The following is a 72,089-nucleotide window of genomic DNA, read 5'->3' as shown; positions in this document are numbered from 1 at the left end:
AAGAGTAGTGTTGAGCACAAATATTCAAATTACGAATATTTATCTGGAATATCACAACTTCGAGAATTCGCGAATATTTTGAATATAGTGTTATACTGTATATTTGCTATATCGAATATTCGTCATTTTTTTAACATCTGAAAATATGATTCCTTCCTGCTTCTTGCTTGTGGACCAATGAGTCATTGGCCCACAAGCAACTTAAGCAGGGAGGAATCATGTTTTCAGATGTTAGAAAATGACAAATATTCGATATAGCAAATATATAGCACTATATTCAATATAGTGCTATATATTTGTTTTTTAGAATATTCGTATTTTTTTTTCTTTTTAAGTCCTGATTCCCTCCTGATTAAATTGATTGTGGGCCAATGACTAATTGGCCCGCAAGCAAGAAGCAGGGAGGAATCATGTTTTCAGATTGAAAAAATTTACGAATATTCTAAAAACAAATATATAGCACTATATTCTATAGTGCTATATATTAGTTTTTTCGAATATTCGCCATTGACGAATATTCTAAAAAACTAATATATAGCACTATATTCAAACTAGTTCTATACATTCGTTTTTTAGAATATTTGCAATTTCTTTCCATCTGAAGTCATGATTCCTCCCTGTTTAAATTGCTTGTGGGACAATGTCTGTTCACTTCAGATGGAAAAAAAAATGACGAATATTCAAAAAAATGTATATATAGCACTATATTCTACAGGGAGTGCAGAATTATTAGGCAAGTTGTATTTTTGAGGATTAATTTTATTATTGAACAACAACCATGTTCTCAATGAACCCAAAAAACTTATTAATATCAAAGCTGAATATTTTTGGAAGTAGTTTTTAGTTTGTTTTTAGTTTTAGCTATTTTAGGGGGATATCTGTGTGTGCAGGTGACTATTACTGTGCATAATTATTAGGCAACTTAACAAAAAACAATTACATACCCATTTCAATTATTTATTTTTACCAGTGAAACCAATATAACATCTCAACATTCACAAATATACATTTCTGACATTCAAAGACAAAACAAAAACAAATCAGTGACCAATATAGCCACCTTTCTTTGCAAGGACACTCAAAAGCCTGCCATCCATGGATTCTGTCAGTGTTTTGATCTGTTCACCATCAACATTGCGTGCAGCAGCAACCACAGCCTCCCAGACACTGTTCAGAGAGGTGTACTGTTTTCCCTCCTTGTAAATCTCACATTTGATGATGGACCACAGGTTCTCAATGGGGTTCAGATCAGGTGAACAAGGAGGCCATGTCATTAGATTTTCTTCTTTTATACCCTTTCTTGCCAGCCACGCTGTGGAGTACTTGGACGCGTGTGATGGAGCATTGTCCTGCATGAAAATCATGTTTTTCTTGAAGGATGCAGACTTCTTCCTGTACCACTGCTTGAAGAAGGTGTCTTCCAGAAACTGGCAGTAGGACTGGGAATTAAGCTTGACTCCATCCTCAACCCGAAAAGGCCCCACAAGCTCATCTTTGATGATACCAGCCCAAACCAGTACTCCACCTCCACCTTGCTGGCGTCTGAGTCGGACTGGAGCTCTCTGCCCTTTACCAATCCAGCCACGGGCCCATCAATCTGGCCCATCAAGACTCACTCTCATTTCATCAGTCCATAAAACCTTAGAAAAATCAGTCTTGAGATATTTCTTGGCCCAGTCTTGACGTTTCAGCTTGTGTGTCTTGTTCAGTGGTGGTCGTCTTTCAGCCTTTCTTACCTTGGCCATGTCTCTGAGTATTGCACACCTTGTGCTTTTGGGCACTCCAGTGATGTTGCAGCTCTGAAATATGGCCAAACTGGTGGCAAGTGGCATCTTGGCAGCTGCACGCTTGACTTTTCTCAGTTCATGGGCAGTTATTTTGCGCCTTGGTTTTTCCACACGCTTCTTGCGACCCTGTTGACTATTTTGAATGAAACGCTTGATTGTTCGATGATCACGCTTCAGAAGCTTTGCAATTTTAAGAGTGCTGCATCCCTCTGCAAGATATCTCACTATTTTTGACTTTTCTGAGCCTTTCAAGTCCTTCTTTTGACCCATTTTGCCAAAGGAAAGGAAGTTGCCAAATAATTATGCACACCTGATATAGGGTGTTGATGTCATTAGACCACACCCCTTCTCATTACAGAGATGCACATCACCTAATATGCTTAATTGGTAGTAGGCTTTCGAGCCTATACAGCTTGGAGTAAGACAACATGCATAAAGAGGATGATGTGGTCAAAATACTCATTTGCCTAATAATTCTGCACTCCCTGTATAGTGTTATATATTTGTTTTTGACCCACTTAACATTACGCGATTTATACATTGCAGATTTTTTGCAATCGCAAAATAATCTCGAATACGAATATTCGGGAATATGTAATGAATATTCTACCACATATTCGCAAAATATCGCAAATTCGAATATGGGACCTGCAGCTCATCACTACTGAAGAGACATTACATGCTTTTTCAGCGATAAAGGAATGTTTTGCTTCTGCTATAATTCTGGTGCAACCTGATGTGTCACAACCATTCATTGTGGAAGTTGACGCATCAGAGGTAGAGGTTGGAGCAGTCTTGTCGCAGGGTCCAAATGGCGCCCATGTGCTTTTTTTCTCAAAAAAACTCTCTACTGTCAAAATAAATTATGTTCTGGGAAATAGAGAGTTGCTGGCCATTAAGTTGACTTTTGAAGAATGGTGTCATTGGTTAGAAGGATCGATTCATCCCATTACCGTATTTACCGATCATAAAAATATGGCCTACCTGGAGTCGGCTAAACGTCTGAACCCAAGGCAGGCCAGATGGTCAATGTTTTTTACTAGATTTAATTTCATTGTCACTTATCACCCTGGGATTAAAAACGTCAAAGCTAATGCTTTCCCGGGGGGTGATTCGTAGGATCCTGGTCCAATATTGTTCAGCCCTTCATCCAGAACTTGAGGCTGAGGTGTTGGAGGCCCAGGGAGAGGCACCTATCCTACAGGAAAGTTGTTTGTCCCTTCGGAACTACGGCACAAGGTGTTTAAGGAACATCACGGTACTGTTCTTACGGGACACACTGGGAGCAGATCCACTGTGGATCTCATTTCCCAGAGATTCTGGTGGCCAGGGTTACGTAAATGTGTTGAGGGCTATGTGGCAGATTGTGAGACTTGTGATCGTGCCTCGGTGACTCATACTCGGCCTTCAGGAGCTCTACTTCCCTTTTCTATTCCATCCTGACCCTGGACTCATTTGTCCATAGACTTTATCACAGATTTTCCTAATTCCTCAGGAAAAACTGTGATTCTGGTGGTTGTTGACCGCTTCAGCATGATGACGCACTTTATAGCATTATCAGGAGTGATGGCCAGTTCTCAGTGTTCGCTAACGAACATATGTGGGCTGCCATCTTAACTCACAAGTCCTGCGATGCACAGGTAAGTCTTACCTGTGCCTGTGCCGGGAGCCGGTCTGAAAGAAATGCGGTCACTGGGAGCAGGCAGTTCCGAGAACAGCCCAATTAAGGCCCCCGGCGGCTGTTCTCGAAACTGCCTGCTCCCGGTGACCGCATTTGTTTCAGACCGTCTCCCGACACAGGCACAGGTAAGGGCTTACCTGTGCATCACCGGACTTGTTAGTTAAGATGGCAGCCCGCATGTGTTCGTTGGCGAACCATGCGAACTGGCCATCACTGATTGTCAGGTTTACCTAATGGCAAAATGTTTGTCGATAACATCGTGAAACTACACAGTATTGCCTCTAATGTTGTGTCTGATAGAGGGACTAAATTTATTTCAAGATTCTGAAAGGCGTTCTGTATTTGTCTGGGGGTCCAATTGTCCTCCTCTTCGGCCTTTTATCCTCAGTCGAACGGACAGACTGAGCACACTAACCAGAATCTGGAGACTTATTTGAGATGTTTTGTCTCTGAGAATCATCAGTCGTTGGCCGAGTTTACCATAAATAACCGTAGGCAGGAGTCCACTGATAATTCGCAGTTTTTTGGTGCATATAGGTTCCATCCACAGTTTGTCATTTTTTCTGTCACTGAGACTTCTGGTATACCTGAAGAAGAAAGATTATCTTCTTCGTTGTCATCTATCTGGCGGAAGATTCAAAACATTATTTTTTTTAAATGGGCAAAAAGTATAAACGTATGGCTGACAAAAGACGTATAAGTGGTCCGGACCTGAGAATGGGTGATTCTGTGTGGCTGTCCACAACAAACATTAAGGGTACTTTCACACTTGCGGCAGAGGATTCTGGCAGGCAGTTCCGTTTCTGGAACTGCCTGTCGGATCTGTCAAAACGTATGTAAACTGATGGCATTTGTCAGACAGATCAGGATCCTGATCCGTATGACAAATACATTGAAATGCCGGATCCGTCTCTCCGGTGTCATCCAGAAAAAACGTATACCGCAATGCCGGATCCTTTTTGCCAGAACACTCAGGCCGGATCCGGCATTAATGCATGTCAATGGGAAAAAATGCCGGATCCGGCATTCTGGCAAGTGTTCTGCATGCTGCTGTTTTATTTCAGATTTTCATCTATTTTCTCTATTATCTTTCTATTTTATCTATCTATCTATCTATCTATCTATCTATCTATCTATCTATCTATCTGTCCCATAGCTATCTAAAGCTGCATATGGGCACAGTAATAGTCTACCATGCTGAGCCTGCTACATGTGAGTCCTACTTTCACAGGACATGCCATAAATATCACCTCGGGGATTCTAAGCTATCTAGGGTCCACCAGGTATACTGGGTGGAGAATATGGAGCTGGTAATTTGTGAATAAGGGTCAGGAAATATTTTCAAGTACCTGCATAGTGAACCCCAGAATGATTTTTTTTATATAACTATATAAATATGATGGTGATTATTATTTCTGACAGATCTGTTCTTGTGCTGTCAGGGATGGGAGTGGCATTTATTATAAATACGGGTAGTTGTAGTGATAATTAAATATCAAAGTCTCAAAAAGCCCAGACAAATTTTGCTTCACTTTTTTTTTTTTCAAAATATATGTCTGACATTCTACCTGATCCTGCACAAAAAATAATTTCTAACTCTCTGTTATCTAAAGGTCATGTTGAAAAGTGAAATATAGAGAATAGCCAAGCACAGATGTGCGGGTCAGTGCCGGGGAATCGGGGATTACATAAAAAAGTATATGAGTAAATAAAATAGAAATGAATTCTGTTTGAAATGCTGAGCTGGACCTGAAATGATAAATGTAAATATGGAACTAAAAAGTGGAACTGTGTCTGCTATGTATTATTTATATTCAGAGCATTAAATGTCTCATGTTGTGAGCCTGCCCTGTCAATAGCAGTTTGTATCACAGTCTAATGAATTCAATGTGTACAAGAGAAAGCCGTGGACAGGAATCCAGAGTGGACAGGGAGAGACGTACTCTATATTCATCTGCACTGCAGAATAAAAACAGATTAGCCTTTGTCAAAAAAATAAAATGTTTTAGTAACGTCGGGGGAATTAGCATGCAGTCATGGAACAAAAAGAATATTTTTTTCCTCTGTGGTTTGATAGACGTGGATTTGAAATAGCAATTGGAAAAGACATGGGTGAATATATGACAAGTTCAATTTGACAGTGTTGAGAGATTTCAAATACTATTTGTATTCAGAGGTACTTGACATTTTTCACTGGAGTGAAAAAATATTTAAATAAAAAATAATAATAATAATATCATTATTATTACTTTGCCTAAATCACCTGAGTTCATTTCTATGTATGTCATAGAATAATTTCCTGAATTAGATGTCCCTACAATTTTCAGTTTTTGATTTTTACTCCATGCCATTCCAGAGCCATAACTTTTTTTATTTTTGCTTTCATGTATCCATATGAAGGCTTGTTTCTTTTAGAGACAAGTTGCACTTTCTAATGTCACCATTTAGTGGTGCATGTGGTGTAGTGGGAAGCTTCGAAAAAAATCAAAAAAGAGTGAAATTGGAAAAAATTTAATTCCCCCACAGGTTTATGGGTTTTATTTCTGCGGTGTAAACTGGAAACTGGAACATACCTCAGCCACCCCAGGACAACGGGACAACCAACAAAATCCAGGAATGTCCTGCTGGATGTGGGATGGTTGGGAAGTACGCTACTGTGCACCTAGTAATGTTCCCCACCATGCTCCCAGTAATAATACCCCCTATTGTGTCACCAAAAATAATAATGCCCCTGTAGTGCTCCCAGAAATGACCCCCAGTGCCCACTGAGGTCTATACAGGTGAACGGCAGGGCAGAGCACCATAAGCTCCTGTGTTCTGCCGCAATATTCAACTGCATCATTGTCCTGAGGACAGCAATACAGTTGAATTCAGAAAGGGGACCTATGGCCACTGGCCAGGTACATAAGCATTGGATCATGTACCAGACTAGTGCCCATTAAGATGGTTTGAATGGCTCATTGAGCATCTGCCCACCAGTACTCTTCCTAGTGGCATCTATGACGAGTCTACCCCTATTTATTGCAGACTGTTGGAAAATTATTCCTAAACTTCTAATAGGAATAATAAAGCAATGGCACAACATAGAGTCCTAAGTATATGAAGAAAAAAATACAATGCAACAGCATTCTGCAAACACAAAAAAGTGCAATAAATAATGCCTATTCTAGTGCTAATGTTACACGTATTTTGTAAATTTGAGATTCTTGGCAAATACATTTTGAGAAAAATGATTTGGGCCCATCTGCCAAACGTCAAGGCGATCTCTGTAAATCCTACCTGTTATGTGCCATAGCGGCCACCATAAAATTCAGGGAGTGCAGGTTCCACATGCATGCTGGGTCCACTCTGCCTTTTATCATTTTTGGTGCCATAATGGCCTCCATTAAATTCAGGTAATGCAGGTACCAACATGCATGCTGAGCCCATTTTATACCTCTCCTGGTGCGAAAAGGCTTCCCATGAGTGCAGTGAGAGCAGGCTACAGCTTTATACTTACGCTAATTAAAATCAGCCTATGTGATAGACTGGATGGTCAGGAGTGCAAGACCAAATGGATTCAGCCACACCTCCAGTACAAACTGCAAAAGAAAGGGGGTCAGTCAGATGTGAATATTTAAAAAATAAGCATAGCATTAGCACCAGAGTATTTTCTATTTCTATGGCATTATTGTACTTTATTTGGTTTGCAGAGCGCTGTTGCATTGTTTTTGTTCCGAGTCATAAGAATAGATGCTCCAGAATTGTAATTACGTGGAAAATGCAAGTAGTTACTAAGACAGACAAGTCAGAAGAGGGGATGGGTTCTCTTTAAATTATAATTCTCTTTTTAATGTTAATCATATACTGTAGATATACTACGTAATCTACATATTTTTATATGGCTGTCATTAACTTTTATGTAGAAAACACTAGGGGCTTGAGAAAACTGCAGGTCTCCATACTGTGCACAAGTAATGAAGGTTAACTAAGTCAGAGCAGCACCAATATCAAGCTGTGTTACACATAAGTAATGTGCTTCAGCTGAAATGTTCAGATTACCTTTAGGTTCATTGACATAGTTAGAAATAGTGTTGATTGCAGAGGAAATTAAGGGGAGACAGTGAGACTGCAGTCCTATGTGGTTCACACATAAATGACAGCGGGATATTAAAGGGGCTTTTTAGGAAATCCGTCCTATCTTCTGTCCTGTAGAAGAAACACAGTTTAGGCTACTTTCACACTAGCGTTCGTCGGTCCGCTCGTGAGCTCCGTTTGAAGGAGCTCACGAGCGGACCCGAACGCAGCCGTCCAGCCCTGATGCAGTCTGAATGGAGCGGATCCGCTCAGACTGCATCAGTCTGGCGGCGTTCAGCCTCCGCTCCGCTCGCCTCCGCACGGACAGGCGGACAGCTGAACGCTGCTTGCAGCGTTCGGGTGTCCGCCTGGCCGTGCGGAGGCGTGCGGATCCGTTCAGACTTACAATGTAAGTCAATGGGAACGGATCCGCTTGAAGATGTCACCAATTGACTCAATCTTCAAGCGGATCCGTCCCCCATTGACTTTACATTGAAAGTCTGAACGGATCCGCGCAGGCTACTTGCGCACTTGCGCACTTGTGAATTTTTTTAAAGTTATTAATGCAGACGGATCCGTACTGAACAGAGCCTCCGTCTGCATTAATATGAGTGGATCCGTTCAGAACGGATCCGCCCGAACGCTAGTGTGAAAGTAGCCTTAGTTAGTACCTAAAGCGGTTGTCCCATGAAAAAAATTCTACATTTTTCAAAGCAGTACCTGGATTAGAATAATTTTGCAATTACATCTCATTATAGAATTTGTACAGCCACAAGTCATTCAATAAAATCTACTCATATAATGCCACCTGCTGTTTGTTCTTTTCCTTTTTTCACTGGCCACCTCGCTGAGGAGGATGCACAATACTCAGTTCCATCTTTCAACTGTCACCAGCTTTATCTACTGGGACCGTTACAGGTAGAGAGCTGTGGCAGAAAGGACACACCCCCTGAGAAAGGACACCCCCCCTGGGAAAGGACACCCCCCTGGGAAAGGACACACCCACTTGAGCTTCCGTCTTGAAATAAATCTTGCAGAGCAATAAATGGGGAAATCTCTAAATCTCTGGATCCATGTGAGGTACAGGGCTGGTTCTACCTTTGTTATAAAGAGATTGTCATGTATAATATGATATCAGATTAGTTTTTTTTCATTAATCATGGGCTAACTCCTTTAATCCTCCATTGCACTGTGGATGCCACCGTCTCCGCTGCACTGGCACAGGTTGCAGGCTCTTTCGGATGTGTGTCCTCTTCCCGTTCAGATGCACAATAATAAATACAGCTGAAAAGGAAGAGAAGGACACACATCTGGTCGGGACCCAAGTGGGAGTCCGCAGTCTGTGTGAGTGCAGTGGAGACAAAGGTACTAACGACAGGACAGAGGAAAGGACTGGTATCCTTAAACGCACCGGGGGACCCGTTTAAAGAAATGCACAGGTTTACTTGAGAAAAGCGAAATTATAGCATGAAGATTACTAGACTGCCAAGGTTTTTTTTCTCAGCTGAGAATTAAACAGTTTGTGCTATGAAGTTGTTGAGTGACTACATTACACTGTCGATTTGCGCGGTTCGGTGCAGTAAAAAGCTGCTTTTCATGCATTCTCTTAGATTATTGCCAAAACTCAGATGTCTCCTTTATGTGCCTAAACAATACCCTGTAAGTGAGCCGAAGTAATAGAAAGAGGAGTGCAATTGTTCTCAGCTATATGGACACTTGAAGTCTAGGGCTGGATTTGTGCTTTCAACACTTTATCTAAAAGCCGACTGTACATTGATATCATAGACGCCAGCATCGAACTGTCAGAAAGATACACAATGATGTATAAAGCTTCTTTCATAGCTGCGGCACAGCCTTATGGCAGGATTTTCTGACATAGAATGCCCGGAATCAGCCAGACAAAAACCGTTGCGTGCAATGTTTATTTTTCCAGCCAATTCCCCACATGTTTTTGTCAGGTAGAGGCTGGATCTCCATTGGACCCCATTATAGTTAATGGGGACGATGGGTATTCTGGCAACATTCAACAATGTCGGATCTGGAGAACTCCGGCAGACCATTATCTGCCAGAACAGCCTGTTGGAATGCTGTGCCGCAAATGTGAAACTAGCATAATAAAACTATAAAAGATGTAAGACAAGATAATAGAATTCTCAACAGCTTTTCAATTTTTATATCTCACCAACATAATCTGTGCAGATATTTTCATCGATCGCATCAGTCCTTGTCCCCAATGGGGTTCTCAATAAAATTTCCTGATCTCAGGCAAACAACACTAAGGACAATTTCATAGACAGTTAGTGCCAGGTTGGAAATCTATGTAAATAAAGGAAACCAATCTAAAGGCTATGGTCACCTTTGGGAGCAATTTCTTCAATACTGCAGTCTACTTATTCTGGGGGGGCGGGGGGGGGGGGAATATGTCAGTTGGTCTTTATTTAGTTACAATTTTCAACAGTTTTTCCTCTACAGTCTTCAATTTCAATGCTTCTGCAGACTGTTGCTTCTCCTTCTCAGTGAGTTGCTTGTAGTCCTTACCTTTATTTTCCTAACAGCTCCTAAACACTAATTTAAGATAAATTCTTATTAAAGAATTACCATATGCTATAATAATTGTTTACAAGCTGTTAGAGAGCTAGAAATAAGGACTATGTACCAAGTGGACCAAAAAGGAGCAGTCTGCAGATGGTGTGAAACTGAAGGCTGTAGACGACAAACTGTTGAAAATTGTCAATAAGGACCAATGAAAAAAAAAAGATTTTTATCTCCAAATAAATAGCAAATTGCCATGCTCACATCTAGTGTCGAGCCGAATTTCACAAAGAAATTAGCTTTGTGACTAATAACTTTGTAATGAAACTCATTTCTTTGCAAAAAGGGGGGGAGCAATGGGGGGGGGGGGGGCTGCATTTGCACTTCCCCCTGTCATTGAACCCGTCAGATGCAGCGTTCATCACTGATCGGGACATCTGATATAAAAATTGAGGGCTTTCAGGAGTTAATCAGTTAAAAAATATATAATACTCACCTTATCCATTTGAGCGCGAAGAGGCCGCTACGGCCATCTTGATTGAAGATCCAGCGTGAAATCTTGCGTGATGACGTCATTGCACTGCCCAGCAAGGTGATGTCATGCGTCGCCGCATACAAGATTTTGAGCAGGATCTTTAATCAAGACGGCCATGGTACCCACTACGAAGCATGACCTCTGGATATGCTATAAGATATTAAAACCTGATCTATAGTTCCAGTAATGGATGACTAGATGATACACAGAAAACTCGACATATGAATACATTTGATATCATCATATTCCATTTGTCAAATAATAATAAAAACGTTCACTTACAATATTTGTCACTTATATAGCGCTACTATATTTCACAGCGCTTTACAGACATTATCATCAGGTATCGTCCCCACTGGGGCTCACAATCTAGATTCTCTATCAGTATGTCTTTTGGAGTATAGGAGGAAACTAGACTACATGGAGGAAACCCAACACAGACACACATGCAAACTCAGTGCAGGTGTTGCCTAAGGACCTTGAACTTAGGACCCCAGCATGGCAAGACGCCTCTCTGCTAACCACTGAGCCATCATGCTGCCCACCTCTGAGCCACTTCAGTTAAAAGGAAGTAAATTATAATAAATACAAAATCTAACAAATGTTCTTGTTGTACATGTACAGCACATGTTGGGGAGGGGTTACATTTATTTTATTTTACAAAATTACATTATGTCACAATAATGCAACGATAACCCACCTGCCCATCCCAATCATGTCTGTGAAGGTTATCATTTATCCAGGTCATGATACAGTACAGACCAAAAGTTTAGACACACCTTCTCATTCAAAGAGTTTTCTTTATTTGTATGACTATGTAGATTCACACTGAAGGCATCAAAACTATGAATTAACACATGTGGAATTATATACATAACAAAAAAAGTGTGAAACAACTGAAAATATGTCATATTCTAGGTTCTTTAAAGTAGCCACCTTTTGCTTTGATTACTGCTTTGCACACTCTTGGCATTCTCTTGATGAGCTTCAAGAGGTAGTCACCTGAAATGGTTTTCACTTCACAGGTGTGCCCTGTCAGGTTTAATAAGTGGGATTTCTTGCCTTATAAATAGGGTTGGGATCATCAGTTGCGTTGTGGAGAAGTCAGGTGGATACACAGCTGATAGTCCTACTGAATAGACTGTTAGAATTTGTATTATGGCAAGAAAAAAGCGTGGCCATCATTACTTTAAGAAATGAAGGTCAGTCAGTCCGAAAAATTGGGAAAACTTTGAAAGTGTCCCCAAGTGCAGTCACAAAAACCATCAAGCGCTACAAAGAAACTGGCTCACATGCGGACCTCCCCAGGAAAGGAAGACCAAGAGTCACCTCTGCTGCAGAGGATAAATTCATCTGAGTCACCAGCCTCAGAAATCGCAGGTTAACAGCAGCTCAGATTAGAGACCAGGTCAATGCCACACAGAGTTCTAGCAGCAGACACATCTCTAGAACAACTGTTAAGAGGAGACTGTGTGAATCAGGCCTTCATGGTAGAATATCTGCTAGGAAACCACTGCTAAGGACAGGCAACAAGCAGAAGAGACTTGTTTGGACTAAAGAACACAAGAAATGGACATTAGACCAGTAGAAATCTGTGCTTTGGTCTGATGAGTCCAAATTTGAGATCTTTGGTTCCAACCACCGTGTCTTTGTGCGACGCAGAAAAGGTGAACGGATGGACTCTACATGCCTGGTTCCCACCGTGAAGCATGGAGGAGGAGGTGTGATGGTGTGGGGGTGCTTTGCTGGTGACACTGTTGGGGATTTATTCAAAATTGAAGGCATACAGAACCAGCATGGCTACCACAGCATCTTGCAGTGGCATGCTATTCCATCCGGTTTGCGTTTAGTTGGACAATAATTTATTTTTCAACAGGACAATGACCCCAAACACACCTCCAGGCTGTGTAAGGGCTATTTGACCATTAAGGAGAGTGATGGGAGAGTATGTACTGTATATCTGTAAAGAATAAATCAAGGCAACTGGACTTACTGTAGATTTCTTGAAAACGTTTCACTTGTTCTTTATTGGAAGAACGAATGAAACATTTTCAAGAAATCTACAGTAAGTCCAGTTGCATTGATTTATTCTTTACAGACATCCCAATAATCCCCTATTCTCTCCGGAGGAAGAGAAAGAGAGGATAGCGAAAACAACATTTAAAGGAAATGGGTCACCAAAATTTTTATCTACCAGTTACCATATAGTAGCACATATACTTTTTATCTAATGTTTTTATTTTCTGATTACATAATTATTTTTTATTTCCTCAACATGATTATAGGGGTGGCCATGTTGCTTGAACTGTTAACAGCATTTACAAAGCATTAAAAAAAAATTGCTTTACGGCAGCCCCATGGCCCATAGACACAATGGTCAGGAGAGGACCTCAGTGACATCTACGGAAGAGTTTCCTGGGCATGCTCTGTGACCTGTGCAGAGGTCATTGTACAAGGAAAGAAGAGATAAGCTTTGACAATCACCTATTGTGAATGGTGGATCCTGTCTTATCTATACACACAGGTGATATCATTACAGGCAGGATTAGAATGAGTTGACTGCTTTAAAGTGATCGGTACAGACCAAGAAGTTATGTATATTATTAGGCTTAGTGACCAGTGCAAAAACTACAGAATGTTATGTTTTTTGTTTGAATATAGTTGACATGGAAAATTAAAAATAATCATCAAAAATTCTTAAAAAATATGTTAAACATAAAAACGTTATTTAAACAATAGGACATTTTCTGATGAAAAACAGTTTTCCACAAATCAAGATATTTCTTCTTAGACCCTATTAAGAGGGACTATACTTTTTCTCCTTTTTTGATCTGCTCCTGATTTTGGCTTCCAACACTACAAAAGGAAACCTGAATGTGTGGCTGTACTGTAGGGAGGGAGATTTTGTCACTTCCCCTATTCATGAAATCCATAGCAATTGTGTCGCCTATACCAATGGTAGACACATTTTGTGCATTTATAATAAAAATAAAAAAATATATATATGTATAACACACATAGAAAGTGAACTGATCAAACACTTTAGGAATTCTGAATTGTATCTAAACTATATTGCTACATTAGTGTACCCAGATAATAAAATAGTTTTACATAAACTGGAATGGTGTTGTATGGGCAAGCACCTAGTAACAGTATAGAAATCTAGTGGCTAAGAGAAAGACTGTGGATTCTACAATGGACCTCACATAAGACCTACTGTTATATATAAAGATGTTCTTTCTTATTCAAGGTCATTCAAGGTTACCACTTGAGATTCCAGACATTTGCCTACATATCAATGGCCTTTACTTACTACAAGTCTGGGGGCTAATTTTTTAAAATTTGTTAACTCCTTAACCTTTACATCATCTATCTTAATTTTTGTCAGTATAACGAAGTAACAAGGTCACCCCTGATACTGAGCAAAAAATGGTAACATTGGTCACGTTAGTCTCTATCTGATTGCCTTTTAACCATACCATGAAACCAATTTTCTTTGTTTAATGTTTCCATTTGTGTACATTTGGTGGTAATTGTTATTGTGTGTGTTCGGCTTGTAGACTGTGTATCATTGTCACTTGTCTATTAAAAGGACACCACAGAATGCTGGCATTTGCACTCCTTAATGAAAATATATGAGTCTGAGTTAAAGCAGGGCACCATGCAGACAGCGTGTAACCGATCCTGCAAGTGATTTTTGGCATGCCCCACGCAGGCTGTCTAGACTACTTTTCTCTTCCTCTTTAACTGAAAACCTATTTCTAATGAAGAATAAACTAGAATTTTAGCACTTCAATTGAATAGCTGTTTGTAATTCCACCGACACCTAACCTCTTTAAAAAAAAATCAGCTGCTTTCCCATTCCCTACGATGTAGGTAACCTCAGAATAAGCTTGAGATTCTTGCCAGTTAATTCTAAGGCAAATGGAGCTCTAGGAATTTGTCTGTTTTCAGGCTTGTTATACCTTGAATCAGTCAAGCATTCCATTCCTACAGATTGAGATGTCACAATTAAATGACCCGAACCATAAAAAACAGGACCTTTGGTCAAAGTCTTCTCCATGGGGACCAAAATGGTCATATTTAAGGTAGGCCAAATGCTACCTATAACTAGGTTTATTTCTAGCACAAATATGACATGCAAGATGTTTTCATCAAAGGTAAATTCATATATCCATGCATTTAGATTTCTCTAGAAATTGCACAGAGTATTTTCTCCTGGTTACTTAGATGATATTATAATATACACAGTCACATTATTATGACCAGCTAATATCCAGAGTAACCGCCGTGTGCAGAATGGACAGCAGCTAGATGGGCTGGTAGTGACTCAGTAAGGTCCAGGTAGGTTGTGATAGGTATCTGGAGCCATGCTGACTGCAGTGCATCTTACAGCTGCTTGAGGGGATGTGGGGGAGGATCCATAGAGCGAATACGATGATCAAGGTTCAAGTCTGTGGAATTAGGGGGCCAAGGTAGTACATGAAAGTCTTGGGCATGCTCTTAAAACTTATGTCAGACATTTCTAGCCATGTGACATTGCCTTGGTGGAAGATCCCATCCCACCCGGCGAAGACAATCATCATTAATGGGTGTACATGATTTGCAAGGATGGATTCATACCCAAATCAGTTGAGTGCCTTCCCTATGGATGAGTAGGCCCAGAGAAGGCCACAAAAACATTCCCCAGACCATAACACTGCCACCACCAGTTTGTGTTCTTCCAGCAATGGTTGAAGGGTTTTTGTTCTCTGGTGTTTCTTGCCTGACACGCCAACGTTCATCCATTTGATCAAACAGAAAATGTAACTAATCAAAGAAGGCAATGCTTTGCCAATCCGTGGAGGTCCAATTCTGATTTTGCCACAAAAATTAAAGCCTTTTCTGCTGATACAACTTTGTTAGCAGAGGTCCGTCTCCATTCGCAGCAAGGTTCACTAAACTGATGTTATAGACACTTGTCTGGTAGCCCCTTTGTTCATTTTGATGGTGAGCTGCTCCACTGTAGCGTGTCGGTCTGCCCTCATGCACCTTCAAAGCCAATGTTCACCTCTCACATCAATAGAAAGTGAGGCTCTGCAGCTTTCACATGACTTATTCCCGGTGATGCCATTTGTCCACTCACAATACATTCACCACAGCAGCACGCAAACGGTTCACAAACTGGGCAGTTTCAGAAATACTGCCACCATTGGATCGAAAGTCAATAATCATCTCTTTTTGAAACTCTGATGAATCGCCTATTTTACCCAGGACAGTAACGAGAAATATGTGTGCAGACAGCTTATCTCACACCTTATATACCTACCGAGCCGGCTCACCACATCTGACTTCCTTCATGAGCTACACGCTGCCAAAGTAAAAACTAGGAAGTTGTTATAATAATGTGACTAGGAATAAGCGAACCCGAACTGCATAGTTCAGGTTCGTACTGAACTTTGCGACTTGGAACCAAACCAGAGTTCGGTAAAGGGTTTTTTATAGTAGAAATTTTTTAAGTTATTACCCAAAGTCTAGAGAGACTTCACGAAGTAATAACTTAATACAAAGTAATACATTCTAATACTATATGGAGCTCCCACTACATACAGTATTCTAATGAAGTTTCATGCAAATAGACTTTGGATGTTTCATCCAAAGTCGAATCGCTCATCCCTACGCCTCCGCCCAAATGCAAGATCTTTAACAGGCCTGACCCTACCCATCATATGCCAGAAAAAAATAACATTTTCTTGGAATTCACTTACATTGGTTGTCCAAGTTTCCAAAATTTTCTCCATGACAGATGTTTTAAAGGCCATCTGTCAGCAGATTTGTACCTATGACACTGGCTGACCTGTTATATGTGCACTTGGCAGCTGAAGACATCTGTGTTGGTCCCATGTTCATATGTGCCCGCGTTGCTGAGAAAACTGATGTTTTAATATATGCAAATGAGCCTCTAGGAGCAACGGGGCATTGCCTTTACACCTACAAGCTCTGCTCTCTCTGCAACGGTTGATTGACGGGGCCAGACAGTGAAAACGTCATCACTGCCAAGCCCTGTCAATCAAAGTGGAACGGGTGAGGCAGTTGCAGAGAAAGCAGAGCCTCTAGGAGTATCAGTAATGCCCCCATTGCTCCTAAAGGCTCATTTGCATATATTAAAAAGCCATTTTTTTTAGCAATGCGGGTACATATAAACATGAGACAAACACAGATGTTCTCAGCTGCCAAGTGCAGATAGGCTTTAAAATAAAAAAAAATGCACACTGTCCTCTGAGGTTTACAGAATGAGACCTCCAAGGGCAGTGACTGGCCTAAGCAGTCATACACCAATAACTGTATGTCATCACTCTAGCCTCTAACTTTGAGAATGGCACAGAAAAAACTGGTGAGTATACATATATATATATATATATATATATATGTGTGTGTGTATATATATATATATATATATATATATATATATTTACAGTTGCAAGAAAAAGTATGTGAACCCTTTGGAATGATATGGATTTCTGCACAAATTGGTCATAAAATGTGATCTGATCGTCATCTAAGTCACAACAGTAGAAATCACAATCTGCTTAAACTAATAACACACAAAGAATTAAATGTTACCATGTTTTTATTGAACACACCATGTAAACATTCACAGTGCATGTGGAAAAGGTATGTGAACCCTTAGACTAATGACATCTCCAAGAGCTAATTGTAGTGAGGTGTCAGCCAACTGGAGTCCAATCAATGAGATGAGATTGGAGGTGTTGGTTACAGCTGTCCTATAAAAAACACACACCAGTTCTGGGTTTGCTTTTCACAAGAAGCATTGCCTGATGTGAATGATGCCTCGCACAAAAGAGCTCTTAGAAGACCTACGATTAAGAATTGTTGACTTGCATAAAGCTGGAAAGGGTTATAAAGGTATCTCCAAAAGCCTTGCTTTTCATCAGCCCACGGTAAGACAAAATGTCTATAAATGTAGAGAGTTCAGCACTGCTGCTAGTCTCCCTAGGAGTGGCCGTCCTGTAAAGATGACTGCAAGAGCACAGCGCAGACTGCTCAATGAGGTGAAGAAGAATCCTAGAGTGTCAGCTAAAGACTTACAAAAGTCTCTGGCATATGCTGACATCCCTTACGATACGTAAAACACTAAACAAGAATGGATTTCATGGGAAGATACCATAGAGGAAGCCACTGCTGTCCAAAAAAAACATTGCTGCAAGTTTACAGTTAACACAAGAGGACCTGGATGTTCCACAGCAGTACTGGCAAAATATTCTGTGGACAGATGAAACCAAAGTTGAGTTGTTTGGAAGAAACACACAACACTATGTGTGGAGAAAAATAGGCACAGCACACCAACATCAAAACCTCATCCCAACTGTGAAGTATGGTGGTGGGGGCATCATGGTTTGGGGCTGCTTTGCTGCGTCAGGGCCTGGACAGATTGCTATCATCGAAGGAAAAATGAATTGCCAAGTTTATCAAGACATTTTGCTGGAGAACTTAAGGCCATCTGTCCACCAGCTGAAGCTCAACAGAAGATGGGTGTTGCAACAGGACAACGACCCAAAGCATAGAAGTAAATCTACAACAGAATGGCTTAAACAGAAGAAAATACGCCTTCTGGAGTGGCCCAGTCAGAGTCCTGACCTCAACCCGATTGAGATGCTGTGGCAGGACCTCAAGAAAGCGATTCACACCAGACATCCCAAGAATATTGCTGAACTGAAACAGTTCTGTAAAGAGGAATGGTCAAGAATTATTCCTGACCGTTGTGGACGTCTGATATGCAACTACAGGAAACATTTGGTTGAAGTTATTGCTGCCAAAGGAGGTTCAACCAGTTATTAAATCCAAGGGTTCACATAGTTTTTCCACCTGCACTCTGATTGTTTACATGGTGTGTTCAATAAAAACATGGTAACATTTAATTATTTGTGTGTTATTAGTTTAAGCAGATCTGTTCACTTGAATGGAGCTTAGCCCCGCCCATGCTAGTTGATACTAGTCATGACGTCAGTGGGCCGGTGGTAAACAGTGAGAAGGCCGCGGCGCTACTGGAGCACCGCTGCCTTCTCAAACAGCTGATCGGCGCGGGTCCCTGGTGTCGGACCCCAGCCGATCAGAAGCTGATGATCTTTTCAGAGGATAGATCATCAGTTAAAACAAAGTGCAGAACCCCTTTAAGCTATGAGTCCAGGGCAAATGTTTATAGAGGGATATTTATTGAATTGACAATAACCCAGTAAAAACAAATCTATCACTGGTTTCTTTGGCTGTGACCATTACTATATGAGAGCAGTGATTTATACAACATTGTTGCTGTGTATCACCCTGTAATTGATTCCATAACTTGGCTGTAAGGAGCCTTCAGGGCTGTGAGGACAATGCTAATGACCAAATACAAATGACACATTTACTGTACTCCTGAATCAATAACACTGATGTATCGGAGGTGATTGCAGGCTTATAAAATTCTAGATAGTCCGCCAGAAGACAAACATATTTTCCAGTAAAGGTATCGTTCATTATTAAAATTATATTTGTCTATCTGGGATTACATGAATAGACAGCAGAATCTGAGCAAGCCTACATCCACAAAATATCTGTGGTTAGTTCTCCAAGATGTTTGGGACAATCTACCTGCCAAATTCCTTCAAAAACGTTGTGTAAGTACCTAGAAGAACTGATGCTGTTGTGAAGGCAAAGGGCAGTCACACCGGATATTGATTGGATTTAGGATATTGATTGGATTTAAATTTCTCGTTTCTTCAATCACTTTGCATTTTGTTAATTGCTAAAAGATAAACTAACACTTAAATTTTTTTTTAAGAATTCTTACTTTGCAGCACTTTTCCACACCTGCTTAAGGTGAGGTTCACATCCGCATTGTAAACTCCGGCACGCTGTTCCGGTCACTCTATATATGCCAGCTTTCGGCTGAACAAAAGATACTACATGCAGCATTTTATTTTTCAGCCAAAAGCCGGCATATATGTTGGGAATAAGCCAGATCCCATTGAAATGAATGGGGATCTAGCGGTGCACAGGTATCCAGATTTTCAGAATACAGTGTCTGGCAGTGCAGTCCTCCGCCGGAACAGAATGCCAGAGTTCAGTGCAGATGTGAATGTGGTCTAACATGTATATATTTAGATTAGACCTGGATTATGGCTCATTTACTAAGGTATGTGGAACATTTGCAAAATTGCAAAAAAGTCACAATCCACACCAGGTTACCACCTGGTCTACTTTTACACTTAAAGGGCTTCTGTCACCCCACAAAAGTCATATTTTTTTTTGGGCTAGTTACATTCCTTATAGCGCGATATAGGAGAATATAATGTAGTCACTTACTTTCATGCGGCCGTGTTGATTGACAGGGCCAGCCGCGATCTCCTCCTCCGGCCGGCCCTGTCAGTATTTCAAAAATCGCGCGCCTCTGTTCATTCGGCGCAGGCGCTCTGAGATGAGGAGGCTCGTCTCCTCAGAACTCCCTCAGTGCGCCTGCGCCGATGACATCACCAAAAGAGAAGACGTCATCGGCATAGGCGCACTGAGGGAGTTCTGAGGAGACGAGCCTCCTCATCTTAGAGCGCCTGCGCCGAATGAACAGAGGCGCGCGATTTTTTAAATACTGACAGGGCCGGCCGGAGGAGGAGATCGCGGCTGGCCCTGTCAATCAACACGACGAGGGGGCGGTTTTCTGCTGCGGCTACCAGCAAGTAGACGCCCTACTTGCTGGTAGAGACTGGATTTGCATATTATAAAACTTAGTTTTCTCAAGAAACGGCCGCATGAAAGTAAGTGACAACAGTATATTCTCCTATATCGCGCTATAAGGAATGTAACTAGCCCCAAAAAAAAAAATTACTTTTGTGGGGTGACAGAAGCCCTTTAAAGGTGTAAACCACATTAATCAGTCCAGCAGGGGTACCCTGTTCAATCGTTAGATAACTAAATTTAATAAGAAATTGAGAATTTACATATACACATACACACAAAGTTCTATACAGTTGATCCAAGAAGAGGCCAGAGTATAGTCAAATACCTAGGGTAAAAGGTGTATAACAGCGGGGGGGCCGGGGAAGGAATCCCTAGCACTGATTCCCTAAGCTGGTCCTCTGCCCAGGGACGTCTCCTGGTGGTGGGGGCGCCCTGTCCACGTACCTAGTCTCCAATTCCTGACTGTCCCTGGTAAGGTGAACGGTGGAGGGAGAAGGTAATGCGTGGTGTCCAGACGGATCACTAGCACAGAATGAAAGAATTAGTTGAAGAGGTGTCCACTGTATACTGACCTCGTGGCGTATCCAGGAGGTACAGGGCACACCAAGAGGATAAAATTATTAATATGAACTCAGATCCATTGCTCCATACTGCTGACCATACCATGTATCCCCTTGGTGGCTAGCCCTGCATCTTGGGAGATCTAAACTGGGGCACCTGTATCCTTTGTGGTGCATCTCAGCCAGGTAGATCCATGCTCTTATCTATGAGCCTCCTCACCAACGATCCGTATGTAATCTTTTGCTATTGCCAATCTCAGTGTATATTTAGGCAGTCGAGTTTACTAACCATGCCGCCCAATAACCGTATGTAAACTGCCATTAGGCAATCATTTATCTATTCTGGGTCTGTTGTTGTGTCAAAAAGGATTGTTTATTCTTGTATTTATTTACGCACGTATCATTGGACTGGGACGGCCACAACCACTGGCAAGGGTTCCAGGACCTCAATACACCTACCACATATAACCCCCTGATGAACCCACTGGTATGGGTGAAACGCGTCGGGGCTGTAGGTTATCTATTTCAATACATCTGTGCTTAATTGTGCGTGTGTTTGTTCATATTAATAATTTTATCCCCTTGGTGTGCCCTGTACCTCCTGGATACGCCACGAGGGCAGTATACAGTGGACACCTCTTCAACTAATTCTTTCATTCTGTGCTAGTGATCCGTCTGGACACCACGCATTACCTTCTCCCTCCACCGTTCACCTTACCAGGGACAGTCAGGAATTGGAGACTAGGTACGTGGACAGGGCGCCCCCACCACCAGGAGACGTCCCTGGGTAGAGGACCAGCTTAGGGAATTAGTGCTAGGGATTCCTTCCCCGGCCCCCCGCTGTTATACACCTTTTACCCTAGGTATTTGACTATACTCTGGCCTCTTCTTGGATCAACTGTATAGAACTTTGTGTGTATGTGTATATGTAAATTCTCAATTTCTTATTATATTTAGTTATCTAACGATTGAACAGGGTACCTCTGCTGGACTGATTGTTTCACACACTAATACCCCGTTTTAGTATAAGCTTGGTATCTGTACTGCTGGACTTTGTAAACCACATTACACTCACAACACATATTTTATGAAGGTGCACCAGTTCACCAAAGCCAGACTTAAAACTGACACAAAAACAAGCTTAAACGATAAATGACCCCACAGTTTAGAAATAATCTTTGAATTGTGTTGTTATCATCACAATCATCCGTATTAATATATCAAATATATCAGTGAGAGCCTTACATCAGAGCTTCTTCTCTTGGCTTGTGCTTTGAGTATATACAATGTTAAATGGGTTTTCTGATTTGCATTAACATCCTTTAAAATTTTCATTAATGAAGATCGCTGTGGTTCTAGAATGTAATTACTTTACCTTTATTGCTCCTATTTTCCATTCTGGGCTGTGATCACATGACCATGTCCATGCAGCTATTTCTTATTTCCTGTAATATAATGTCCATGGACATGTCAAAGCAGCAGCAGAGGAAGTGATAGGGGAGTGTCTATGTAACTAGCTGGGTGGGAGGAGTTATAAACTAGCTGGGCGTTGTTAGGGGCAGTTATAGGGGAGTGTCTATGTAACTAGCTGGGTGGGGGGAGCTATAAACTAGCTGGGCATTGTTAGGGGGCAGTGATAGGGGTGGGGCTATAAACTAGCTGGGTGTTGTTAGGGGGCAGTGATAGGGGTGGGGCTATAAACTAGCTGGGTGTTGTTAGGGGCAGTAATAGGGAAATGTCTATGTAACTAGCTGGGCGTTGTTAGGGGCAGTGATAGGGCAGTGTCTATGTAACTAGCTGGGTGAGGGGAGCTATAAACTAGCTGGGCGTTGTTAGGGGCAGTGATAGGGGAGGGGCTATAAACTAGTTGAGCGTTGTTAGAGGCAGTGCTGCCCTGTACCACAGGTGAACACTGTGATAAACTAATTGGATTCATACGTAGCGGTACGAATAGATTGGCTCATCACTATTTTGAACTGACAAACCATGGGAACTGACAAACCATGGGAACGCCTCTGTGTTAGAATATACTGTCGGATCTGAGTTTCACGATGTAACTCATATCCGACAGTATATTCTAACATAGAGGCGTTCCCATGGTGATGGGGACGCTTCAAGTTAAAATATACCATCGGATTGGAGAAAACTCCGATCCGATGGTATAAAAGGGACTCCTGACTTTACATTAAAAGTCAATGGGGGACGAATCCGTTTGCAATTGCACCATATTGTGTCAATGTCAAACGGATCCGTCCCCATTGACTTGCATTGTAATTCAGGACGGATCCGTTTGGCTCCGCACGGCCAGGCGGACACCAAAACGACTTTTTTTTTTCATGTCCGTGGATCCTCCCAAAATCAAGGAAGACCCACAGACGAAAAAACGGTCACGGATCACGGACCTACGGACCCCGTTTTTGCGGACCGTGAAAAAATACTGTTGTGTGCATGAGGCCTTATGGAGAGATTGTTGGCTTGGTCATACCTGGCATTTAGCATACAGCCTTTGTGTGATTATATGTTGTCTATTGCATGTTATAGGTAATGATGTAGCATCTATGAAAAGTATTGATTAATGGTAAGCAAAACAATACTTATAATAAGTTCATTAATGATAGGTGAAATAAAAATTTGTGAATATTTTTGCTCATCACTATTCTCACTATTCTTGAATCTTCAGTGGTGTTTCCATAAATTTCTGACCTTTTCCTGTAAACCAGACACCCTCCTCTCTTCAGAGCAGGGGGTGCCTGGTTTAATGCTCGGGTTCTCCCATTGACTTACATTATGCAGCAGAGCACTCGAGCAGTTTGGTGCTCAATCAACACTAGTAACAACATGTTTTTGTGAAAGAAATCTCAGGGTGGGGCAAATCTGAAACATTGGTCATAGATGGTCATGATTAGAGATGAGCGAAGTTCTCAAAAATTTGATTTGGATGCTTTGCCGAATTTTCCAAAAATATTTGATTAGATCCGAATTAATTTGTGAAGAAGCATGTTAAAAATCAGCTATTTCCCGGCTGCAGGGAGCCTGTATATCGGTGTACATCACTGTGCCAGTCTGCTGTGCATCAGTATGACAGACAGTTGACAGGAGTCACTCTTACGCTGGGTTCAGACCTGAGCGTTCGCGATGGAGCGCTCTGTATGCGCGATTGTACGGGCGTTTGCAATCGCGCATACAGAGACAAGCGAACGCCCATTGTCGCGCGTTCCCGCTGAAGTCTATGTACGGGAACGCGCGACAAGACGCCCCAAAAAAGCTCTTGTACTTCTTGGGGCGTCGGGCGTTTTACAGCGCGATCGTACGCGCTGTAAAACGCTCAGGTGAGAACCATTCCCATAGGGAATCATTGGTTCTTGCCTGTTGAGCGCTTTACAGCGCGTAGGAACGCGCTGTAAAACGCTCAGGTTTGAACCTAGCCTTAGAATCAGTTCCCACTTCACTTATTTGAAGTGGGAACTCAGCCTTAGAGCTCAATGTTAGCGTCGGGTATAACGGACTTTACACCATCAACTGATTCTACATAGATTTCTACAGAACCTGTTCACCCCGAAATCAGTAGTTTATTATATTATTAATGATAAATTTAGACAATTGATCGCATTGTTATATGGGTTGTACAGGATCAGAAAAACATGTCTACTTTCTTTCAAAAACAGTGCCACCCTGTCCACAGAGCGTGTCTGGTATTGCAGCTCCATTCCATTCACAACAGCTGATAACTCATAGCCAGGTGCGGTGCACTTTCCAGAAGAACGTAGACATGTTTTTCTTATTTTCTACAGCCCCTTTAGTTAAGGGGATTGTCTTATTAAAGAAAACTTTTAAAAAAAATTACAGCCAGTGTGGATTAATAAAAATATGATGTATGTAAAAAAAAAAAAGCCTATTAATTTCAAAACAACAAATGCTAATCCCATGCCGCTAAGACATGAATTCCGGTAACTGCATTAAACATAATTGTTTCTTGGCAAACAGAAAATGATAATAACTAATACAATAAACAGTTATTTTCAGGTCACAGATATGAACCTTTGCATTGTCTGGATATTAAATTGAGCTACTTTACCACTTTGTGCTTTTTAAAGGTTAGTTTATATTCTCACATAAACCTTAGTTCTGACCTGGATTTATCAAATACTGTAAAATCTCACTTAATCTAGTGTTATTTTATGGGAATGATTTATCAAAATGTCGAAATAAATAAAACCACGCGGCTTGATATATGAGAGGTGTTCATCTTACTGTTCAGCTGTGGAGAACATGCTTGAAGGCTCCAAGTTTAATTCAAAGAGAGCTTTTTATAAAGATTGTTATCATATTCTTCACTACATATTGCATTTTATGCAATGTGCAAGAGAAGAAAAAGGTTCCACCAAATCCTGCATTCTGGTTGCATATCAGTTTAGGTCAAGAGCCCCGCTCTTAGGGCTCGTTCACACGAAGCCTGTGCCCGTGCTGTGGACCGCAAATTGCAGTCCGCAATGCATGGGCACCGACCGTGGCTCAGCCGCATGGGGATCGTGGACCCATTCACTTGAATGGGCCAGTGATCCCTCCGTTCCGCAAAAGGATAGAGCATGTTCTATCTTTTTGCGGTGCTGAGGCACGGAACGGAACCCCAGAAAGCACTCCGTAGTGCTTCAGTAGTGTTCCGTTCCGTGCATCCTTTCTGCGCCGTTCCGCATCTCCGGATTTGCGGACCCATTGAAGTGAATGGGTCCGCCTCCGTGATGCGGAATGCACACGGAACGGTGCCCGTGTATTGCGGATCCGCAAATGCTGTCCGCAATACAGCAACGGGCAGCACACGTTCGTATGAACGAGCCCTTAGCGAGGCAGGTTTTACAGTGGAAACTAACCTACATACCAGGGACTGACTGGGAACTTAAAGTGGCCCTAGAAAAAATTACTAAAAGTGGCCCCATGTTGTAGGCGTATCCAAATTGACAGAAGGCGGGCCAGAAATGCCTTAGTACAGTGCAAAATACCACCCCATTAGAACCAAATATCACAGAGCAGCAAAAAATGCTGCCACCTCCAATGTAATATTCAACTGTATAACCGTCCTGAGGATGGCAATACGGTTGAATTCAGAATGGCAGCAGCAGCTGCCAGACAGGTGTATAAATACCCAATAATTTAGGCTACATGAACTCGAACGTTGTTTGTTTCCGTGTCTGTTCTGTTTTTTTTTGCTGATAGGATGCGGACCCATTCATTTCAATGGGTCCGCAAAAAATGCGGACAGCACACCGTGTGCTATCCGCATCCGTATGTCCGTTCCGTAGCCCTGCAAAAAAAATAAAACATGTCCTATTCTTGTCCATTTTAGGCATTGTTACAACGGAGCCGCAAAAAAAATGGATGACATACGGATGTCCTCCATTTTTGCAGATCGGCAATTTGCGGACCGCAAAACACATACGGTCGTGTGCATGTAGCCTAATGCTGAGAACATCAGATCGTTATGTAACTAGCCGGTGGCCATGAGGAAGGTTCAGATGACCCCCTGGGCATCGGCCCACTGGGACATTTCCCTGCTAAATCCTATAACATTGTAATATTTATGTGTTGTATTTATGAGATTTATTATTTGTTATGTAACTTTATGGATCTTGTATATTTTGCCTTGTGAGTGGGAGTTTCCTCCAGATCATGGATGTCAAACTCATGGCCCTACAGATGTTGCAAAACTACAACTCCCATCATTCCCTGATAGCTGTAGTATGCCCAGGCATGATGGGAGTTGTAGTTTTGCAACAGCTGGAGGGCCACGAGTTTGACATCCCTGCCCCAGATATTCCAGTTGCCTCTGGAACACCTACCAGTCATTTGAATTTGGCAAAGTTGCAGTACCAGGCATAGTTACCGATGAGGATCAGCCACTCTGCTTGAATAAACATTGGAGGGACTGCAGCCTCGACATTTTGTTGATCGGTGAGATCAGGGAGTTGGAGGATTGATTGGACTGCCCCAATTAAGCGTTCATGGCCATTTCTAAGGATAGTTTAATCCTGGAAAATCTCCTTCATTGTATTTCTATGAAAGTAGTTTAGTGTTTGAATTAGAGATGAGCGAATCAAAGCTGATGAAGTGGAATTCGTTACGAATTTCAGGATTTTTCTTATTTGCACCAAATGCGAATTTCCTCGCGCTTCGTGGTAACGAATAGCAATTTTTCCTAAAATGGCTGCAGCACATGTGAGGACATGGAGAAAGGAACTCTGGGAAGGTGGGATTACCCATACTGACATGCATGCAGCCAATCAGCAGCCAGCCAGCCCTGTCACAGCCCTATAAATACAGCAGCCATCTTAGATTCTGGCATTTACCAGTGTACTTAGTGCAGGGAGAGACGTCTGCAGGCGCTAGGGACAGTGATAGAAAAAACATCACTCTGCTAAAAAAAAAAATTTTTTTACAAGTGCAGGAAAAGATTATTCAAGGTGTAGGGAAAGAATAGGGAGGAATCATTCCATGGCATTTATGTTGAACAGGGTTCAGTAGGGAGGTTACAGCCTGGGTAGTAGGAACAATCCTATTACACCTTGCTGCACTGACTGGGGACCCAAATTGCCATTATACAGCTCTGTAATTCCAGCAAACCATTTTTGTTATTGGGGTGCAAATGCTATTTGATACAGCCATTAACAGGGTTTATTACTAGGAAATATTTCTACATTTTATTTGCCCTTGTGATGTGCAGTTATATGTTCTAAAGCATTTTTTGGCTTGTATTAGTGGGAAAAAAGGGCTTATTAGTCGTTGTGTGGTGAAGCGCGAAAAAGGAAAAATATCTTTGCCGCTCAGCGGTGCAGTTATCTGTTTTAAAACCCTTTTTTCTGTGTATTAGCGGAAAAAGGAAAAATATGTTTGTAGCCTAGCGGTGCTGTTATCTGTTTTAAAGCCCTTTTTGTGTGTATTAGTGGAAAAAGGAAAAATATATTTGCCGCTTAGCAGTGCAGTTATCTGTTTTAAAGCCCCTTTTTGTGTGTATTAGTGGAACAAGAAAAGATATTTCACAGCCCTTTTTGCCGTGTATTAGTGGCAAAATACAAATATACTCTCCGTTCATCATTGCACTTTTCTGTTGAAAAGCCTTTTGTGTAAAAATAGAAAAAAATGTGGACCTAATTGCCGTTCAGCGATGTAGTGAGATAATTTACAGCCCAGTTTGTCGTGTATTACTGGCTAAATATAAGTATATTCGCCTTTCATCGTTGCACTTATCTGTTAAAAAGCCTTTTGTGTAAAAAATAAATAAAAATTGGGCCTAATTGCCATTCAGCGGTGCAGTGATGTATTCTAAAGCCCTGTTTGCTGTGTATTAGTGGCGAAATAAAAAAATATTTGATCTAACAGGCAGGCAGAGAAGTGCCAGGCCTTGCACATGGGAGTTGCAGATTCCTAAATGTTTCTGGCGCAGGCAGAGGTCGCAGAAGAGTAAGGGGCCGTGGCAGCAGGGGTGACTTCCAGAGGCCTGAGCTCCCAGTGTTAGCTAGCGGTCGTATCATGACCAGCAACCTTGTAGTTCTTGAATGGTTGACTCGCAACGTACATTAGACACCCCCAGCCAAGAGTCAGTGGGTTCGTCACACACAACCCTTAGTTGGCATGGCCTGGGAGCAGGCCCTGTGCCTTTACCTGTCCTCAACCTGCCTCTGTCCTTTTCTGTTTCCTCACCACGAGAAGTATTATATGCTGTAGGCTCGGCTCCACTTCTCAGCAAGGATGAGCTACTGGAGGGCAGTCAGCAGCTACTGCCCAACCAAGATGTGGAGGAAACATCCGCCGCTTCCTCCGCTAGATAGGCAAGTAGTGATGAGGAGAGCAGCATGGGAGCTGGTGTTGAGAGCGGTCAGGCTCCTGACCCAGAGACGGTTGAGGAGGGCATCAGTGACGTGCAGAGAGAACTCGATGATGATGATGTAGCTGATTGCACTTGGGAGCTGGGTGACGAAGGGGCTTTATCATCATCGGGAGAAGAGGGTGGCAGCTTGCCCGTGAGCCAGCAAGTCACTAGCGTGGGCGGGAGTCAGAAGGGTGGCAGCAGTGGGAGGTCGGTAGCCAAGCACGCCCGGAAAGTAGCGGTGCAGGGGCTCAAGGAGGCAGCAGCGGTAGCAGTCGGTCAGTGCGTATTGTTGGGGGTAAAATCACCTACTCGGCGGTATGGCAGTTTTTTTTTAAGTCGCCGGAGGAGATGAACGTAGCCGTATGTAGAATCTGTGGGCAGAGGGTGATGCGTGGCCAGGGTGCCAATGTTTGCACTATGGACCTGCATCAACATGTGCAGTGTCGCCATAAAGTGGCCTGGGAGAACCATGGCTCTGATGTGGTGGTCCAGCATGCTGTGCAACACGCCAGACCTGCAGGATATAGCGACAGTAAGGTCACGGTATGGGCAATCAAGGGTTACTCACTTTCTGGAGGACCCTGGGCAGGCATGTAGCAGTGAATGAGAGGTAGACACGGTTCCTCTGGGGAACACTCTGTATGTAGGGACCAGGCCTGATGGTGGATGAGGTGCCCTGGATGTTACGGGTATTTTGAGTGCCTGGGGCAAGGTCCCTTTAAGGTTCGTGACGCCAGTGCCTTTAACGGTGGCACACCGGTTTATAGTTGGAATAAGTGAGGTACACAGGTGGTATAGTGAACCAAACGTTGCTTTACTTAAAGGGGTTGTCCAGGTTCAGAGCTGAACCTGGACATCCCTCCATTTTCACCCCTGCAGCCCCCCTGACATGAGCATCGGAGCAGTTCATGCTCCGATGCTCTCCTTTGCCCTGCGCTAAATCGCGCAGGGCAAAGGCATTTTTCTGAGTTCCGCTGACATACCAGGCTCTCTATGGGGCTTACAGGCAGCCCGGTGACGTCACCGGCACTGATGGGCGGGATTTGGCTCTGCCCTAGCCAGTAAAACGGCTAGGGCAGAGCTAAAGCCCGCCCCTCAGAGCCGGTGACGTCACCAAACACACTGCTGGGCGGAAGTTACCGCCCGGCAGTGTGTTATTGAAAACACAAGAGCCTGTGCCCTGCGCGATCTAGCGCAGGGCACGGGAGCGCATCGGAGCATGAGATGCTCCAATGCCAGGCTCAGGAGGGCTGCCGGGGTGAAAATAAGGGTATGTCCGGGTTCAGCTCTGAACCCGGACAACCCCTTTAACAGTCCAACTTTATACATCAAGGGAGTCGTGCAGTTCTTTACATCAAGTACTTTACAAGCAGGCTTCAATACAAATACTGGCAGGTATAATTCGGTGCAAGATACTCAGAGGGTAAATCCACAATTCACTCAGAATCAGGTTGAACCTTTCCTCAGAAATAGTGTACACTGTTCTTTTAGAACTGCTGTCTGGTTTCTACCCCAAGGCCCGGATGCCTAAATGCTGGCTTAAATCCTTGGTAAAATATTTCTTCCTCTCGTATTAATCCTTGCTTTGCTTTATAGTTCCTCTGCCTATTAGTATACTTATCTTGGCTGTAAATATCCTTACTTGACTTGAGAATGACTGCAGGTTTCTCCCAGGAGGTCCTGTCCTACCACTGGGGTGTCTCAACTGAGCTATCCTTAGCCTCAGGAGCTTCAGGTTGACGAGGTAACTCCTCTAGTCCCCTGGAATACACTCGGTCTCCAAGCAGGCTGTACTTCTTCTAGCCCCCTGGTGCAGCTAGCAACCTGGACTATCCAGCTGCATGTCAGGAGGAGGCTCTCAGCATATCCTGGGCTGGTGCCTTCTCACTTCTGTCTCCACAGACTCCTGACTATGACCCTCCCACTCCCTGTCTGGGACTGGACATTTATACTAGGGGCTCCCTATCTCCCTCTAGTGTCTGGAATGCTAAATTACACCCCACTAGGCCTGATAAACATATGACAGGGGAAACCATTGCATGTAAAAACACACAGCAAATCACATTAAATGCATAGATCAATACAATAGCACTGTCCCTTGTGAGTAGAAGTACACGCTACCAAATTGACCCTTGTGTAGTGCCCACGCCTACCTAGTGGGACACTACAGCTGCAGCAAACGCTGCGCCACTCACTGGCATGCACCCTGTTTCTGGCAGTCAAGGCTCCACCACCTCAGCCGAAGGGAGCTGTCTAACCTTCCCATCTTCTGCCGGTCCTGATGTTTCTGCTCCTCCTCCTCCTCCTACTCCTCACCACACATTCCGTCAGCAATTGATCACCGAAGCGATTGCCAAGAGACACCATTATGCATGCACTCATCCAACAGTGCAGAAGCTGAATGTGCTCCTGTCCAAGTTGCTGGTGCTGCAGTCACTCCCTTTCCAAGTGGTGGACTTTGCACCTTTCAGAGAACTGATGGCTTGTGCCGAGCCAAGGTAGAGAGTCCAAAGCCATCATTTCATTGCCAAAAAGGCAGTACAAAAAGGCAGTACAAGCCCTGCACACACATGTGGAACAGAAGGTGGGCCTGTCTATGAGCCTGCCAAAGTGCACAGCATCGCCAAAATGTAGAGCTGTAACTACGGTCCGGGACAATACATGTCCTTTATGCCCACTGGGTGAATGTGGTTCCTGCACACTCACACCAGCAATTTGGCCAGGTGACGTCAATTCCACCTCCATGTTGCCACGCCATTGGTCCAGCGACAATGACCGCCTCTGCCTCCTCATCCTCGACCGTGTCCTCAATGCATGGAACCATGGTGACCGACAACGGGAAGAATATTGTGTCGGCGCTGCGTTAAGAAGTCTTCCACCCACCTGCAAGACATCCTAAAAATGGCCAGGAAACTTTGCATGCAGTTCAGCCACTTGTACACCGCAGAGCACACCCTCCTTGAGCTGCAGCGGCAGAACGGCATCCCCCAACATAGGCTGATATGGGACATTTCCACCCGTTGGAATTCCACCCTCCATATGTTGGACCGACTGTACGAACAGAGAAAGGCCATCAACGATTTCCTGATGATCCAAGCGCACAGGAGTACTCCCCTGTGTAACTTCAATGTCAGCCAGTGGCAGCTCATGCGTGGCACCTGACGTTTACTCAGGCCCTTTGAGAAAGCCACGTTATTTGTCAGTCACCAGGACTACGGGATGAACAAAGTCATTCCACTGCTTCATGTCCTGGAACAGATGCTGGTAAATATGGCTGGTCAGGGGACTGGTGACGGGGCGCCTAGATCTTACGGCCACATGAGCCCTGTGGGGGCTGAACTGGAGGAGGCCATTGGAGCACAAGCAATGTCTAGTGAAATGGGTGGTTTTGCTACACAGGTGACAGGAGAGGAGGAGCAGGAGCAGCCAGAGGAGCTACAGGGTGATGAGGAAGAGGAGGCAGAGGACCCAGACACACCATGGCAGTATGCAGTGGAGATGTTGGCAGGGAGTCCCTCCGAGTCACTTGCGCAAATGGCCCACTGCATGCTCACTTGCTTGGGTAGTGACAGACGAATTGTCACTATTCGGCAGAGGGATGACTTCTGGCTCTCCACCTTGTTGGACAATCTCTACCGGTCCAAAATGTGGGCCTTTTTTACACCTGCTGAGAGGGAGGACAAACTGAACAACTATAGAGACATCCTATGTAGTCAGTTGGCCTCTGCCTATCTGCGCCATCGTCCATCCTCTCGCAGGTCTGATCGAGTTGGCCCTCTGCGCTCACGTTCCACTGCTATGGCTGCTGTGGAGGGGTGGGGTGGCAGAAGTAGTACCAACTCCATTAGCAGCAGCCTGAGTATACATTTGCTGATGAGCAGCTTTCTTCACCCGCCTAGTGAAGAAACTACTCACCAGCAGCTAGACATAGAGCAGAACCTGGACCAGCAGGTGGTGGCATACTTGGAGTGCACCCTTCCAGTCTACCTTGAAGATCCGCTGGACTACTGGGCAGCCAAACTGGATTTGTGGGCGCAACTGGCCGAGTTTGCCCTGGAAAAGCTGTCCTGCCCGGCCTGTAGTATGGCATCAGAGAGTGTGTTTAGTGTGGCAGGGGCCATAGTTACCCCAAGAATAACTCACCTGTCCACCAAAAATATGGAGAGTCTGACCTTTGTCATAATGAATCAGGTGTGGATAAGCCAGGATTTCCACCCACCAATTCCTGATACATCAGACTAGATCATTCATGGTGCCACACCAACACTTTGACAAAAGAGACTGGTTTCTTCTAGCTACCGGCCTCAGCACCTGCCTGATGCCACACATCTGATACCAAGTGCTCCTTCTTTCACCCACCATCTTCAGCGAGTACTGGTATTGCCACCCACCTCCAAACCTTGCCACTCTGTGGTCTCCTGATGCTGCTCCTACATCCACTCTATGTCACCTTGCCACACTGTGGCCTCCTCATGCTGCTACTACCTCCACTCTATGTCACCTTGCCACTCTGTGGCCTCCTGATGCTGCCGCCACCTCCACACTATGTCAACTAGTCACTATGTTGCCTCCTGATGCTGCCACCACCTACAGACTCTGTGATTGGGCCTCCTGATGCTGCTTTCACTATGTCATAGGGCCACTCTGTGAACTTTCATGCTGTTCCCACCCTCCCTACTTCATGGCTGTGCCACTATTTAGCCTTTTTTGCTTGGCTGACATCATCATTTATTTGAACCTTCCTCTAATCTGTCAGAAGGAAGGTAAAATGAGACACACAACAGATCCTGTCTGTGTAGCAGATGTAAGGTCTGTATGGTCCCATCAGAATTGACTTGTGATTTGGTAGCCAAAAGCAGGAGTGGGAACAAAACACAGAAGACATCCAAATATTCCATTCACGTGTCATCTCTGTTTTGGATCCACTCCTGTTTTTTGGGCATTAGCAATACTGATGGATTACTGACCAAATGCTGACCGAGTGAAGGCGGATGCTCCGCAGACAGGATCCATTTTTTGTGGGTTACTGTTCTAACAGATTAGAGGAAGGGCAAAATAATTAGTGACGTCCACACAAACTTACTGCTGACACCCTCTCCACTCTGTCGGGGGGACTTTACTTGTATAAGCGTTTAATAGAACAGGTTCTGTAGACATCTATGTGGAATCAGCTTACGACATTGTAAAAGGAGTGCATTCTTCTTGGCGCTAACCAGTGGCGCGCCTAGGGTATTTGGCACCCGGGCGGGTACTTTCTCTGGCACCTCTCTTCCCCCCGCCGAAACCATAGAAACTTTATTTTTACATTTAAATATATTGAAATATTTATTTAGTTTGAAATAAAAAAAAATATCGCTAGTAAAAGAAAATTGCTGGTAAATGAAAATTTAAAGGGAATCTGTCACTATGAAAATACAATGTAAGCTTGGTATTACACATTTTGTGAGGAAGGTGAAGAAAAAACGACTGTTTTTGCACAGCTTTTATATATTTTTTTTACAGGTTCACCTGACGGGACGGATCATGTTATATTTTTAGAGAGCGGGCTGGAGTTTTTACTGATGCCGGTGCACCCTGCCCTGATAGTAGTAGCTGACAATGACAGCCAGACCCGTGGCGCTGATCGGACAGGCACAGCTCCTGCCCGATCAGCCTGCCATACCTGTACAGCGCTGGGACTCAAGTCACGTCCTGCAGCGCCGTATACGTACGGCACTGGTATCCTAAAGGTTAATAAGCCTAATCCTTTCCCATCCATATTTGGGCCCCTTGTAAATTTCTGCCCTGGCACTGGCTGGCAGCAGCGTTGTGACTCCTCAACACCCCTCCCCCCCATTGAAAATTCAAGGCAGCAATGCCCTTTACTGAAAAAATACCTCTCTAGTCTGTCAAGTCTGCTGCCTCTTGCCTGCACACTGTTCTGCCACAGTGCCACTGTGACTGTCTGCACCACTCCTAATTGCCACACACCACAGTGCCACTGTGACTGTCTGCACCACTCCTAACTGCCACACACCACAGTGCCACTGTGACTGTCTTCACCACTCCTAACTGCCACACACCACAGTGCCACTGTGACTGTCTGCACCACTCCTAACTGCCACACACCACAGTGCCACTGTGACTGTCTGCACCACTCCTAACTGCCACACACCACAGTGCCATTGTGACTGTCTGCACCACTCCTAACTGCCACACACCACAGTGCCATTGTGACTGTCTGCACCACTCCTAACTGCCACCCACCACAGTGCTTTTTGCAGGCTGAGCTCGGCGGCAGTGTATCTGCAGACACACACTGTGACACACACAACACTGGTCAGGTGGTCACTTCACTAGAGGGCACAGGCCACACAGCACAGCCACTTTCTTGCTCAGGAGCAGCCGCTACAAGGAAGATGGGAGGTTTTCCCACCTGGAAGATGAGCGGCGGCCGGCGGCAAGCTTACAAGTGAGATAAGCATGAGAACGCTCCCTGGCTTATCAGAGCGCGCACCAGGGGCGGATTAGGTATATCATAGGCCTGGGGCTGTTTACACATCTTGGGCCTCCTCTGTCCATTTGCCCCGACCGTCCCCTCTTTCGCGTTGTGCCCCATGTTTAGTTTTTTCTGGCAAATGTTAAAAAAAAAATGCCACATATATAGTGTCGTTGCCCCTTACCCCTGAGGATGCCAGGGATTTGGCAAACATTTTGGGGGCAACGTATGAAGCGATTTTAGAGGACGGCTATCGTCAGTGCTGACCCTAAACCATATAATCAATGAAAAGGAAGCAATAGAGGGACGAGTGGTGACAGAACCACATCCCTGGTGCAGGAGTGAACACAGATACGTTAGCTCGCCGGTGTTTAGTGGAATTATTATTACTGATTATAGGATAAATGTAAATTAGGGGATATCAGCCGGAGGGGGGGCAGTTTTTATTTAGGAGAACATAATACCCTTCATTTAACTAGGTCAGATTTGTTGAATTGACGTCTATTGTATAACACCCCCAGACCCTCATAGTGTATATCGTACAACACTCCCCAGTATACAGTGTATTACCCCACAGTATACAACACCACCCAGTATACAGTACCCCAGAGTATGCAATACACAGTATACAGCACCTCACAGTATGCAGTATAGAACCCTATAGTATACAGCACCCCACAGTGTGCAATATATAGTATAGCACCCCACAGTATACAGCACCCCACAGTATACAACGCCCCACGGTATATAGTACCCCACAGTATGCAATACATAGTATAACACCCTAAAGTATGCAGTATAGCATCCTATAGTATACAGTATAGCACCCCACAGTATACAGTAGAGCAGTATAGCACCCCACAGTATACAGCACACTACAGTATACAGTACTCCACATTATACAGTAGAGCAGTATAGCACCCCACAATATACAGTACCTCACAGTATACAGCACCCCAGAGTATACAGTAGAGCAGAATAGCACCCCACAATATATAGCACCCTACAGTATACAGCACTCCACAGTGTACAGTACCTCACAGTATACAGCACCCCACAGTATGCAGTATATAGCACCCCACAGTATACAGCACCCCATAGTATACAGTATTCCACAGTATACAGTATACAGCAACCCACAGTATATAGTAGAGCACTCCACAATATACAGCACCCCACACTATACAACACCCCACACTATATAGTATCTTACAGTATAATAGCATAACAGTCCCTGTCACCTTTTCCTGGTGTAATCTTCACAAAAAAGCTCCACAATTATGGCAAACTTCTCCTGCAGCAACACTCCTGATAGAGAGAAAGGACCTTCGATTACCTCATAGTCATGTGACCAGTAATATCGATATGTTACTGGTCACATGGTGATGATGTCAAAGGTCCTTTCTCCTAAGAGAATCACAGCTCTCCATCCTTGCAGAGACATCGGGCCTGGCGCTGCTGCTCAGGCAGCACCCCCTCTGTATAGCTGACATCAGTTTTGGCCCTGTGACTGCCCAAATAAGTGAAGTATGCATGTTATATGGACTCACAGTATTATTTCACTACCACAGTAGACTCCCTATGCGTGTTACTGCAAGGCACAGTGCGCTACACCACTATAAAGGCTCTCTGCAGCCAGGAAATAGCAGTTTTTTAACGTAATTTGCTGCGAATAAATTCGTATCGAAGCGAATTTATCCCTAAATATTCAGCAAACCGGTGAATCTGATTTTTTTTTTATTCGCTCATCTCTAATTGGAATGTTTGAGATCAATGATTGAAATAAGACTGAGTTTCATTGGGGACAAAAATAAGGTAAGGCTTTAAGGCCCCATACCCGATACACATAATACATTATAGGCCGAACCTGGCGAGAACACAGCCTAATGTGTATGGAGAGTTATAGATAGATAGATTATAATTATAATATAACTAGCTGAAGGACCCGGATTTGCTCGGGTATATTTAATCTATTTAATTTAATGTTTGTGTGTGTCGTTAAAAGATATCAACACTATCCACTATAATAGCTACAGCACCCTGCCCCCAAAAAAGTGACCTCCACAGCCCCCCACCCCCACAGTCCCTCATCCCTTAAAATTGAACCTCCACCGCAGCCCACCCCCTTAACTTTGACCTTTACAGCAGCCTTCCCCTTTAACAGTGACTTTCACAGCATACCACCCCCTTGACAGTGACCTCCACAGGGGTCCGCCCCCTTAACATTGGCCTTTACTGTATCGGCAGCGTGTCCTTTTGAACAGCTCACTCTATGACAGCAGCACTGTACTGTCTGAGTGTGAGCTGCAGGGAAAAAGTTGCCCTCCCTCCCACGCCTGCAGCTGACAGAAGTTGATTGGCATACCAAATAAACTGGATTTTCAGAGGATAAAAACATCTATTGCTGGAACAAAGGCACATCTTGAAATAAGGTATTAAGTGTTATTAGGCCATGGCTTTACTTCAATAGCGATTATCCTTGTGAAAGATTTCCTTTAAAGCTCTTCTACAGCAGTGAAGAAAAATGGCTGGGTTGTTATGGAAACCTGGAGTAAAACTGTGTATGTGGAGACTGGAGGATCTGCGAGCTTCTATTGGCTGATAAGGGTCATGTGACCAGGCTTCTATTGGCTAATGCATTTTTTGGGAATATCTTAGGAACGGTACGTCATAGAGAGCTGAAACATGGTCTAAAACCTTCCCAGACACCTGATGTACCTGTTTGCCAAATTTCGTGATTGTAAATGCGATGGTCCAGATTCCTTTAGTGGACATACACACACATACACTCAGCTTTATATATTAAACTAGAGATGAGAGAATCGATTCTAAACAAGTGTAATTTGGTTTTGGTTTTCCAAAAATTTGGGTCAAGTCCAAATCTGAGTATATGGTGACTCGATTCGGACAAATTTCTCAAAATGGCATCAGCTATTTTATGGATCAAAAGCCAGATAATTTTTTTGTAAGTAGCGGATGTAATGACAGGGAGCTGCAATAGCGCTTCTCCCCATCATTGTACCCCTCAGATGCCCCATTCATACATACTTACCACCTCCATTTGCTTGCGACGGGCTGGCCGCCGCCATCTTGCTTGAAGATCTTGCTTGAAAATGACATTGTCATGCTGGCTGGCGTGGTGACCTCATATGTCACCGCGCACGGGATTTCGGCGAGATCTTCAATGAAGATGGCAGTGCTCGGCCCATGGTGAGCATATGTAGGAGGTAAGTACGATTTGTTTTGTTTTTCACACAATTTCAAGTTAAATCGATTTGCTACCAGGAAGCACAAGAAAATCAACATTGTAATTGAACATTACACGTAACAGACAGCCAATGTGACAGCTTATGGTAATGGAAACATTGATGGTCAAACTTTAGCACAAGTCATCAGTGTCAAGGTCCAATCTCCAGGATGGATTTGAATGGTATGAACTGTAGTACCTGGCAGAGCCACTCAGATGAACAGGCCTCTATGCCTATTTAAACAATGAAGAGGACACTGCTATCATTAATGGGAAATCCAGAGGTCAAGCTCTTACAAATGAAATATGGATAGCCTATCCTAAGGATAATCTACTAATGTCTTAGTCCCCGAGAATCCATCTAATGTCTATGGCAGCTACGGACTGGTTTTCATAAATTGGTTAAAGAGAATCTGTCACCACATTTTAACACCCCTGGCTAATACCACTGCTGTATACCTGGGAGAGCCCAGATTCTGAATATTCATTTGGCACTAATGATACGCACATTTTTTGCACAATACATTTAACTTCACATTTTATCAGGTCTGAGTAGATATTACTGATTGGTGCACTAAGTATTGTTGTGACATCACAGCACTATGTCTGTAGCACTATGTCTGTAGCATGTATGTATGGACAGCAGAGAAACAGTAATTCCTATCACACTACCTAACACCCTGCATTGGAACCTATCAGCTACATTATATCACTATCTAACCTACATTGACCATCTCCCACTAACTATCTGTTTAATATATATGAGCTAACTAACCATCTAATGTAATTGGATAAGGAATAGTGTTGGGGCGCGAATTTTTGAATCGCGAATATTAATAGTAAATACCGGCACTTCGTGAATTTGCGAATATTTAGAATATAGTGATATATATTGGTAATTTCGAGTATTCTAGATATTTATTTTCAGCAGTAACCTCCCTTCTTGCTTGTGGGCCAATGAGAAGGCTGCAATATCTTTGTCTGAGCTTAGCAACATCCCTAGCAACCAATAGGAAAGTTGCCTACCCCTTACTATATAGGAACCAGCCATTTTCTACAGTTTTTTAAAGTTCTGAGAGAGAGAGCAGTGTCATTGCTGTGCTCTGTGCTTTCCACTTATTACATATATAGATAGTTAGATAGCTTATATATATAATACAGATAGTTAGTGGAGATAGTCAGTGTAGGTTATATCCTGATACAGTGTAGCTGTTAGGTTCCAGTGTGTTTGGTAGTGTGATAGGTTCTGCTGTCCATACATACATGCAGACCTGCTAAAATGTGAAGGTGATGTTCTGCCGTGCCAACCATTTTCTCCAGTCTCAGGAAACTTCTAACAGCTTGGAAAATGTAGCAAAGGTGACTCACACCTGTATTTCGCGCGCATTATGCGAATATTGCATTGCCAATTTTTCGCAATCAACAAATTAATCTTGAATTAGCGAATATCTGATTAATATTTGCCTAAATATTCATGAAATATCGCAAATTCGAATATAGCCCCTGCAGCTCATCACTAATAAGGAATAGGATCCAGATGAAAGCACAGAGCACAGCAATGACACTGCTCTCTCTCTCAGAACTGCAAAAAAACAGCAGAAAATGGCTGCTGGGGAGTTTCTTATATAGATTGGTTGCTAGGGATGCTGCTAAGCTCTGACAAAGATATTGCAGCCTTCTCATTGGCCCACAAGCAAGGAGGGAGGTTACTGTTGAAAAAAATCTAGAATATTCGCGATTACGAATATATAGCACTATATTGTACATCTTCGCGAATTCTCGAAGTGCAGATATTCGCAATAAAAATTTGTGATTAGAATATTCGCAATCAACACTACATGTGACCGATTAGTGTGCGGTCACATGGCCTAGAAGGAGGCCAATGTACTCACGGAGCGCTGAAACCTCTTCGTACATATGATCGACTCCCAGGACCACCGCCAATCTAATATTGATGATCTATCCTAAGGATCAGCCATCAATATGTAAATCCTTGAAAACCCTTTTAATCATTTTCCTCCACCCCTAAAGTCCTGATAAATCCTCCTAATGATGTGCATAACTCCTGTTATGCAAATAGGTACTGAGGCCGCCCATCTGTTCTGCTTTCCACTATCCCAGCAGCTGCTGATTATGAATATACCAGAGGTGGGACAGAGTACAGGCAAGGAGAAGGTTTGCTTATGATTGAGATGTGCAACTCAGAACCTTTTAAAGCAAATTGTGGTAAGATGAAAGTTCGATGGGCTTATAGGGGTCAACAGATTCCCTTTAAGATAAGATTTTCCTGGCCCTTTAAGGGGTTGTCTCACTTCACCACTGGGTGCTGGAGAGGCCTGGCTGCCAGCCTCTTGCCCCAGGATTATGGGCCCTCTCATCAGCCCATGCTAAACTTAAACCCCATGGCGATTTGACTGTGTTTGCGGCATCTGAGCGCTGTTCGGATATATTGAGCGCTCAGATCCAAGCCACCTGGGAATAAGTTAAATGTGGGGGGTATGTTCACTTTGATAGGAGTTATGTATTTTTATGTAGTTTTGCTGTTGAGAATAGAGGTATTTTCTGTACCTAGTTGGCTTACCACACCCAGTTAAGCCAATTATCTCACACAGCCTGACTCTGTAAAAACTGGTTTTGGGCAGAAAAGCCATGCTTCCTCTGTTAACAAAGGACTTTTACTAACTTTTGAACCCTTGGTCTAATTTGTGCCATTTTGGGATATGTTAAATGTCTGTATTTACTGTAAAGGTTGTGACATTGTATATTTGAATAGTAATGTCTGTCCTATTGTCCCCACGTGTGTATTGGCGATTTCCCTTTGTCCTGAGAGATAATTGAATTACTCCTCGGTTGTCTCCAGGACAGAAGACATTGTGTATTCTCCTGCCCATTGTGTAAGGTAATTGAATCACAGGCAGAGGGGAGGATTTTGGGAGTGTTTTACTGTATTGTACGTGTTTATTTGTTGTTTTTACAAAACCCTGTGGGTGGTACTGATGTGTACCAATGTTTTATAAGATCAATAAACATACAGCTCTGGCTGTCCACTGCTTTACCCTGAACACGGAGCCTCGTCTCGTTCTTGGGGGGATTCACTGTATGCTGTTAGAGACTGATTGCTAGGAGTGTAAGGCGCTTGGGTGCATTTCCTATTCGTCTGCTAGCAGCTATTCGTGAGGTTCCGTTCAGAGTTTGGAGCATTCCCTTGTATGCCGTTACAATTGGTGGCAAGCGGCGGGATCATTCCCACAGCCCAGAAGGACAGCTACAAAGTAACATCATTCCCTGGAATTACAATTTGAGGGCAACGCATGTTCCAGTACAGCGACCCTGATAGCAGCAGGATGGAACCAGCAGTGGCATACAATGAGGAAGACCTGGATGGCCGGGATGCATTAAGGAAAGGCATCTGGTACCAGTCCCTGGATAATGTACAATACCAGCGAGGCGAGAGTCTCCCCAGTGAAGAGCAGCGATTGCAGAAGCAAGTGGCCCTGCGGATGATAAGGGGCTTATTCAGGACCAGAAGATGTATAACGGTAATGGAGTGGGGGCAAGGCCATAGGGGTCCCTATTATATCCCTAGGGTATCCCTTACCTATTCTCTGCCCAGAGATGCACCCAGATGGTGGGAGCACTCTGTCTCGGTACCTAACCTATCTGTCCTTAAAACACCCTTGCAACAAATACGGACCCTTATGGATGCCTGGGTCATTCAATATAATCCAAAATATACAAGATGATTGTCTAAATGAATGGTTCTCGTCTCGACACGTTTCCCCTTATGGATAAGGTTCATCAGGAGACAACCAGTAAACAACCAAAACAGGCGCTGCCCCTCCGCAGCGAATGCATATTGACAATCAAAAACAGAAAACAAAATAAACCAAAATGCTGGAGCACCCACAAGATGGTACCCAGCTGTCAGACATATAATGAGTTGCACAACGATAATGCAGCTAAGAAGGAACTGTATAGACTGAGCTTGCGACGAAAATGCAAATACCAAAATATATAAAGATAAGCAGCGTTATACTCATCCGACAATGTGTGTCCTTTCTGAATAGCGGCTTGGGGTGCTCCAGGGGGCACTAAAATGAGGCCTCATAATAAGCCCCTTACTGTCTGTCTGTCTGTATGCATATTAGTCCCCATGTGAGGGGCTCATTGTGATTTTTTAGTATTTTTACATTAAAAGTTATATTTTAGGTAGTTGACTTCAGTGATAGTAATTTCTGCGCACAACTACAAGTTACGTATTTTTTCACCGTCGAGAAAATTGGCCCTGCGGATGCCCTTCCTGGGAGAGCAGCCCCTGGAGGAATGGGTGAAGGAACTAGAGCACCGTGTATGGCAGCAGCTATGGCTGGAGGATGCCTACCAGGCTCTCTGGTGGTATATGGCACAGTATATACCCTGGACAGCTGAGCATGACAAGCCAGAGGGAGAGGAGTTTGATGGGCTTGTTATGGGAGTCCTTTGCAGAGCCTGACTTCGGGAGCCCTGCACAGTCCAGCCTTCAGGACATTTTCTATAAGAGGGAGGCTAGGCAGGATTGGGATGGCCCCCATGGTAGAGAAGGACCTGGCTCACCTAGCAACCCTGGAGTGGGAACTGGAGCAGGAGTACCGAGATCTCTTCCACTCCGTTGGGAAGGCTCAGCAGGACTGCAAGATGACAGACCCGGATCCAGACCCATTCAGCTTGGCAGATATTGTGAAGATTTACTGGGAAGAACCCCAGGTGGCCGGTGGAGGTGAGACCGAGGTCTCTCAAACGGTCCTGCAGGGAATTAGGAGCCCAGTCTCCATTCCCCAGCGGCAGGCTGAGTTACAGGGGGCAGAGACAATCGGTCCTGTCCCCCAGCGGCAGAGTGTCCTACAGGGAATAGAGAGCCCAGTCTCCTTTCCCCAGCAACAGGACACTGTATTGGGAGCGGAGACAGTCGGTCTCCCTCCCCAGAGGCTGGAAGTATGTATGGGAAAGGAGCTTGTTAACCCTTCTCCCTATTGGCAGACTGGCAGTGTGAATTGCAGGGAATTGGGAGCCCAGTCTCCATTCCTCAGCGGCAAAGTGTCCTACAAGGAATAGAGAGCCCAGTCTCCTTTCCCCAGTGGCAGAGTGTCCTACAGGGAATAGAGGGCCCAGTCTCCTTTCCCCAGCAACAGGACACTGTATTCGGAGCAGAGACAGTCGGTCTTCCTCCCCAGAGGCTGGAAGTATGTATGGGAGAGGAGCTTGTTACCCCCTCTCCCTATTGGCAGTGTGAATTGCAGGGAATTGGGAGCCCAGTCTCCATTCCCCAGCGGCAGGCTGAGTTACAGGGGGCAGAGACAGTCGGTCCTGTCCCCCAGCAGCAGATTGAGTTGTTGGGAATTGGGAGCCCAGTCTCCATCCCACAGCAACATAAGTATTTGTTGGGAATTGGGAGCCCAGTATCCATTCCCCAGCGGCAGCTTAACGTACCAGGGGGAGACAGTAAGCCCCACAACCGTGCAGATGGGACCGTGGTCTCTGCACTCACAGCACAGGGGGTAGGGACAGTCGGTCCTGTCCCCCAGCAACAGGGCTATTTAGCCAAAGGGGAGACAGTTGGTCTCCCCCCACAGCAGCATGGAGGTTTATCTAAAGGGGAGACAGTCGGTCTCCCCCTCCAACAACCAGGCTACAACCAGGCTTCTTCCGTGGAAGCGCTGGCACCAGGGCAAAGTATCGCTGGTCTCTGCCCACTCAGCAACCCACCAAGGCAGTCTACCAGTCCCCCACACAGCCATAGTGAGGCACATGGACATGGACAAGTGTATCCCTTGCTCAGGTGTAGTAACCATTTATTGTGGGTGGGCTGTACTGCTGTTTCTATTTTGTGGGTGGGCTGCTGGACTAACAAGGGCACTGACCAGCAGAAGGTCAGATACCCTGTTAGTCTGTTTGGAAAAGAGGAGAAATGTGGCAAAACCAACCTTGCCACTGGGTGCTGGAGAAGCCTGGCTGCCAGCCTCTTGCCCCAGGATTATGGGGCCTCTCATCAGACCATTCTAAACTTAAACCACATCGCGATTTGACTGTGTTTGTGCGCTGTTCAGATATATTGAGCGCTCAGATCCAAGCCATCTGGGGATAAGTTGAATGTGACGGTTCTGTTCAGTTTGATAGGAGTTATGTATTTTTGTGTAGTTTTGCTGTCGTGAATAGAGGTATTTTCGGTACCTAGTTGGCTTACCACACCCAGTTAAGCCAATTATCTCACACAGCCTAACTCTGTAAAAACTGGTTTTGGGCAGAAAAGCCATGCTTCCTTTGTTAACAAAGGACTTTTACTAACTTTTGAACCCTTGGTCTAATTCGTGCCATTTTGGGATATGTTAAATGTCTGTGTTTACTGTAATGGTTGTGACATTGAATATTTGAATAGTGATGTCTGTCCTATTGTCCCCACGTGTGTATTGGCGATTTCCCTTTGATCTGAGAGATAATTGAATTACTCCTCGGTTGTCTCCAGGACAGAAGACATTGTGTATTCTCCTGCCTGTGATAATTACATCAACCCATTGTGTAAGGTAATTGTATCACAGGCAGAGGGGAGGATTTTGTGTGGGAGTGTTTTACTGTATTGTACGTGTTTATTGGTTGTTTTTACAAAACCCTGTGGGTGGTACTGATGTGTACCAATGTTATATAAGATCAATAAACATACAGCTCTGGCTGTCCACTGCTTTACCCTGAACACGGATCCTCGTCTTGTTCTTGGGGGGATTCACTGTATGCTGTTAGAGACTGATTGCTAGGAGTGTAAGCCGCTTTGGTGTGTTTCCTATTCATCTGCTAGCAGTTATTTGTGAGGTTCCGTTCGGAGTTTGGAGCATTCCCTTGTATGCCGTTACACTAATGTATTGTGATTGTCTATATTGCCTCCTTTGCTGGCTTCATTCATTTTTCCATCACATGATATACTGCTCATTTCCATGGTTACGGCCACCCAACAATCCATCAGTGGTGGCCATAACCATGGTATATGCCTCCCATGGTCCTGGCCAGTGCTTTTTCCTATAGCAGTGATGGCTAACCTTGGCACTCCAGCTGTAGTAAAACTACAACTCCCAAGATGCCCCCCTTGCTTGGCTGCTCTCAGAACTCTGTAGAAATAAATGGAGCATGCTAGGAGTCGTAGTTTCAACACAGCTTGAGTGCCAAGGTTAGCCATCACTGTCCTATAGTGTGCAAGCACCACTTTTGGATTGCAGGGTGGTCATAACTAGGGATGAGCGAACCGAACCCAACTTTGGGGGGAAAAATTCTACAGTATAAATCAATTTCCGAAGTTATTATGTTAAGTCTCGTGAGACGTAGCGTAGTAATAACTTTGGCTCATCGGAGCCAATACATTCTAATACTGTACAGAGCGCTCGCTCCGTACAGTATTGAAATTAAGTTTTATGCGAATCGACTTCGGATATTTCATCCGAAGTCGATTCGCTCATTCCTGTTCATAACCATGGAAACAAGCAATGAATAATGTGATGGAAAAATTAATGAAGCCAGCAAAGGAGGCAATATGGACAATCACAATACATTAGTAAGTGCCTTGTATTAACTTTCTCTACATGATAAATGTAATTTGCTAAAGTGAGACAACCCCTTTATCTTCTCTAAAATGTTCCTTTATATTTCTGCTTCCAAAGTCGGTGGAACCAACTCAAACAGCAGAATTACTAAATTAATTACTAAATTAGCCTTCCTCTTGTGTTACCCATGGCTTTGTTAGATTTTTGTCTTTTTGGCATTGTAGAATGTTTCCTGTATGAACTCTTCTTTTCCCTGAATGTATGGCCCTGCTGAATATGTCATCACTACATAACATATAATAGCTATATTATATTATAAAACACGTAAACGTAAAAAGTTTGTCATCACACTATCATGGGAAAAAAAGTGAATAAGACAGCGTAGTCCAGCTAATAGTATGTGTACCTGGCCCTCAAACAACCTCCATTTTTAACAATGGAGTGGGGAAGCAAGCTGTGCTATTGAGCACGCACTGTGGACACACAATGCAGAGAACACAATATAGTGCAGTAATGGACACAGCTATTCCAGCTTTTTAGGTCTTTTTTTTTATGTTATGTTACAGGAACCAAAGACTTAATTAGGAACCATTGAATTTTTTTTTCAAAATCAATAGCCCATTGTAACTTGTTGCTAATGTACAAATGTAATGAAATACAGAATATATAATGGTGATTTGTTTCCACTAAATCATCAATGGAAAAAACAGCCCGGCTTGATCTGCACACAATGTGCTGCTCTTCACAGGACCTGATGCTGTCTACTAAACACAAGGATATTTTATCTCATTTTTTTCGCCCATTAAAAGAAGCCGATGTGGACTGTGTGTTATATTTAGCTCCAGAAGAATACCATCTACTAACCTTTTCAGTAGGGAATACGACACTTTGCAAGCTGAATTCTATAGTTTCTTTTCACCAATATATTCAAAATGCGTATATACAATCCATAGTGTGGAAGATTTTCTAATCAAAATGGTGAAAATGTTTTAGGACTCTAACACTTTTTGAAACTTGCCGAACGAGAAGGTGTGGCTCAAAAGGTGTGGCTTGATGAAAAACTGGAAGTGGCTAAGAAACATGCCAAAATGTTAGCGTATTTTTTTGGGAGTAAACTAAGCCAACATATTGGTGGAAATTTAGACTAGAGAGTATAGGTGTTACTTCGACTGCTGCTGCTCTGCTACTTCAGGTGGGAACAGGGGGAGCTCTGCTCACCCTGTGTCTGTCACAGTTCCTGCACTCCAAGAACAGGCCCACGTGCAGATGTCCTGTGTGTCTACTGGGAATTTTCTTTCTGGAACCTTACCTCATTCTGCCGTATTGCAAGGGTTAAACACCCCTCTGGTTCTGTGTGCAACTGCTAGGATGTTTTTAATGTGGTAATCAGCTGGTGCTATATATGTTATGCTGTTTGCTTCATTCTCTGCCTGATAAATAGGTTTACTAGCATGTTAGATCCTGCAAAAGTGCTTGTCTGCCCATGTACCTACAGTAATTCTGCCTTCCCAGCCTCTCTTGCCTGAGCTGACTTCTGCCTGATCACTATACTGACCTCAGCCTGCCCTGACCTCGCCCTTTTATTTATTACTAGCTTTGTTTGATCCCTCTGTGGGTCAGCTGTCAACCACATCGGGGCTACTCCAGGAGGTAGCAGCCTGGTGGCTTCCCTGCAGCAAAGTCCAGATCCCTGTGTAGGGGTTTAAGGGGGAATATCAGGGGACCAACAGGATAATGCACTTCGGATTAGTCCAAAATAAAAAACGATTGATTGACAGTGGTTCCTACATTCACAGACCACAACAATAGGTGAGCTAGATTTATTATCCAGCATCAGCCACTGTAATAAATCTGGCACACCTGAAGACTGTCCACCTGAACTATATATATATATATATATATATATTAGTGTTAAGCGAGCACATTGATGCTTGGCACATTGCAGTGCTCGGTTGAATACTGTGGTGCTCAAGTACAATTTAATACAATGAAAGTCAATAGGAGACCCAAGCATCAAACCAGGCACCCCCTGCTCTGAAGAAGAGAGGGTGTCTGGTTCACAAAAAAAGGTTAGAAATTGATGGAAACCCCTTCAAAATGATTTGGAAACAGCATTAAGAGGATGGCTGGATGCATCTTGAACTCCCATTATCTATGACATACAATAGACAACCACACAAAGGCTGTATGCCAAAAGCCAGGTATGTGGAAGCCAACAATCTATCCATGAGACAGATAACAGTCAGCATACCTTACAATGGCAGCCTGGTACACTATGAGACACTCCAAACCAGCTCTCATCTGACTGAGAGACAGTAAGCCTCAAAGTTGCTTCACATCTGTTGGATGGCTTGGGTGGACCTGCGCACCTAGATCAATATCATTAGGGTGACAAAAAGTTTTCTGATTGTCCTAACATACTATTCAATAACCTTTCTATACAGCTTTGTCATGTAAAAACTCATTTGCATGAACATGGGCATATGAGAAAGACATGCAAATGAGCAGAATCTGCCTCGTTTTTCAGCTGAAAAACCATTTGGATGGAAAATTCACAATCTACACTACTCATGAACAGCGCCATCTATTGGATTCATAGTCTTGTTATAAGACTATAAAAACAATAGATGGCACTGTTCATGAGTCATTACAAGCAGGGCAATAGTCCTCAGATACACCCTAGCAAGCTTATATTACCTCAGACAAAGTGCTAGCAGATGTGTGGATGATAGCAGCAATCCGATATACACCTCAGTGTTAGCGCAGGCTATTATAGGCTGAGTGCTACACGGTGTGTGGACTCTGTTGAGCAGGCTAGCGCCCCAACAAGATGAACAGCGCCATCTTTTGGTTTCATAGTCTTATGACAAAACTATGAAACCAATAGATGGCGCTGTTAATGAGTAGTGTAGATCGTGAATTTTCCATGCAAATGGTTTTTCAGCTGAAAAACAAGACAGATACTGCTCATTTGCATGTCTTTCCTATATGCCTATGTTTATTCAAATGAGTTTTTACATGACAAAACTGTATAGAAAGGTTATTGAATATTATGTTAGGACATCTTCTTCTCTTCTGAGCAGGGGGTGCCTGGGGTTCTCTATTTGACTTTCATTGCGCTCGGTAGTGCACACGAGCATGCCGATGTGTTCGGCCAGAGCACACAAGCACTTTGGTGCTCGATCAACACTAATATATATATGTATATATACAGTGTATATATATATATATATATATATATATACAGTGCCTTGCAAAAGTATTCACCCCCCCCCCCCCTGACTTTTTTTTGTATTTTGTTAATCTAAATTTTATGTGATGGATCAGAACACAATAGTCTAAGTTGGTGAAGTGAAATGAGAAAAATATATAAATAAAACTATTATTTAGAAATAGAAAACAGAAAGTTGGCATGTGTGTATGTATTCACCCCCTTTGTTTGGAAGTCCATAAAAAGCTCTGGTGCAGCCAATTACCTTTAGAAGTCACATAACTAGTGAAATGATGTCCACCTATGTGCAATATAAGTGTCACATGATCTGTCATTACATATACACACTTTTTATGAAAGGCCCCAAAGGCTCCAACACCTAAGCAAGAGGCATCACTAATCAAACACTGCCATGAAGACCAATGAACTCTCCAAACAAGTAAGGGACAATGTTGTTGAGAAGTACAAGTCAGGGTTAGATTATAAAAAAATATCCAAATATTTGATGATCCCCAGGAGCACCATCAAATCTATCATAACCAAATGGAAAGAACATGGCACCACAGCAAACCTGCCAAGAGATGGCCGCCCACCAAAACTCACGGATCGGGCAAGGAAGACATTTATTATAGAGGCAGCACAGAGACCTAAGTTAACCCTGGAGGAGCTGCAGAGTTCCACAGCAGAGACTGGGGTATCTGTAAATAGGACGACATTAAGCCATACGTTCTATAGAATAGGGCTTTATGGCAGAGTGACCAGAAGAAAGCCATTACTTTCAGCTAAAAACAAAAAGGCATGTGAGAGACTCCGAAAAAGTATGGAGGAAGGTGCTCTGGTCTGATGAGACTAAAATAGAGCTTTTCGGCCATCAAAGAAACCGCTATGTCTGGTGCAAACCCAACACATCACTTCACCCAAAGAACACCATCCCCACAGTGAAACATGGTGGTGGTGGCATCATGCTATGCAGATGTTTTTCAGCAGCCGGGACTGGGAAACTGGTCAGAGTTGAGGGAAAGATGGATGGTGCTAAATACAGGGATATTATTGACTCAAAGCCCAGATCTCAGTCCAATAGAAAATCTGTGGTCAGACTTAAGGATTGCTGTTCACAAGCACAAACCATCCAACGTGAAGGAGCTGGAGCAGTTTTGCAAGGAGGAATGGGCAAAAACCCCAGTGGTAAGATGTGGCAACTGCTCATAGAGACTTATCCAAAGCGACATGGAGCTGTGATTGCTGCAAAAGGTGGCTCTGCAATGTATTGACTTTAGGGGGGTGAATAGTTACGCACATTGACTTCTGTCATTTTGTGCTATTTGTTGTTTGCTTTACAATAAAAAAATAAATAAACATCTTCAAAGTTGTGGGCATGTTCTGTAAATTAAATGATGCAAAAAAAGTCAAGAGGGTGAATACTTTTGCAAGGCACTGTATATATACAGGTGAAACTCGAAAAATTTGAATATCGTGCAAAAGTCCATTTATTCCAGTAATGCAAATAAAAAGCAATTGCATTACTGCAGCCTAAAGTTCAAATTTTGTGAAAAGTAGAGATGCCGAACATGCAAACATATGTAGATATTCGCGCCCGTCATATTCTTTTACATTGTGAAGAACTTTGACCCATGACACATCCATCAGGTGGTACAGGACAGCCAATTGAGAGGTTTCGGCACATGGACATACCCCCTACCTTATAAATAAACCTGATATGGCCGCCATTTTACATTCAGTGTCTTGCCAGTGTAGGGAGAGGTTGCTGTGTGGAGCAGGGACAGGCTGTTAGGGACACCAAACGCTAGCTAATAGGGTCACAAAAGTCCTTTTAAGCACTAGTATAGGTGTGCTATCGATAGATGTGATACACAGAGGGGTGCGATATACTTATAATATACTTTTATAATGAGTCAAAAACACATCGATCTATATAGTGATCACCTGGAAGTCAGGGACTAGGGGCTTACTAGGGCCATTTTTATATAGGGTAAGGTTCCAGGCAGGGTCGCTCTTATCATGGCGGGTGGTCTGCGGTTAGGCTATCATGGCCAGAAAAGCACCCCCCTGTAGGGCAATATCAGGAACAGTTCTTTGCCCACCCTGTCCTTCAATTCCACATCATCATCTAGCCCAGGGATGGATGTTTTTTGCTTTCCCTCCGGGATTCATGGATGTGCACTGGAATCCCCCGGATTGTGGGAGGACATATAGTTTCTAATTTGGTGCCTCCGAGCACTTGTTATTTTCTACCACATCTATGCATTTTGCTTAACTTTTAATAATTTAATTTATTTTCATTTTGAGGGATATCTTTTACATTCACACGTCGGCAAAATGGGTCCGCATCCGTTCTGCAATTTTTCGGAACGATTGCAGACCCATTCATTTTCAATGGGGCCGGAATGTGCTGTCCGCATCCGCATTTGTGGATCCGCATCCGCATTTGCGGATCCGCACTTCTGCATCCGCGCTTCCGTTTCTGCAAAAATATAGAACATGTTCTATTCTTGTCCGCAATTGCAGACAAGATTAGGCATTTTCTATTATAGTGCCAGCGATGTGCGGTTCCGCAAATTGCGGAATGCACATTGCCGGTGTACGTGTTTTGCGGATCCGCAAAACACTTACGGACGTGTGAATGGACCCTCATAGTAACATTATTAAAGGTTACGTTTTATCTTTATGTATATTCTAATGGATTGCCTTCCTTGCACAATATGTTAGAAAGTATATAGTGCATTTGTATTGTGCGGCAGTTGTGTGCGGTTCTGCTGCCATACCATACTGCAGGTATATAGAGGGACAAGCGTTATTGGAACAAATAATTTCTACTGGTGTGATATACCAGTCGCCCCCCAAAAAAACTGATTGAAGCGGGGTGTTATATACCAATATACTTTCTTTATAGTGCATTTGGGTACTGTATAGTGCATTTGCACATACGCGTAAATTATATTGCCGATATTTTGCATTGAAAAAAATTATGAATGGAGATCGCAAATTTGAATAATACATCTGGTATGTCACTGTCCATGTTGTGGGACTATTTGTGCACTTCTAGTAATTATTTCTTGGCTGCAAATATGAGCTGAAGGTTTTTCAGGTTAGCCTGCCATTAAAATGAATGGGACCGGCTGCGAACTTGCGGTTCGCAAACATTTGATCGTGTTCGCGCGATCGCGTTTGCGAACCGTCCTGACAGATGTTCACCCATCACTAGTGAAAAGGTTGAATATTCTAGACTCAAAGTGTCACCCTCTAGTCAGCTAATTAATCCATACCCCCTGAGCAAAGGGGACCTTAAAATTGTGACTTTGGGGTTTCATAAGCTGTAAGCCATAATCATCCAAATTATAACAAATAAAGGCTTGAAATCTCTCGCTTTGCCTGTAATGAGTCTCTCATATGTTAGTTTCACCTTTTAATTTGCATTACTGAAAGAAATGAACTTTGCACAATATTCTAATTTCTCGAGTTTCACCTGTGTATAGATATAACATTTACTGATTTAAATCTTCACCGTTTCTGTAACTAAGCCTCCAGTGCAGGAGCTTACTGTGGGTTATTCCCATCTCAGCCATGAAAAGCCAAAATAAGACGTCTTTAATGTAAGTTCTTGGAACTGTGCTTGAAAAAGTGTAATTCTAAGTGCAGGACTGGAGATTGTGGAGCATGACTGATGAACAAATACATGTGTCATGTCCCGGCCTAGAGAGCCATGCTCTTAATATAACATAGTATATGTGTTTTTCCTGGAGTGTTCCTTTAATTATGTCAAGAAATAAGGAAGGAAGAAGAGTAATGAAACCAGTTTTTTTGGCCTTTCAGTGAAAGAACCACTAGAGCTGGCCGTCTATGGGACAATTGTTTTGTCCAGTTGGATGAAAATATGTAATTTCATCAGATGCACAGAGGCTGTAGAGAAATATACTCCAGGGCCAGAGGCACGCTGTGTGCTGCCATATAGTGCTCTATTCAGCACCGTATAAAGAGACATTCTCCCCTAGAGGCAAACTTTGTATGGAAGAACATGCCGCCTGATGGGGTAGGCTAATATGCTTCCCTATGAAATCATACAGAGGGACAGTAGGTCCCCATAGAGGTATATTGATGCTGCACCGCTACTCTGCACCACTGGGATCTGTGAGCATCAGCCCTTGTAGTATGGAGGGACTGGGGGCACTTCAAAATGTCATTAGTATCCTAAGTCACCGTATCTTTGGGCCTGGCAAAATCTGTAACCTGCATTTAGCAAATGTAGCTTAGACAAGGGTTTCTACTATATCAACCATATGTGTCTCCAAAATGTAGTACCATATATTCCAATGTAAATGAGTATATACCACAAATATGGGTTACAAATGTCAGCCCTGTATCAGCAAAGATCAAATAAATATAATTACTTACTTTATATGATACTATCTATCCATCCATCTATCTATCTACCTCACATCAATCTATCTATCTCATATTATTCTAATTCTGTGTGTGCATAGATATATATACACAGTTGCAAGAAAAAGTATGTGAACCCTTTGGAATGATTTGGATTTCTGCACAAATTGGTCAAAAATGTGATCTGATCTTCATCACAACAATAGACAATCACAGTCTGCTTAAACTAATAACACACAAAGAATTACATGTTACCATGTTTTTATTGAACACACCATGTAGACATTCACAGTGCAGGTGGAAAAAGTATGTGAACCCCTAGACTAATGACATCTCCAAGAGCTAATTGGAGTGAGGTGTCAGCCAACTGGAGTCCAATCAATGAGATGAGATTGGAGGTGTTGGTTACAGCTGCCCTATAAAAAACATACACCAGTTCTGGGTTTGCTTTTCCCAAGAAGTATTGCCTGATGTGAATGATGCCTCGCACAAAAGAGCTCTCAGAAGACCTACGATTAAGAATTGTTGACTTGCATAAAGCTGGAAAGGGTTATAAAAGTATCTCCAAAAGCCTTGCTGTTCATCAGTCCACGGTAAGAAGTAATGTTTTTATTGAACTCACCATGTAAACATTCACAGTGCATGTGGAAAAAGTATGTGAACCCTTGGATTTAATAACTGGCTGAACCTCCTTTGGCAGCAATAACTTCAACCAAACGTCTCCTGTAGTTGCAGATCAGACGTGCACAACGGTCAGGAGTAATTCTTGACTATTCCTCTTTACAGAACTGTTTCAGTTCAGCAATATTCTTGGGATGTCTGGTGTGAATCGCTTTCTTGAGGTCATGCCACAGCATCTCAATCGGGTTGAGGTCAAGACTCTGACTGGGCCACTCAAGAAGGCGTATTTTCTTCTGTTTAAGCCATTCTGTTGTTGATTTACTTCTATGCTTTGGGTCGTTGTCCTGTTGCAACACCCATCTTCTGTTGAGCTTTAGCTGGTGGACAGATGGCCTTAGGTTCTCCTGCAAAATGTCTTGATAAACTTGGGAATTCATTTTTCCTTCGATGATAGCAATCTGTCCAGGCCCTGACGCAGCAAAGCAGCCCCAAACCATGATGCCCCCACCACCATACTTCACAGTTGGGATGAGGTTTTGATGTTGGTGTGCTGTGCCTCTTTTTCTCCACACATAGTGTTGTGTGTTTCTTCCAAACAACTCAACTTTGGTTTCATCTGTCCACAGAATATTTTACCAGTACTGCTGTGGAACATCCAGGTGCTCTTGTGTGAACTGTAAACTTGCAGCAATGTTTTTTTTGCACAGCAGTGGCTTCCTCTGTGGTATCCTCCCATGAAATCCATTCTTGTTTAGTGTTTTACATATCGTAGATTTGCTAACAGGGTTGTTAGCATAGGCCAGAGACTTTTGTAAGTCTTTAGCTGACACACTAGGATTCTTCTTCACCTCATTGAGCAGTCTGCGCTGTGCTCTTGCAGTCATCTTTACAGGACAGCCACTCCTAGGGAGAGTAGCAGCAGTGCTGAACTTTCTCCATTTATAGACAATTTGTCTTACCGTGGACTGATGAACAGCAAGGCTTTTGGAGATTCTTTTATAACCCTTTCCAGCTTTATTCAAGTCAACAATTCTTAATCGTAGGTCTTCTGAGAGCTCTTTTGTGCGAGGCATCATTCACATCAGGCAATGCTTCTTGTGAAAAGAGAACCCAGAACTGGTGTGTGTTTTTTATAGGGCAGGGCAGCTGTAACCAACACCTCCAATCTCATCTCATTGATTGGACTCCAGTTGGCTGACACCTCACTCCAATTAGCTCTTGGAGATGTCATTAGTCTAGGGGTTCACATACTTTTTCCACCTGCACTGTGAATGTCTACATGGTGTGTTAAATAAAAACATGGTAACATGTAATTCTCTGTGTGTTATTAGTTTAAGCAGACTGTGATTGTCTATTGTTGTGACTTAGATGAAGATCAGATCACATTTTATGACCAATTTGTGCAGAAATCCATATAATTCCAAAGGGTTCACATACTTTTTCTTGCAACTGTATATAAATTCCACAGCACTCCTATAGATATGACGATAAAACAAGTGTCCTTTATTCACATGTCACAGAGACGTTTCAGTGAAGTCTTGGTTTGAGAAAGGTTCCGTGAGGGGACTGAAACTTCACTGTGACATGTGTGAATAAAGGACACTTGTTTTGTCGCCATATCTACAGGAGTGCTGTGGACGTTTTTTCTTTTATAGATGCACCCAGGATCAAGGGTTTTGACGCTAACACCCAGACTACATTTTTAAGCGGAGTGCTGCCTGGATTTGAAATATATATATATATATTTATAAATATAAACACATACACATATACAAACACACATAGATATATATAAATACACACACACACACAAATATATATATATATATATATATATATATATATATATCCACATCTTAATATGCTTCTAAACAACAGGAATGATTGACAGTTTTGTGTCTCCGGCAGATAAAATATGAAAACACAAGCTTCCTGTGTTTTTATCAAGCCGTACAGCGTTGTAGAGAACGTGTATAATACTATAATCTCCAGCGTAGTCTATTCCATTCCTCGCTCAGACAATATTCCTGTGATGTTCAAGGGAACGTGTGAACTGTCAGATAGAAGGGAAAAGATGATTTTCAGTTTTTTCCCCATAAAGCAGAGTTCAAACATGGAGTTACTTTGATGAGCAGCTCATTATTTTTATAATTAGCCATAAAATAGTTCAGACCCTATCAATAATTTACCGCATTACCACAGTTATTGGCATAAAAAACACATATTTCTGTTTAATGGAGATAAGGGCTTGCGCCTCAGAAGGCTATTTGCTGCAAAATTTAAGGAAGAAACTGGTCCTAAAGTAGATAATTAATGTTGAAAGACGCCCGATCTCGGGCACAGAAGTTTGTGTACACATGCAAATCTGAATTATATATTTTATGTCACGGGGAGGATGCTGATTGCTGACTATATACTTCATCTAATGAAATGGCAAAATTATTTTAAAGAAAGCAGCGCAGTGAGTTGCAAATAAACCCCCATGTGACGCCTGGCGGTTTGAGGCAGTTATAAATTGTTGTGATGGGATCTGTCAGTGGGCGCAGAATATACAGCTCAGACGTTTTTTTTTTTAAAGCAGGAATATAATAAATCTAATTTATCCGGCCTTTTCTCTGCTTATTATATGTAAATCTATTTTTACAATCAGGTTCACTTTATTGGATGTAATCTATGCTTCAATATCTGATTGTAATTTTTTAGTTCCCTGGAAATAATTTAATCTCTTTAAAGAGAACATTTCATCAGAAAATGTCCAATGTTTTTTGAATTTTTTAAGATTCTTTCCCATATAAAAAAAAAAATCCTGAAATCTAGATGCTCACCCTGAGCTTCATAATAGACGTCATTAGTGTTGAGTGAAGTTATGAAAACATTCATTCTGCTGCTTCGCTGAATTTCACAAAGAAATTCACTTTGTTGCTTATTACTTCATCACAAAGTGCATTTCTTTGTCATTAGCGGGCGCTATGGCAGAGAAAAAGCGATTGCACCCCCCCCCCCCGGCATTGAACCCCTCAGATGCAGCATCCATAACTGATTGCAGCATCTGAGAATAACAATGAGGGCTTTCAGGGGTTAAAAAAATAAATAACTAATACTCACCATTTGAGCACAAAGAGGCCATCTTGATTAAAGATTCCTAGCAAAATCTTGTGCAGTATGTGATGACATCATCAAGATTGCCGGCGTGGTGACGTCATATGTCACGACACACGAGATTTCGCACAGGATCTTAACTCAAGATGGCTGCGGCAGCCTCTTCACACTAAAATAGATAAGGTGAGTTTGTTAGTTTTTTTCCCATTTCAGGGAAAATTGATTTGTTGCCATGAAGCACACGGAATTCGGCTTTGCTTCGAATCGAACTTTCCTTGAAATTTGGATCGAAGTCCACTTCAGATACTTCAATTGGCTCAGCCCTAATTATCATCATTTGCAGGATGGCACTGAGTCTACTTTCACACTCGCGTTTTGGCTTTCCGTTTGTGACCACCGTTTCAGCGCTCTCACAAGCGGTCCAAAACGGATCAGTTTTGCTCTAATGCATTCTGAATGGATAAGGATCCTCTCAGAATGCATCAGTTTGCCTCCGTTCAGTCACCATTCCGCTCAGCAGGTGGACACCAAAACACTGCTTGCAGCGTTTTGGTGTCCGTCTGATGAAACTGAGCCAAACGGATCCGTCCTGGCACACAATGTAAGTCAATAGGGACAAATCCGCTTTCACTGACACAATCTGGGACAATAGAAAACGGATCCGTCCTCCATTGACTTTCAATGTTGTTCAAGACGGATCCGTCATGGCTATGTTAAAGATAATACAAACAGATCCGCTCTGAACGGATGCAGACGGTTGTATTATCTGAACATAGAAACATAGAATGTGTCGGCAGATAAGAACCATTTGGCCCATCTAGTCTGCCCAATATACTGAATACTATGAATAGCCCCTGGCCCTATCTTATATGAAGGATGGCCTTATGCCTATCCCATGCATGCTTAAACTCCTTCACTGTGTTCACTGATCGCAAAACGTGAGTGTGAAAGTAGCCTGGAACATCACATTCTATATAGATAACACAGAATCCGCCAATCACATTAAATAATCGTCACAGCTTACCTCCTCCCCCTCCCTGCATAGTGACCTCTGCACAAGTCATCAAGCATGCTCACAGCACTATACCATAGAAGTCAATTATCCTATGTTACACCTGGATGCTGTAAAGCATACCTGAATGCAATAAACAACAGCCCAGGTAAGATGGCTGCCCCCAAAATCAAGAAGAGAAAATGAAATAAATAAAAAATCCATAAAAAAAAAAAAATGAATGGAAAAAGAATATCTACCAGTATCGTATGTCCTATTTGAACATATAGACATTATAAAGGAAGTCATAGAACCAAAAAAGAAAAAGGCCTCACTATAACACCGTAAATTAGGGCAAACGGAGAACCATTCATATAAACCTAAAAGTGTTGCTAAAAAACAACCATAGAATGCCCAATTAAAAGTCACGCAGGTCCTACTCTAAACCTACCTATGACGTTGGGAATCTATATTCAGGAAAGCAGACCCTGCACATATAAACAGCAGAAAAAAGTTCCAGCACTATTGAAGATTCTGTTGCTTTGTCTTTATTTTCGGTAACAAATTACATCATGTGGACACCATCTCACACCCCCGCACATTGACGCGTTTCGAACTATATCGTTCTTAGTCGTAACTGCACATATAGTGTGCTGCTCCTAGTTATCTCTATGTGCATCCAGCAACCGATGAGAGGAGGAGCACGCACAGCGATATGTACCACCTAATCAAGGTCGCACATGAATGCTACTCTCAGGATAGAAGAGTCTGTTTTCCTGAATATAGATGCCCATATGGCATAGGTAGGTTTATAGTAGGACCTGTCTGATTGAGACCACCATGACACGGGTAGGTGGGCACAGATGTGTTTTGATCAAAATATATTGGCTAAGAGTCTCAGATATAATATTAGAGTGAGGACAGTCCATATATTAGGTTTTTATCTATTGTTTTAGTGCATTTTTTTTCCGTGACTTTGACCTGAATTAATAGACTGATTGATGGTCCAGCTTTAGTAGAAAAGGGGGCTGTCATGATGAGACAACCTTTTTACTGGGAGATTCAGAGCAAATGGAGAACAGGCATATTGTGTTCAATAGAAAGGAATGAATCTGTTGTCAGTAGGCTCCCCCTAGTGGTGACTGCTGACAGTCAGAATTTATTATTTGATGATATAAGAGAAACCAATGATTTGAGCTGTGTGTTAGAAACTTGAACTTTGACCCCAATAAAAATATAGTATGAATTTTTGCAGCAAGGGATTTAGTCTACAGGTCACATGAATATAAAAATAAAAAATAAAATCATTATTGCCAAAGCCTGGCCTGGACATTATAGCATATTTGGCATAAGGAAAATACAGACATTTGTCATGATGCTTGAGTATGCAAACTTTTTTTTAAAATCATTTTAACTTCAACTTTGACCGTACGTTTTATGTATCCATCATGGCAGCTTCTCACAGTATAGATTTTGGGAGAAACTTTACACATTCCTCCTTCTTCCATGTTTGAGGGGTCATTAAGAATAATGAAGCACTGTGAAAATACAAGCCCCATGTTAACAGATTGTACAAACATGGACAGGTCACCGATACCGCCTATCCTCATATAAATTTAGCCGCAGTTGATTTTTGAGACACAATTTATAGTTGATGGAAAGAAAAGGAATGTCACGAGTAGCCATTAATAAAGAAAGGGTTCACATTAAGGAGACTTTGAAGTGGAATTTTAATGTGACATCTGACATCTCCTACAAATCCATTACTCACCTTGTGGAGTCTTGTTCATGTCATAATCTTTGTCACAGGGTCATGAGAGAGGGCCGGTCTCTCTAAAGCTGCTTATCTCTGGGCTCTATGGGAAGAACGTGAATTCCACTTTCATCAAAATCTGTCTAGCTTAACAGCGATATCTATCCCCTATGTGATTCATAATTTCAAAATTTAGCCCTAAGAAGGGATACACTTCAACTATTTTACTAGAATTTCATGGATTTTCTTTTTTAAAAAGAACCCTTGATTTTTATTCATTACACAACCGCGTCTCATTTCTAGGGTTTATAGTAATCATTTTACATTCGTACAAAATGGAAAGAGTAATAGGCTGGAGGTGAAGAACTCTGAAAATTCGCCTAATTACACTGGAGGGTAAATCTTGCATTACAAAGCTGCATTAGATGCATACAGAGCCTTGAAAAAGTATTTATACCCTTTGAATTTCTCCATATTTTTTCACATTACACCCACAAACTTAAAAATGTATTTTATTGCGATTTTGTGTGATTAGCAAACACAGAGTAGCAAGTATGTGTGAAATGAAGAGAAAATGATACATGGTTTTCAAAAATTTTAAAAGGCTGGGTTCACAAGACGCTGCAAAATAATGGATTATGGGGGCTCTCTTCAGAAACTTCGACAAGGCAGGTTCTTAGGCGGATGCTGGCCGGCCTGCCTCTGTGTCTAGAAGTCTCCTCAGCCTCCTGATCACCTATAATAATCTATCCAGTTTTTATATGAACGTAGGCTGGCTGAGATGCTTATACTATCTAATATTGTGTCAAGACTGGCTTTATTTCAAGGCTTATTCCAGGGAAAGACATTTATTTATGGTTGAGCTGCAAGAAACAGGACAAGGGTGGTGCTGTATCTGGAAAAAGCAGATCTTTTTGTAAATCAATTGCTTCTCTCCTCAGTTTATTAAAAGAAAAAAATATCATGACTAGTGCATAATCACTCTCATAAATTTTAATTTTATTACTTTGAATCCAAGTTTGAGTGCTGTTCATGCCAGTGTCTCATTAACCAGTTAAGTACTAATGTTATATTAGTCCCTTTACCAATATTGATCTGTAAAGTCAATTTAAATCGAGGTCTTGCACTTCTCTAAAGCCATGATCCAAAACAGAATATAAATAATTAAAGGGGTTTTCTGAGTGTTTTATACTAATGGCTTGTCCTCAGGATGGGTCATCAATGGGGATGAGCAGACCCGTGGATGTTCGGGTTCGGCCGAACTTCAGGTCAGAGTTCGGGTTCAGGACCCAAACTTTACCCAAACTCGAACCCCATTGAAGTCAAAGGGGACCTAAACTTTGGTACACTAAAATGGCTGTAAAATAATCGTAGTAAGGGCTTGAGGGCTGCAAAAGGAAGCAAAATGGGGGTAAGAGCAGGACAGTTGCCCTGCAAACAAATGTGGAAAGTGAAATGACTTAAAATAACATAGACTAGAAAAAAATAAAAAATAACAATCTAGAACTAGGAGGCGGATGTCAAAGTGGAGTAGGAGGTTGAGGAGGCATGGACGTGGCAGTGTAGGTGGTGGAGGAGGAGGTAGCCAACACTGTTTTTGTTGTTTTTTAATCTTTCTTTTTCCTTTTATTTATTTTTTTTTTTTAAATTTTTTATAAATTTTGGAAGACCCCAAAACATTGGGAAATATAAAAGAGAATGCAAGGAGAAAGTGTGCTGGAGTATAGCAATCGCTGGGTGCGGCCAGTATACTTGTCTACTCAGCACAAGGTATGGACAAGTCCTCTGTAGGGTTAAGCAAACCCAAACTGCAACGTTCGGGTTCATACCGAACTTTGCGAGTTCAGGGACCCAGACCCGAACCCGGACTTTTTCACTGAAGTTCAGGTTCGGGTTCTGTGTTTAGGTGATTTTATTATTTTCCATTATAACATGGTTGTAACAGAAAATAATAGCATTCTTAAGACAGAATGCTAAATAAAATGGCCATTAAGGGGTTAAAAATAATTTAAAAAACACATCATCCACTTGATCGCGCAGCCGGTATCCTCTTCTTTCTTCTTTCTGCAGCACCTGCAAAAGGACCTGCAATGACATCACCATGCATCCTTCTATTTTCATTTAGCAGGACCTGCAATGACGTCACCGGCACCGCGCTCACCATATGGTGACCGAACCCGAACTTTGACCTGAAGTTCATCCGAACCCGGTGAACCCGAACTTCTATGGGTCTGCTCATCCCGAGTCCTGTGGACAGGTGGCTGCGCTTGTCTGTGATTATTCCCCCTGCCATGCTAAACACACTTTCGGACAAAATACTTTCTGCAGGGCAGGCCAAGGCATAAAGGGCAAGCTCAGGCCATGTGTCCAATTTGGAGACCCAGAAGTTGAATGGGGAAGACCCATCAGTCAGTAAGTGTAGGAATGTGCACACGTACTGTTCCACCATGTTGCTGAAATGCTGACTCCTGCTAAGACGTTCTGTATCAGTTGGTGGTTCTGCTTGTTGAGGCATGCTGACAAAGCTTTTCCACATTTCGGCCATGCTAACCCTCCCTTCTGAGGTGCTGGCGGTGTCCCAGCTGCGTTGGCGACTTCTTCCTCCTCCTCTGCCTTCGACTTGTGCTTCCACTGAGCCCCTGCTGTCATTAAGGACAGCATGTTGTCCTTGCAGCGGGGATCCAGCAGGGTGGCCACCCAGTAATCAGCACTGGTTAGAATGTGGGCAACTCGGCGGTCATTGCGCAGGCACTGCAGCATGTAGTCGCTCATGTGTGCCAGGCTGCCCAGAGGCAATGACAAGCTATCTTATGTGTTCTCTGTATCCCCCCAGCCAAGCTCCATTGATGCCCATAAGCTGCTTTGGGTGCCACCCTGCTGTGAACATGGTTCCTCCTCATCATCATCCTCCTCCTCCTCCTCATTCAGCAGAAATGTGCCCTGGCCTCTGTTGGTGCAGGAACCCACCCTCCGAACCACTTGTGAATGACTGGCCTGATAACCGTGGAAATGATCCCTCTTCCTCCTCCTCTTCCTCCTGTGCCACAACCTCTTCATCATCGCCCGAAGTGTTTTTTCAAGGAGACATAGAAATGGGATAGTAACGCTGAGGGCTGCGTCATCGGCACTGACCATGTTGGTGGAGTACTCGAAACAGCGCAACACAGCACACACGTCCCGAATGGAGGCCCACTTGTTGGGCCTCACCATTCGTACACCGGTATTCGGGCCTACAAAATGACGCTGAACTCCTGACGCTTACGTGCACCTGAGGAAGGTGTTTCAATGGGCGTGTAGCTGGCAAAGATCGACCACGTCCTCTCCCTGCAACAGGAGCTCCACCAGAACCAGCAGCACCACGACCAGGGCCACGTCCATTATTTGATGCTCTCCTCATTCTTGAAGGTCACCCACCAAACTAACAGACCCTGTCACGTATGCAGTGTATTCACACTAAAAATGGGAATATGTCACCCACCAAACTAACAGACGGATTAACTATATTAATTTCCCTGTCACATATGCACTGCAGGTTTACCTCACATCAAAAATGGGTATATATCATCCACCGAACTAACAGACAGATTAACTATTATATTTTTGTGTCAGGGGAACAAATATGGTGCATTGCACCCACAAAAAAATCACTATAGGTCACCCACAGAATTAACAACCAGATTAATTATTATATTTCTGTGTCAGAGGTACAAAGATGGTGCATTGCACCCACAAAAAATCATTATAGGTCACCCACAAAACAAATAGTCAGATTCCTAACACTCCCTCGCTTTAGCTGCCTGCTTCCCGTCCCTGCACTACTCAGAGCTGATGGGCGGTGCTACACGTGATCCAGCTTTTATAGAGGCTGGGTCACATGATGCACTGGCCAATCACAGCCATGCCATTACTAGGCATGGCTGTGATGGCTTCTAAGTGCCCAAGGCTTAAAAGCTTGTTGATTGGCTGCCCTGCAGTCTTTTAAAAGCTGTATTAGATGCCCAAACACCAAAAAGTTCGGGTTCAGGTCCGGGTACCCGAACTCGCAAAGTTCGGTATGGACCCGAACTTTACAGTTCAGGTTCGGTCAACACTAGTCATCAATGTCAGAGTGGCAGGAGTTGCACCTATATCTCCTGACTCCTGTCAATGTGAATCCACTGAGGCACCGGCGTAGACCACCATTGGTCAAGCTGGAATACCTTTGGCTGTCATACACTTCAGGGATCATATGGGATCATCCCTATGCACGCAAGTAACACAATCTATATTTTATGATGTGGCTCACATCAGTAATCATATGTGACCACCCCTATCTGGCTATTTACTGGCACTTTATTATCACTGTTTACCTTGACATGGTGCGGTACCTTTAAAGCACTTTGGCCCTGTTGGTTCCTGACTATACAGGGATCACGTCCACCAAAAATGAATGTATAGGGGCCTGTTCTGGTCCATTTGTCTGGCTGGACGATATATTATATCATAAGAGCTATCTGTCGTGAATGATTAATGTACTGTTGTAACGAATGACAGCCTGTTATGGATGACAACTTTATAAGTGTTATCAGTGAGAAGGAATATTGTGTTTTCTTCACTTAAACATTGATGCCTATTAGTACACTGAATCGTGTGTCCCCTGATGAGCCCAGGTTATTGGTGTGGGCGAAACGCGTTTGGATTGAGGCGCCTACGTGTGTGCTGTTGCTTTAGGGCAGCAATTCCAGGCGCCTATAATATTGCATCTAAACCAATAATGTGTTTGGCATCTTGATAGACAGCTGCACTGCGAATTATACCAATGTGTGTACTCAGCAGCTGCTTAGAATATGTAATTAGATTATTGTATATACCGAGTATCTTTACTCTTTTGTATCGTTTAAACAACATATTATATTGAGCACTTGTTATATATAATGCATATACAGCAGTAGATACTCTGCTGCTTTGTGTACTGAAGAGTTATTATTTTTTGTACCTAGACTAGGCCATTACCAACTGGGCATCCGACCAAGCTCTGCCCAGTACATCCCTTAATAGGGATAAACAATAAAGTATTGGAATCGCACTCACCAGATCTCACGGTCAACCGGAATGCAACAGCCCACCTGGAGTCCAAGATTCTTTAGGGCTCCCTCATGATGAATCCGAAAAAAAGCAATGGAGGCAGCATATCCGGTAAAAAAACCCTTTTATTGGGTCCAGCCAAGTGAACTTGACGTGCAAAAAAGTAGTGACGTTTCGGCCGCTGCACAGCCTTTATCAAACACACTGTGTGTTTTAAAGGTACCTGCTTAAATATACTAAAACACACCCCCTATCAATGGGGTGACCAATGACAGAGAAAAGAAATACTGATGTCATTCAAAGTGCGCCCACAGGTGCTCATTCAAAGTGTCTCATTCCTATAAGTTAAGTCCCCTGTCCCACATACCTTCACCTTGCACGTGTGTCACGGCGTATCCAGGGCTCTGGCGCGCATGTCGGGAGAGAGGGAGCAACGTCACTGGCCGCTTTACTCCGAGTCAGCTGACCGCAGGAAGCTCCGCCCCTTCGTCGCACGTCATTACCAGTCTCCCGGCATGGGCGCCGTTGCAGGCGGCGGGGAGGAGGTGACTCCCAGGCGTCCTTGGCAACGGCGCCCATGCCGGGAGACTGGTAATGACGTGCGACGAAGGGGCGGAGCTTCCTGCGGTCAGCTGACTCGGAGTAAAGCGGCCAGTGACGTTGCTCCCTCTCTCCCGACATGCGCGCCAGAGCCCTGGATACGCCGTGACACACGTGCAAGGTGAAGGTATGTGGGACAGGGGACTTAACTTATAGGAATGAGACACTTTGAATGAGCACCTGTGGGCGCACTTTGAATGACATCAGTATTTCTTTTCTCTGTCATTGGTCACCCCATTGATAGGGGGTGTGTTTTAGTATATTTAAGCAGGTACCTTTAAAATACACAGTGTGTTTGATAAAGGCTGTGCAGCGGCCGAAACGTCACTACTTTTTTGCACGTCAAGTTCACTTGGCTGGACCCAATAAAAGGTTTTTTTTACCGGATATGCTGCCTCCATTGCTTTTTTTCGGATTCATCCCTTAATAGGGTCAGTCTAGGGCATTCCAGGAGGTTCCTGAACACGGGATCGTCCCTATCGGAGCGGCCATTCCGTTTTTAGGCAGGGACCATGCATTATAGGGCCATATCTAGGGACAGGCCCAAATCAGGAAGCAATAACCCTGCCTATATCACGGTGTCCTCAAGTACCTCGGTGAGGAACAGGAACATTGCCTAAGAGCGCATAAATTGCATATCCACTCATACAGTGTCGTTTTTTTATTTTCTTCTTCTTCTTTTTCTTTCTGTGTTTTGTTTTCGTGGGAGTTTGTTATTTTATACGTACTAAACATTAAAGGCAACGTTTTATAACAGGAGGTACCCTGTGATTAAATAATATATACATACCATCCGTGTTTATTCTCCCTCTGACGGGATATCATCTTAGCTGTGATTTCCTGTCTTTCCTGGCCCAACTGTCTTTGACCTCTCCATATACTGTAGGTGGAGGATTAATAGTGAGGTGGACAACATGTCTGGAATTACTTCTATGGGAGTTGTCAAATCAGGCAGAATCTACCTCACCAGGGGACATTATGGAGATAGTTGTGGGTGCCATAAGTGTCTACCACATCAGACATCTATGGCATATATTTTTGATAGGAATACCTTGGTACAATGGTTTACTGTAGATCTGGTTCCAAGCCATGTGTAATGAATGCATATTTTATTATTGATTTTGAATAGAATATTCATTTTTGTTAATCCATTGTGTTACATAGGGGTATAGCTCTAAGAAGAAGCAACAGTTGCACTCGGGCCTTAGTGCCTGTTGGGGCTCAATGACACCTTTATCAGTTTTAAAAATTGATTCATGATGGTTATGTTTGGAGCAACGGGGATCTCTTAGTTTTGAAGCAGTTGCTATATAACTGCCTTAAACCTGAATCTGGTTCTGTAAAATTTTGTGCTGGAGGTGATTTGCCTGGTCACATGACCTTCCATCAGTGGCCATCTTAAGGACAAGGCAATGTGGACAGCACATAAGATTTGCCTTACAAGGGGACACAGCAAAAATAGCAAATGACACAGAATATCAACAAAGTGTCATCTTAGATACATATTGGTCACAAGTAGCCAGTAAGTGGCAATACCCTTTAAGTGATTTTGCTCTACTCAAGTCCTGAGGGTATCTGAGTACTGAGAGTCATAGTAAGCGCTTTGAAGAGTGACCGCTATAGGTGAAGTCAAGTTCTGCAATCTTGCAAACAACCAGTTTGGAGGAGCCTTGGTATAGGTATTGCATAGGCCACCAGCACGGTACATCTTAGGTGTTACAAAACAATTCACAATTTAAGTAATATAGGAAAATATATGAAATTAGTACTCATGACTAATTAAACAGTTTTGGTCTCTTTTCACTTCTTTTGAAACTTGGGTTTACTATTGCAGATTTTTGTTTATGATGATAAATGATTTCCTATTATGAGTAAAGGCAAAGAGCCAACATACGTAGAATCATTAGCCCCTCTGTATCCTACTACCCTTGAGATTTCAATGCTTTCTTGAAGAGAGTCTTGTACTGTGTACAAAAGAGGTTCATAAATGTCTTCAAGGGGAATTTTCTATGTCAGAAGACTTTCAAATTTTACCTGTCCTGGGATGTTATTTAAAACATTTGTTTCTGCTGAATGGACACCAATTAGTACCGATGCGCTGAAGCATTCTTGCTCACTCCCGTCATTTTAAAGATGCAACAAACGAGCTGATTATGATTAATGTAATTATTATCATACCATTATGAGATTATGTTGTGTAAAGACACTGCACCTTTGCACTCAACTGCATTAAATACTTTCATAATCCTTCTCATTGCTCTGCCACCTCTTCTTAACATTTGGCTCTCAGCATGGGAGTACATTTTCCTAGTTGCTGCTTTCACTGAACATAGCATGTTTTTATAGATAACAGGGGTGAGGAAAGTCATTGGAGAATGGATGTCATTTCCCGTAATGGCGATGAAAGTTTTTTTTCCCATTATAAAAGCAATTTATACTTTCTTACATCGGCATATTTAGAAAGATGCATTACATACTTAACATCCCTAACTTTGCACAAAACTAATGGCGCCGAACTGGGTACTCTTATACAGTATTTCTATGTGCTTTTACTGTTATAGGTGAATTCACATCTAACCCATGACTGGCTAAAGTCAGAAGATCTTTGGGTGGAATGGGAAAAAAATGCGATGCTGATGGTAGAATGCTGAACCATTGGGAAAGTTGTTAACAATGTGCTGAGAAATATAGAATACAGTGAAACCTCTGAGATGCATCCACCCAAAACTGCATTGCAAGATGGTCCACTTATGGGGTGGTCCACCTATAAAAGAGGCTACTATGCAAACTAAATGACGGGACTGAAAATGTTTCATATCTGATCTAGGTAAAGGGGTGATCGTCACAAAGAAGATTCTGCGTTGCCCTGAAATTTGTAGTCTTAGGCCCAGAAGAGGCATGTCAGACAGTGTAGGTTCCATCTGTGGAAGCCACCTTGTCTCTGGTAGATGGGCCTGACACCATTTTGATCGAAAATGTGCTCAAGGAACTTCTTATTTTCATAAAGAAAGTATAGCAGTGAAGCAATTCAGATTTAGCCATGTTCCCAGGGTTTGCATTTGTCTTCGCGCATGGAACAGTGGGCTGCTGCATATAGTTTTTGATCGTTTAGAAAGGGGTCACTATATCAAGATATGAACATTCTTTTCTGCTGTGTCATGTCTCATAGGTTTTTGGAGGCACCATAATTCCCCATCTGCTATTGCTAAAATAAATTAAAGAGGACCTGTTTGTTATAGTACATAATTGTATTTCACTTGATATGAAAATAGTGGAGCATCTACTGTTATGGTTCTAACTTGCGCATTCCTTCTGTTAATCCTACTAGACGTTTATGAATAAATTGACAACTGGATGTTACGAGTTGGGGGGCTGTCCCTACAGAGTCTGACACTGTCCAATAAGTGCTGACAGTGGCAGAATGTGTATGGACACCCCATTTGACAAGGGGAATGCCAGCACCCTGTTGGCAATTTATCTATAGACGTCTAATGGAAATAACAGAGGAACGGCACAATAGATAGTTATACAAAAACCACCCTGTGCAAGACTTTGTGTGGTATCGTCAATCAAGATGGCCGCGATACCCTCTCTGTAAGCAAATGGATGAGGTGAGTATGTATTTTTATTTTATTTTTTTACAGCCATTTCAGGAAAAAAATATTTATTTATTTTGCTCATTTATTTAACGCTACTATATTCCTCAGGGCTTTACAGACATTAGCATCAAGTTGTCCCCAATGGGACTCACAATCTGTGTTCTTTATCCGTATGTCTTTGGAGTGTGAGGGGAAACCAGAGTACTCAGGGAAACCCATGCATACACGAGGATAACATACAAACTCCATGCAGATGTTGTCCTTGGTCGAATTTGAACCTAGGACCCCAGCTCTGCAAGGCACCAGTGCTACCGTGTTACCACAAAGTGCCAGGAAATTTAGCTTTGCAGCAAATCAAATTTTCCCTGAAATTCAGATCAAAATCAATTTGTTTGGCTGCAATTCACTTAACACTAATTATAAGGACTATAGTAGGGCAGAGTCTTTATATTAAGTTCGCAGTACTGCCATCCATAATGAATATATATTATTATGATGTATTAATTCCTCAAAATGTTGAATATATAATTGGTGCTAAATGTTAATGGATGCACAAATGCAAAAGGAATTGCCAGTCCCATTTGCAGGCAATAACTTTAAAGGTGTTGTCATTTTGGCTGGACTTTCTTTGGAGTGATCAGCTCTAATCTGTGGGCAGGACGTGCTCAATTCCTCTACAGCGTCACCACAGGGGAAATAAGATATTGCACATTCTGTATGAAATTATAGGTTATTATTTGTAATGTATGGACTAGTTTGGTACTCTACAGTGATAGGTGCTCTTTGTAGCCAATCTCTGTTGTGGCTAACAGATGAGGGTCATGAAGAGAGAACCACCCTCTATTAGCCAAAACTCTAGTAAGGTATTTTAAAATAGTTTCTCTAAATCAGGCACTCCTTTTAAATGCTGCATTCTTTTACAACGCAGTCCATATTTTTAGTATATTTGTTAAAAAATGAATATTTTACATAGCTGCCTCACTAACATAACATGGTATGTTCTAACTCCAAATAGAAGGAAGTGAAGTTGCCTTGAATCCCTTCATCTCATGCAGGTATTCTCTCGTATGCTGTTTTTGAAGTACAGTCCACATGCACTTAAAGGGAAATGGTCACCTCCAAAAACCATCCCAAGCCGCCAGCAGTACCTGAGAGTAGCCAGCAGCGTGTTTCTGACAATCGTTTTCTTCCTGAAGACAGATGAAGCAAAAGCTCAGAAAACGTTCTTTTTACCATGCCTGAAGTCAAGGGGGCAGCGCCCTCCTTGCTTCAAGTCAAGGTACCCGCGTCCCCTTCCCTGCCCCTTTGCTTGTGACTGCCAGCCGGCTGTTCGGCAAAGGCAGCCGAACTCTTGTGCATAAGCGCTGTCAGTCACAGCGAAGGGGCAGGGAAGGGGGCGTGGTTACCGTGACTTGAAGCAAGGAGGCCGCTGCCCCCGTGACTTCAAGCCTGACTAGAAACTCACGCAGGCAGGGGATAAAATAAAGTTTTCTGGGCTTTTGCTTCATCGGCCTTCTGGAAGAAAACGATCGTCGGAAACATGCTGCTGGCTACTCTCAGGTACTGCTGGCGGCTTGGGATGGTTTTTGGAGGTGGCAGGTTCCCTTTAATATTCCATTGCCATTCCTATATTTTCAAGGAGTGGTGTGACAAGCAAGATGATTAAAACTAATTATACTATGAGGCTTCTCTGGTGCATAACTGCTCATTTATGATTTAAGATGGGCATGTTCAATCATGATCAAGGATATCCTTCTATGTTTTGTATAAGATGTACTAGTCATTTGGTACCAGTTGTATTATTACTTTGCTATAAAAGTTACTATTTTTGATAGAATAAGGAGGACATAGCCATCAGGTTTACTCCGTCATTGTCAGATGACCTTCATCTATTTATTGAGGAAGGTAAAAAGCTCCACCGAAGATGTGTTTAAAAATGTATGTAAGACCTACTGTATATACTCTTTCCTACATGATTTGTATGATAGCATGGCCTAGATTTTTGAAAGGTTGTTAGCTTTTAGCACTTCTTCCATGGGTATGCTTATTTTTATAAATGTAGGTCAATTTGTTTGTCGTTTGTCGAGAACAATACATTTGAAACCTGTGTCCTTTCTGGGAATTGTACAAATACATCAGGACCTTGGTAATGTAACAGCGTCTCGGAGAAAAAGATGATGAAAACATGATCATTAATCTTTCAGGTGCGGCATGACTATATATAAGTTCTAGACTCACAGATCACCCTGATACGAGTCTCAATGGCTCTTAATATCTGGAAATGAGCAATGATTAATGTCCATTATGGCAGTTGTTAAGTTTTCATATCATCAAGTAACTGTTCAAAATAAATAACTCGACATGTTAATTACAAGTAGGCCTTTATTCATCCATAATAAAATAGAGTTACTGTGTGAAGAAGTCTTTGGGATCATGGGTAAAGGGTGATTTGACAGCAGGGGGGATGTCAAGTCCTACTAGGCATTGGGCCAAGGGGTTGGGCCAAAGAGGAGAGGTGGGTTGATAGATTGGGTGAAGCCAAGGCGTGATATTGATATCTATTGGGGGGGGGGGGGCATTGTTGTGCACAAGCATGGGGACCCAGTAGGTAAGGGGTGCACCTGAAAACAGCTAGCAGCTTCCTAGAGATAGGGGCTTTTGATGAGTTTGTGGAGAGCAAAGGCCCATTTAATAGTCTCAAAGGGGATTTCTGCTGTCTGTGCCCTCCCATTTACTGTAT

This window comes from Bufo gargarizans, chromosome 5, assembly GCF_014858855.1.
Source record: "Bufo gargarizans isolate SCDJY-AF-19 chromosome 5, ASM1485885v1, whole genome shotgun sequence".
Taxonomy (NCBI): Eukaryota; Metazoa; Chordata; class Amphibia; order Anura; family Bufonidae; genus Bufo; species Bufo gargarizans.
This window is presented reverse-complemented; position numbering follows the sequence as displayed.